Source organism: Chanodichthys erythropterus, chromosome 12 (assembly GCF_024489055.1).
Source record: "Chanodichthys erythropterus isolate Z2021 chromosome 12, ASM2448905v1, whole genome shotgun sequence".
NCBI classification, from domain to species: domain Eukaryota; kingdom Metazoa; phylum Chordata; class Actinopteri; order Cypriniformes; family Xenocyprididae; genus Chanodichthys; species Chanodichthys erythropterus.
In genome coordinates this window covers 48,807,002-48,879,090 of record NC_090232.1, presented here as the reverse complement: position 1 = coordinate 48,879,090, position 72,089 = coordinate 48,807,002, and the positions used below count along the sequence as shown (strand labels likewise).

At 40.1% G+C, this 72,089-nt stretch overlaps 3 protein-coding genes across 3 annotated transcripts; all 3 read right to left on the bottom strand.

Moving 5' to 3' along the window:
• Nucleotides 1-13,439: 13,439 nt before the first annotated feature.
• LOC137032420 (B-cell receptor CD22-like) lies at nt 13,440-16,985 on the bottom strand. Its single transcript, XM_067404177.1, has 6 exons — nt 16,925-16,985; nt 15,808-16,152; nt 15,461-15,709; nt 13,959-14,216; nt 13,625-13,867; nt 13,440-13,546 (listed from the first exon to the last, which is right to left on the bottom strand). The coding sequence occupies exons 1-6, from the start codon at nt 16,983-16,985 to the stop codon at nt 13,440-13,442; spliced, it is 1,263 nt and encodes a 420-aa protein (XP_067260278.1).
• A 24,308-nt stretch (nt 16,986-41,293) lies between these two features.
• LOC137032419 (B-cell receptor CD22-like) lies at nt 41,294-45,026 on the bottom strand. The gene is made up of 13 exons (XM_067404176.1): nt 45,023-45,026; nt 44,684-44,941; nt 44,335-44,592; nt 43,986-44,243; nt 43,637-43,894; nt 43,301-43,555; nt 42,952-43,209; nt 42,599-42,856; nt 42,275-42,517; nt 42,094-42,196; nt 41,974-42,019; nt 41,545-41,629; nt 41,294-41,431 (listed from the first exon to the last, which is right to left on the bottom strand). Exons 1-12 carry the CDS (start codon nt 45,024-45,026, stop codon nt 41,561-41,563), a joined length of 2,268 nt encoding a protein of 755 aa, XP_067260277.1. The 3' UTR covers nt 41,294-41,431; nt 41,545-41,560.
• Nucleotides 45,027-45,690: 664 nt separating this feature from the next.
• Nucleotides 45,691-70,871, bottom strand: LOC137032418 (B-cell receptor CD22-like). The gene is made up of 6 exons (XM_067404175.1): nt 70,756-70,871; nt 70,173-70,241; nt 60,283-60,627; nt 59,936-60,184; nt 46,407-46,664; nt 45,691-45,965 (listed from the first exon to the last, which is right to left on the bottom strand). The coding sequence occupies exons 2-6, from the start codon at nt 70,231-70,233 to the stop codon at nt 45,691-45,693; spliced, it is 1,188 nt and encodes a 395-aa protein (XP_067260276.1). The 5' UTR covers nt 70,234-70,241; nt 70,756-70,871.
• Nucleotides 70,872-72,089: the final 1,218 nt, after the last annotated feature.

Genomic DNA, 72,089 nt, shown 5'->3' with positions numbered 1-72,089 from the left:
GAACGAGACTCAAAAGTCTGAGTCGGTAAAATGATCCAAACTTCCTATCACTAATGTGAAAACATAACCAACACCACATGCTCATTCTTCTTTTTCTTTTTCTTTTTCTTTTTTTTTTTTTTTTTTTTTTTTTGCTTGTCTAGCTGTTCTAACAGTTACAACAGCCCAAACAAAATCTAATACAAAAAAGGCAAGGGTCAAGAGCCCAACTAAAGCAAACACTCATCTACATGATGGTGACTTAAACATTGTGATTTTCTCCTTTGGTGATTCTGCTTGTTATCATCAGATGTCTTCAATAATGGTCAATCATCACTCAATTTATCAATTCATTATCTCATTAACTTTAACACTGCTTCCGTGGGTGAAATAAAAAATATGGCAGGACTTTTACTCTCTGACCCCTGGACTTTACACCTCTGCTACTGACCTATAAGGCTCTAAACGGTTTAGCTCATGTGTATTTAACCGTTCTTCTATCGCCCTACAATCCTTCACGCTCTTTAAGATCACAAACTCTGAGCTTCTGGTTGTTCCTAGGATATCTAAGTCTACTAAAGGAGGGAGAGCGTTTTCACATTTAGCTCCTAAACTCTCTGGAATAAGCTTCCTGATAATGTTCAAGGCTCAGACTCGCTCACCCAGTTTACATTCACATAATGAATGTCATGTTTATAACTACTCCAGTTAAATCAGATCACATCCCTGTCAACAATTTGATCTCACAGTGATCTCAGCATGAGTTCCCAGGATACTCGTGATGTGGTCCCAATGAGATAAAGCTATAACCTTACTGTCCCAGAAATTTCAACAAGAAATCAATAGTAATGGCATTGAATCAGGGTTATAATGTGATGATGGTTCAACATCATGCTTGCACTTTCAGAAAATGAAACAAAGACAATAAATCTCTCAAGATCTCAGCAGAAGTTATTTTGAGAATTAACAGGTTTAGACGTTTTATTGAAAATGTTTGGTCACCATTATGACGGTCAGTGTTTCATTTAGTTGGGCAGTTTGACTCTTGGCTTTTCATGTGAGATTGTGTTCTTAGTAGCAGTGTTTACAAAATCACATCATTTGTTGCAAAGAAACCAGAAACAAAGTTAATTATTCTCCTGAGCAAAAGCGCATAGGTGTTTTTAATTGGTTATATTCACCAACAATGCTTTCTTGCGACAGATCAGACATTCTGAATCTTGACTTTTAAAGTGCAAATTTAAAATAATAATAATAATCTTTAAACACACAGACATCAAGAATCAACATATGAATCTCAATAATAGTGATATCCTTCATGCTGCAATGCATGCTGGGAGTCATGAGCAATGTTCCCTCTAAGCTGAGCGTGTGCGCAGCCGCGCACTTCTGAAGCCGCGATTGAGCGCGTGTGAGCTGGCTGGCCCTGAGCCAAATCAGTCGCGGTAAGAATACTGTAATGTTTGCAGACTAAATTCCTTAACACGAGAGGCAACGCGAAACGAAAAGAAGTGTGAAATAAAACGTCATGTTTTAATGAAAAGTGGTGGAAATAACGGATGATGGGCACAGAATGCTAACAAAACTCTGAGATATTTACAATCACACACCCACCACAGGTGTAGCTCGCAAACTCAAAATACATCAGTGATATACCTCCGTTTAAACAGATTATTGTGTGTGGTGGTGGTGTGAGTTTCAGGGATGTTTAGATAACTATAAAAGAGTTAACGTTCACTTTTCTTAAAAATATTTAGCTATCACATCTGTTTTAATGCTTCAGTTTGTTTTCACTATATAATATATTAAAACAAATGGAAGCATTTAAACTGATATAATACTGTATATCAGTTTAAATACTTAAATATTATATTTAATTATATTATAATGTAAGCCTAATAAAAAACTGATCTCACAAGGGGATTGTTTAGGGCTCCTTGCCACGAAAAATCTTAACCTCCTGGTATATAAAATCTGTGAAATTCATAAGCAATAAACGTGTAATTAATTTTGATAGTTTAATACTGTCTGTTGCTAATAATTGACTGTACAAAAACACATTATGGTTGTTCCAAACCATCATTGTAACTGCTCATATTATATTATTATAAAGAATTGAACTGTCCTGCAGGAGGACAGAAATTATTTTTAATAGAATTTCTTGGTAAAGACTGGTACAGTTAATACAGCAATGTGAAAAAAATCTCAAGTAACCTAAGATGTGCTTAATTTAGTGACTGAACTGCTTGTTTTCAAACATATTATTTAATAAATCACTAAGTTAAATCAAGGGTCAAATAAAATAGAAATGGCACATTAAAGTTAAATGTTACAGTTGCATGATAAAACTTTTTTTTTTTTTTTTTTTTGTGCGCTTACGTTCATTGTACAGGTCTGATATAAAGTGTGTGTTTATTTATTTATTTATTTATTCTTTTGTATGACATACCTTGTTCTGTGTAAAATTTATTTGCTTACTATATACCCCGGTATAGAGTTTTGTGAGATGTATATGGGCATCTTACTGCCAGAAGTTGGTCTGAGAGATTGGCGCTCCTCTCTTTCTACTTCATCTTTTGAGATAACTTTTGTGTTTGGCTTACCTGTAGGTATCTCTATGTGTGTACTGTGTATGCAGATGTACTAATGGGTGTTTTGTTTTGGAGTATTAACCGCTGCTTTAATCCAGCAGAATTCAGTGGGGGTGAGTGTAACAGAGTTAGAATTTTATTTAGTTTTATTGTGAATTCTTATAAATTCAGCAGCGGTTAATTTCATGTTCTACTGGCGCCCTCATGTGGGTTGTTTGAGAACTGCAGGTAAAAATGTTCGATACGACGGGAGATGACGCAACACAGCCGTTGCAATGTGTACTGCACGCTGTGGGTGGGTAAGCTTATGCTCCGTCTCAATTTAGTTAAATATATTGATTATAATGCAAAATAAGTTGAGTTTTTAAGCATTTTATGTTTATAATTTAGTTAGGGTAATATTTTGATCATTTAATTTGACTATTAACATATATTTTATAAGTTAATTGGCCTTTTGTCAATAATAGTAAGGCCACGGGTAATGTTATTTTACATTTTATTTAGGTCATTTTTCAGCCTGCAGCAATACATCCACTAAAGGGTGATTTATTTCATTTTTCAGTCTGCAGTAAAGAGGAGAAATACACCAAACCAGCATTTGTGTTTGTGCATTTATTCTTCGACCAGAGACTGAGCCGTTAGGGCAAACCACATCGCAGAGTGGAGGAGAAAGACCACATCCGTCACACAGCTATGCTAATTATTCTCTATTTGCTTTTTTGTTTTGACTAGAGAGGACATCAGCTTCAGTTTGGATCCAGCCTCTTAAGAAGACCTCAGATGACCAACACTTATGAAGAGATGGTGCCAACTCCTGCGAAGACCTCAGAAGATGCAACATGCACATTCACAAATTTCTATATACCCTAATTATTGTTGATGTATTTCATTTTTCCAGGAGCTCATTGCTTGTACCTTAAAATTAATTGCTAACAGTGTTTGTAAATTAATTGTACAAATTATTACATTATTTGCTAACTGCATTCTTCTAATATTGTAATTTTGACATGCATTCTCTGTAAAGCTGCTTTGAAACGATATGTATTGTGAAAAGCGCTATACAAATAAATGTGAATTGAATAATTTATCATAAAGCTTTATGATTTATTATAATTCATATATAATTTAACCAATAAATTGATTAATAACTGTACAACCAGTACACCATGGCCAAACGTTTTGGCGGTTCTCTGCAGTGGGTTGTGGTCTCAGAAACCCTCAGATGAATTACTTGTTAAATTTTGTGTTTTGAAAAGTTTGCTTTGTTTGCATTGTTTCTAAATGATTGTACAGCGTGATCAGATGCATTTTACATACAGTATTTGCAAAACGCTTTGTTGGCCAAACAAAACAAAAAGGAACTTCACTGTTTTTTGGCCCTGGTGAAAAGTGACCAGCTAGCATCATTTCACTACTCATATCATCAGCATATGGGGAACAAGTTAAAGTCAGGAGGAAGAAGTGCTTCCAATCATTGTGTTATTGTGTCATTACTGGTTACCACTAAAGAAAGACATGCAGCCATCATCGCTTTGCAACAATTTCTTTGCATGTGAGGCTATTTTCATCTGAAAGAACCATTCACTGGATTATCAAGAACTTCCCAAGGTGAAAAAATTTAGTGAGGTTAAGACCTTTGGACAGTGCTTGGTGAAGAAGAACAGCAAAGAAGTTACTTTTCAAGGACAGACTAGAATTCTGCAAGTACAGCAAGGATTGGACAGCAGAAGACTGAAAGAAGTTATTTTCTCTCATGAAGCCCCCTTCAGACTGTTTGAGACATCTGGAGAAATAATAGTCCAGGGAAATAAAAGGTGAATGCTACCATGATGAAACAATTAAAATACTCAGACATTTATGGTCATAAGAGTAACACCATTCGAATCTGCAGGTATAACTATTATTTTTGTACACTCACAATAACATTGCTTGAAAAATAAAGACAAGCAATTCATTTCTTTGAACTTGCTTCTCAAAAATGAATCGAAACTCATCGATGGTCTAGTCTACTTGTCGCAGTTTTTTTTTCTTTCATTTTCTTAATATGTTCATTATTTAGGTTTAATATATTTTGTGTATGCCTAGCTATAGGAATAGGCTATTTATTCCTTTCACACAAGCGCTACATGTGATGCAAGAATCCTCATATTTTGTTGTTCCATCTATAGTTGGTTAATGAAAGGATCGCATCGGTTGAAGGTCAGGGGAAAAAAAACGAAATTGTATTAAAAATAGCATTTTCAACTAATATTTATATTTTCTCATATTGCAGCATAAATATTTTTAATAGTTTATTTATTTATTTTAGTTAACTAAAGGCTAATAACCTTGCCTAGGCAAAACATCCACAGAACTGCAGTACAGTCATTTTTCCACCTGTTATGCCACGAATATTTACAAATATTCACAAAATATTTAATGTCGTCTGAGACACAATCTCTGACCGGGAGTCTCAGACTCATTGAGGCCAATAAACCTATATTTTACAGAAAATAAGGAATGCTAAATGATCAAATTGTGCTTTATTAGACTATTAGAAACTGCATATAGGCCAATAAAACAATATTGTGTTCATTACTTTGCACTGCCATCGATCCAGGCATCGAAAGGTATTTTACACTATATTTGTTTCTGCTTTTCGAGTGCGGAAGTGTGATAAAGGCACTGATCTAGTCTATATTCTCTATTATAGATCAAATAAAGGTATTTCTCGTACACGTCACGTACAAAATATGTGGTTGAACAACATAAATCTGTTGTTTGAACGAGAAAATATGTCGTTTGAACGAGAAAATATGTCGTTTGAACGAAATAATATGTCGTTTGAACGAGAAAAGATGTTTTAACGACATAATATGTCGTTTGAACGAGAAAAGATGTCGTTTGAACAACATAATTGAGTGGAAAAAATAATAGGCCTATGTATGTGGCAGCAATACAAATGAGGAGCGGGAAAAATGAACATAGGGACACATGATTTGAATGAAAACAAATTAAAAGTCCATGATAATTAAACTAAACAGAACAGACTTGTGACAGATACAGGTACCGACAGCGCCCTTTAGTGTCTGTTTACAGACGTTGCAGAAGAGTCAATCACTTACCATGAGAAATGTTTAAAGTCAATATACCCAGCTAACAGAAATTAAAACAGACATGTTGATCTGCTTTATCAATGCAGAAATGTTTTCTGAAAACACCTGCAATTGTTGATAACAAAAATCAAGAGCACAAATAAAGCATATGCTGATCTCCATGATGGTGACCTAAAACTAAACAAATCATCAACATCTAAACTTCTGTTAATTCTCAATAAGATCTTCTGTAGACGTGTGACAGAAATAAAGTCAGTCAGGTTAGTGATAAGTGAAGCTGGTAATGCTGTTTGTTGAGTTGTTTCATCAGATCTTCAGAGATTTAATGTCTTTTTCTTCAGTTCATCTAAGTCTGTGGCTGAAGAAAGTTGTAGTTTGTGTTCTTATTTCTCTTTCTTTCAGTGTTTGTTCACAGCAGGTGTTTGAATGATTGAAATAATGTTTCAGGAACATCATACTAACCTTTAAAGAACATTCTACTAACATTTAAGGAAACTGAACATTTTCATGTTCTTGGAATGTTACAAATCAACGTTCCTACAATGTTGAATTTTAAATCAAAATTAAGTTGAAAGAACGTTTGAGGAACATTATACTGTAGTAATGTTCAAAGTTCGTGGGGAAGGAAGAGGACAAGGGTTGGCTTTTGACTGCTGACTGAGCTTTATTCAGTGCATAAAAAATGTCCAACAAAAGTCTGTGCAACGCACAACAACAAAAATAAACAATCCACAATAGGGCTTCTTTCTAGTGCTGTTGTCGTGCTCAGTCTCAGTCAGCAGTCCCCCCCCAGACCTCGCTGAACCACGCCCCCCTCGCCAAATATACCTTATAAAAACGTTCCTGTAACGTCAAGAAAACTGGACATTTTTAATGTTCCCAGAACCAACACTGAATATTTAGAGAACATTCTTATAACAAAACTCTGTTAGCTGGGTAACTACTGACTCAAAAATTGGAAGTTTATTGTCTTCTTTTAATTTTGAACATATGATCATAAAATATCGGCATCTTATGGCGTGGTGAGATTTTTTTTCCTCAATAGTATGCATGAGGTAAAAAATATTTTGTTTCTTTGTTATATTATAACTTCTGAGCTCTTTCTTAAATAAATAAATAAATAAATAAAAATCACATCACTGACCACATGGTTTCACATTGTAAAAACCTGAATTGAAGGAGAAGAAAAATTGAAAATGAATAATGTGTGTGTGTGAGAGAGAGAGAGAGAGAGAGAGAGAGAGAGAGAGAGAGAAATATTTTGCAAACATGTAAGAATAAATCAATTTCTCCAGATATGTGCATGTTTGGACTAAGAGCCCTAATGGAAGTAGTGCACGTATGTGAACAAATAAACTGGAGCAGACGTGAATGAATAAATGTAAATGTTTTTATTCTGTTCAAAATATAAAAAAATACAGATTGATTGTTTTACACTCCTGACATAAATTTAAAAATTAATGTCACTGCAACTTAACAGCAGTCAGATATTGAGGCTGGAGACATAAATCTTTCAAATGATACTCAGTTTGTCTAGATCAAGTAAGAGTGTGATGTTTTAATGTGCAGTGGATGTTAAAGGTGACCTAGAACTTTTTTAAAAAAAAATGTAATATAAGTCTAATGTGTCTGTGAAGTTTCAGCTCAAAATACCCCATAGATTTTTTTTTTTTAATTCATTTTTTTAACTGCCTATTTTGGGGTATAATTAGAAATGAGCCGATTCAGGGTGTGTGGCCCTTTAATTCTTGTGCTCCACGCCCCAAGAGCTCACGCTTGCCTTAAACAACATAAAAAAAGTTCAAACAGCTAATATAACCCTCAAAATGGATCTTTACAAAGTGTTTGTCATGCAGCATGTCTAATCGCATAAGTACAGTGTTTATTTTGATGTTTACATTGATTCTGAATGAGTTTGATAGTGCTCCATGGCTAACGGCTAATGCTACACTGTTGGAGAGATTTATAAAGAATGAAGTTGTGTTTATGAATTATACAGACTGCAAGTGTTTAAAAATGAAAATAGCGACGGCTCTTGTCTCCGTGAATACAGTAAGAAACGATGGTAACTTTAACCACATTTAACAGTACATTAGCAACATGCTAACGAAACATTTAGAAAGATAATTTTCAAATATCACTAAAAATATCATGTTATCATGGATTATTTCAGTTATTATTGCTCCATCTGCCATTTTACGCTATTGTCCTTGCTTGCTTATCTAGTCTGTTGATTCAACTGTCACATCCAGATGTCCTGCCCTTGTGTAATACCTTGAACATGAGCTGGCATATGCAAATATTGGGGGCGTACATATTAATGATCCCGACTGTTACATAACAGTCGGTGTTATGTTGAGATTCACCTGTTCTTTGGAGGTCTTTTAAACAACTTAGATTTATATAAGGAGGACGAAACAATGGAGTTTGAGACTCACTGTATGTCTTTTCCATGTACTGAACACTTGTTATTGAATTATGCCGAGGTAAATTCAATTTTTGAATCTAGGGTACCTTTAAACAATAATCTGTCAGGGGATCCTCTAGTGGCACAAGTCGACGTGTGCAGTACATGTACGGTTATCTGCCAGAAGCTAGTTACTTTAGTTCATAAATATTTTAATAACTTCTAATTAAAACAGTAATAGTTACTGTTTTAATTAGAAGTCATTTAAATATTTATTCATGGACTCACGAAATAAAGCCTTAAAAAACAGTGATGCTTTCCTTCAGTGAGTCTGTTTGTTATTATCAGGTGACTTCACTAATCAATCATCACCTAACCACTTAATTATCTCATTAACTTTAACACTGCTTCTTAAACGTGGACTCAAACTCTGAGCATAAGTCATTTTACACTGGGGTTTTTGCTGTGCAGTGAGTCTGAAGGCCTTGGTTAGCTGTTAATGTGTGTTTAACTGAAGTGAAACGGTGCAGGAGCAGGTTTGGGCAACCCTAATCTGGACAAACAATAAAGCCGGGTTCAAAATTATGTGATTTTGGCCACAATTTAGTCATCTGAGACAAATTTTTGGAATCCTAAAAGATTGCTCTGACCCTAGGCCAAAGTCTTTGAGTGCTAGTTTGACAAGTTCACAAACAGCCGATTAATGACGTTTGCGATAAATTATGGCCTCCTATGAAACTCTGAGGTTTGAGGTGCAGTCCTGCAGTGAGTTTTCTTTTTTAAAGAAATGCCATAATAAATATTAATGCTAGAGATTGTTTTTTGTTTGCTAGCCACCATTTCCATAAATGCAGCTCACAGTCACTGAACGTGTCACAGATTGATGAAAAACTCCAGTTGAGTCTTCTTGCTTGTTTAATACATCATGACTGGCAGCTGAGATCCTACAGTGTAACAGGCTTACAGTGTTTGTACAGTCTGACAAGCAACAACCGGTGAAAAATCATATGGTGTGAACCTGCTTTGAGATAAAGAAAGATAACATTATACATTTTTCACAGAATACATAACAGTCAAACTAGTATTGAAGGCAGTTTAATTGATTAAATTGAGAAGATCTGAAGGTGGCTTACTGATGGATTGTGATGTTTAGTAAAGCTCTGAGGTCGTGGACTTGAGCTCAAGAGTTGTGTATGTGTCTTCATTGAAATAAGAGAGCTATAGGGACAGAGACAGAAGACAGAAGAGACAGACTTACATTATAAAATAAGAGCAGTGACATAAGCAAAATTTATAGCAAATTTTAAATATATATATATATATATATATATATATATATATATATATATATATATATATATATATATATATATATATATATATATCACTCTCTACATCATGTGTAACACCACCTGAGGGCGCTGTACATATAGTTGTTTCAGTCTGAAACAGATAACAGCTGATCGATTGATTTTTTTGCTTCTGTAAAGTTGTTTGTGTCTGAATGATTTATGGGCCATTACTGGCGTTAACTATATCTGAGAGATGTTTTAGAGGCTTTTGGTTTTAGTCAGAATTTTATAAATATGATTAAGGCCATGTATTGTGACATTAAAGGTGCCATCGAATGAAAAATTGAATTTATCTTGGCATAGTTAAATAACAAGAGTTCAGTACATGGAAAAGACATACAGTGAGTTTCAAACCCCATTGTTTCCTCCTTCTTATGTAAATCTCATTTGTTTAAAAGACTTCCGGAAAACACTCGGATCTCAACATAACACCGACTGTTACGTAACAGTCGGGGTCATTAATATGTACGACCCCAATATTTGCATAATGCCAGCCCATTCGACGCATTAGACAAGGAAAGGCAGTATTAATGTCTGGATGTGCACAGACTAGGTAAGCCAGCAAAAACAACAGCGAAAAATGACAGATGGAGCGATAATAACTGACATGATCCATGATATCATGATATTTTTAGTGATATTTGTAAATTGTCTTTCTAAATGTTTCGTTAGCATGTTGCTAATGTACTGTTAAATGTGGTTAAAGTTACCATAGTTTCTTACTGTATTAACAGAGACGAGAGCCGTCGTTATTTTCATTTTTAAACGCTTGCAGTCTGTATAATTCATAAACACAACTTCATTCTTTATAAATCTCTCCAACAGTGTGAAATGTTAGCTTTAGCCCATTAGCCACAGAGCATAGCCTCAAACTAACACAGAATCAAATATAAACATCTAAATAAATACTTTACTCATATAATTCGAAGCATGCATACAGCATGCATGACGAACATCTTGTAAAGATCCATTTGAGGGTTATATTAGCTGTGTGTATATATATATATATATTAGTGGTGGGCCGTTATCAGTGTTAACGTGCTGCGTTAATGTGAGACTCTTATCGGGCGATAAAAAAAAAAAAATATCGCCGTTAATCTATTCTCAAAGTTGGGTTGGGAGCTGGGTGGGTCTATACTACGCAAGCTATGACGACTTTCACCTTGATAATTTAGCGTGGATGTATACCTAGCCGAATAGAGGGTATGCATCGACGTCACTTTCCCGCCGAAAACACGCTCCCTCAGCTGGACTGAGTGGCAAAAGAACCTGCTGCGTGACTGGATTTAACAGGGGAAACTGCGAAAACGAACGAAAAACAGACAAATTACACTAAAGGTTGGAATTGAATGTGTTTCTTACAACTTGTCAAATAAACCTAATCCATGGATATTGACATGCAGCCAGGAGTCGTGTTTCCTGACATTTATATGTGCCTGATTTGACGCAGGGGAATTACATAAAGCAAATCTGGCTGTGAATATTTTATATAGGCCTAACCACAATATAGGTAGGTTTAAATCCGCTTAATCACTTATATCAATGTTATATCGTCATATTGTCCAGCCCTATATATTTTGTCAGTGTTTATTTAAAAACACCAAATTATGCAGAATATAAGATAGTAAATATTTAATTGATGAGTTGTCAACACAACATAAAACAATACAATATATATGGTATGATTTTACCTCAAAATCTAACAATTTGACAAAATGATAACTGCAAATCCATGTTTCTCTGCTGGAGTCCAGCTGTTTCTGTGAATTGCGATCCGTTTGCTTTTTTTTTTTCTGTAGCTTTTGGCAGTCTTTACATATGTTCCTCAGGGTTTTGTGTCAAAGCTATTTGTTCAGTCAATCACAAGGCTCTTTCCCGTTTTGGATGTGTTTTGTGTGTTTTTTGCGGCATTCACGCTAAAAACCAATGCTGCTGCTCAGTCTTTGTGCCACTCAGTGGACGTGACTGCAGCCATAACAGTCGACGATGACGTCACGTGCATACCCTCTATTGACCCTTCGCAAAGACCCGCCCCCCTTAGTTACTGTTGCTTTGTCCGGCAAGCCGTGGCGCTGTCACGTCCCACAGTGAAATAAACATTGCGGATCAAAGAGGACACTGACAACACGTCGACAGACAAGACAGAGCAGGTTACTTATGATATTAAACAAAGTCCCAGCTTTAAAACTGTGTAGTTTTTTAAGAAATTCAAACAATAAAAACCGTTTTGTTGCTCTTTAATGTGTCGTGACCAGGGCTTGACATTAACACCCGCCAACACGCCAAATGCGGGTAGATTTCAGCTGGCGGGTAAGACAGCCACTCCCACTAGCCACTTTGGTGGGTTGAATATAATTTCAGTTTACAGCCAAATGATCGTCAAAGATCGTCGTGAGCGTGATCAGTTCTCCTCGCGCCTGAATAGTCAAATACATGTGCACACAGATGTCTAAATGTCCATATCTCGCGTGAATAGGCTACTGTCGGTTATGGCTTAAGTGGACGTAAACAGGTGAGTAATAACTGAATATGCGTCAGTTAAGCCCCGGGTATACTTCGGCCGTCCGCGTTCGTGCACCGTCCGCATGACGTAGTTTCCTGGCCGCGTGCAGGCCAAATTTTGAGACCGCGCGGACAGTCCGCGTGCAACAGCGCATGCGCAAGCAGTATAGAAGAGTCCACTAGGTGGCAATACGCACAGTATTGAGCACAGTGTTCAGCCGTCAAAGAAGAGTGTGAAAAGACCGGTTTAACAACATGCTTGAAAAAAAGAGAAAAACATAACGAACTTGACCAGCGTTTGTGCGAAGAGATTAGAAAGTAACCACATTTGTACAATTCATGTTTGAAAGTGTACAAAGACGTGTTTAGGGCGGCAAATTCATGGAGGGGGATAAGTAAAATATGGGAAAGGATGCACTTCTTTTCTTCTCCGATCATGCCCAGTGAATGTCACGTTGATGACACGACTCAGTGCTGCTCTCCGATGTCTGGTAGAGCATAGAAAAAAAAAAACCTGTACTGCGCATGTGACGAACACGGTCATCCGCGCGCATTCGTGGTGTAGTATACTTTGAAAGACGCGTCCGGGCGCGGAAAGTGAAGTATACCCGGGGCTTTACGTCCATGCATTCAGCTGCTCAATTAAATAGGTCAGTTATCGTAATCAAACAACAAAAGATGTTAAATGAATGTAGGCTATATGTTAAACCTACTGTATCTGAAAAAGATAGGTGGTCAATCTGCATTTAAGTTTGAAAGGGTTTTAAATCTTCTAAATCAAGTAAAATTACTCAAAATAAAGTAATTTAAGCATAACAAAGTCAACTTTAATAATATAAAATGTAATTTACCAACATCAAAATTGTGGCCAGTGAAAATGCTGAGTGGCTAGTAACTTTGGAAAACCACTAGCCACAGTGGCTGGTGAGCAAAAAAGTTAATGTCAAACCCTGGTTGTGACAGATTGCTGTAGCCCCTCAGCTCAAGAGGCTCGTAAACCGATCATCTCATACTACGAGTCCATTTATAGCATTAAATAAACATGAATGAACATGAGAATCAATGTTGTTTTAAATGCGGAAATATGTCAGCATACACAATTTTTAAAGTTTAACTCCATTACTTTTAGTCATTATTTGGGTAGCACACATATTCTGAATGTCTTCGGCAGAATTCAAATGAGCCATTTTAATGTAGATTAATCTAGATTAATTCCAATATTACAGTGAGATTAATCTAGATTAAAAAAAAATATATATATATAATGTCACTCTCTACATCATGTGTAACACCACCTGAGGGCGCTGTACATACAGTTGTTTCAGTCTGAAACAGATAACAGCTGATCGATTGATTTTTTTTGCTTCTGTAAAGTTGTTTGTGTCTGAATGATTTACCTGTTTCACTGTGTGATCTTCAGTTTTAACACTCCTTCGTTTCTTTCTGTTATAATGACAGACATTAACAGCTTATAGACAACTGTATTTGAAAATATGAATGTTGTTTGTGGTTCTCACATTATAAACAGTATGACGATGATAATGATGATGGCGAGGATGAAAAATGCCCCACATTCCACTGTGATCCCAAAAACTACATGCCAACTGGATCTATGATGCTCTGAAAGAGACAAACATTATCAGCTAAGATGAACTGTCCAGACTGAAGAAAGTTATATACAGGTTTCCAAACCTTCACCTGTGACAGTTACAGCGTCTGATCTCTGAGATCCATGTTGATTGTGAGCCTGACCATAGAAGCGTCCACTCTGTAGTGCACTGAAACTCTGTCCAGATCCAACAGCTGAGCTTTCATTCTCCTTAAACCAGCTGAAGTTCAGAGCAGGAGGGTTTGAATCACTGCTGCAGATCAGAGTCACTGAATCTCCTGACACTATTTCACCAGATCCAGTTATCAACACTGAGACGTTCCTGAGAGGGTCTATAATAGACAAATGAAAATATTAATGTTTTGCTATTGTATATCCATTACTTTGATGATTACCACAGTTACTGAACCATCATTAACTCACACATGACGTTTAAAGTCACAGCATCAGAGTATTTCTCTCCATGTTCATTGATGGATCTGCACTTGTATTCTCCACTGTCATCAGAGCTGATCTTTGAGATGCTGTAGATTCTTCCAGATCCTACAAATGTTCCTCCTTTAAACCAGCTGAAGTTCAGAGCAGGAGGGTTTGAATCACTGCTGCAGATCAGAGTCACTGAATCTCCTGACACTATTTCACCAGATGGACTGATGGACACTGAGACACTCATTGGAGGGTCTAAAAGGGACAAAAAATAAATCCTTAAATCATCTAATTCAAATATAATATCCAGTTTTTAAAAAGTATATGAATCCCCAGATAGCAAACAATGATCGAAATAATGTTAAATCAGTGTTAATGTGTCAATGGTAACAGGACTGAATCAAAATCACTTTTGCACCCGCAATTAATGTTGAAAAAATGTTGAATATTCAACATAAAATAAAGAGTAATGGCATTGAATCAATGTGATGTTGGTTCAACATCATTCTTACACTCTCAGAAAATGAAACAACTACAACTGACTTAAAACCACACATTTTTCTACATTTACATTCACATTTTCGGTCTCATAAAGCAGAGTCGTTTACTAATCTTGTTCTTAAACAACACTGATTATTTGTTATTAAAATATTATATTCATCAATAATACTTTCTTGACACAGATCATGTTCTGAATTAATTTTAAACATATTATGGGAAAAAAATGTTTTGTCCCACACAGACATCAAGAATCAACATATGAATCTCAACAATGGTGACATGCTTCATGCCGCAATGCATGCTGGGAGCCACCATAGTATACAATGCATGACTCCCAGCATGCATTGCGCCATGAAGCATGTCACCATTGTTGAGATTCATATGTTGATTCTTGATATCTGTGTCTAAATATTTTTTTACTTTTTCAAAGTTCAGCTTCAAAATGTCTGATCTGTGCTAAGAAAGTGTTGTTGAATATAACTTATTAAAAACAAATGCACATTTTTGCTCAAGAGTACAATTAGTAAATTATTTTGTTTCATGATGATTAAAACTATATCACCAGATCATCTTTGTTGTTAATGTTTTTTTTTTTTTTTTTTAACAAAGTCACACAAAAAGCCAAGAGTCGAACTGCTCAACCAAAGGAAACACTAGATAATATTTTCAATAAAACATCAACATCTAAACTCTGTTAATTCTCAAAAAGAACTTCTGCTGAAATCATGAGAGATTTAATGTCTTCTTTTATCTTCAGTTGATTTCAGGCTGTGTGGCTTTAAGTCAGTTGTAGTTGAGTTTCATTTCCTGAGAGTGTAAGAATGATGTTGAACCAATATCAATTCCATTTCAATTGATTTTTTGTTGAAATTTCAACATTTTTTCAACATTAATTGAGGGTGCAAAAGTGATATTGATTCAATGCGATTAACGTTGACACATTAACATTGGTTTAACATTGTTTCGATCATTGCTTGTTATCTGGGATCTGTACTCACACGTGACATTGAGCTGAACAGCAGGAGAGATGAGATTGTGTCCGTGTACAGCACAGCTATATCTGCCTGCATCCTCTCTTCTGACTGACTGCAGCAGGAGTTCATTGTTTCTGTCTCTTCTCTCAGTTAATGGCTGTGAGTTTCTGTACCAGATGAATGTTGCTCTGTCAGTCAGAGAGCAGCTGCTTTTACATGTCAGACGGACTGAATCTCCCTCTGTCACTCTCTCAGGAGACTCCACCTGAAGATCTGAACACAACACACACATTATATCTAGTGCTGCTGTCATACACTGATTATTATTCAACATAATGCACAGAAGAAGAGAGAAACCTCATGAAAGTCACCTGTGACAGTAAGATTCACTCCTGGATAACCAATCCATTTGTCTTTATTAGTGATGATTCTGAAATAGTACATGTGTGAATCCTTCAGTGTCACATGACTCAGTCTGATGGTGCATTTCTGCTGTTTATCTCCCAGATACTGAAGCCTCTGACTGTATTCAGAGTCCTCAGACAGATCTGGAAACTCTTCTGTTTCCTTTTTATCTTTTGTTTTGGTCCAGAAGACTCTCATGATCTGATATCCAGAAGGGTATGTATAAGTGCAGCTCATTATCACTGATGAGTCCTTTAGTGCACAGATGTGTGAAGGACTGTAACTCACACCCCAAACAGCACTAGAAAACCCTGAAACACAGAATTCATCAAGATAAACGTGTTGTTTTATCAGTTACAATGGACCATGTCAGAGTTCATAATAGTGTTTTTATTCCCGTGACCCGTGTTTCCTAGTGTTTCTGATTATTGATTACATTCACCTGTTCACTTAATTATCATATCTGTTCTCCTTATTTAAGCCCAGTGTTTCGTGTGTTCTTGGTCTGGTGTTGTCTTTATTATGTGGACGTTTTTTTTTTCTGTGTGGATTTATTAAAGTTGATTTATTCCTGAACTCTACCTTGTTGTGCGCTTCCTGTTAGCAGCCACCCGTCACACATGTAAACTCGGGAAATCATATGAATACTTTTATTACATGAAAATGACACATCATATGTATAACAGCAATCTTCCCAAAACCTAATGATTGCGATAAATGATTTCAGTTCTTCGTGATCTTTGATGGAAGACGTTGCAGAAATAAACACAGAGATAAACTGTGAAACCAGAGTAAAGAAATCAGACACAAACAACATGCAGCACTATAAAATATTCAAACACATGATAATAAAAATAAATAAATAAAAATAAATAAATAAATAAATCAAAGCTTGTTTTATTAAGTTTTATTAAGGATCCAAAAGTAAAAAAGGTGAGCAGAGGTGATGAAGAAGAGCAGAAATTCGATATTTGCCATAATGGATGCTGCACAAAAGAATTCTTTGAAAACAATATGAGTAATTTTACTTTGATCAGTGAATATACTGTAGAGTGAAGTGTTGCTGTAACATCAGAGACTCACTGTGAATCATGAGCAGAAAGATCAGAGGAAGAGGAGGAGCCATTCTGACTGACATCACCATAGCAACACCTACAACAACCAATAAACATCAGTTCATGCACCTACAATATTATGATGTAAACATCTCTCTCTACATATTTAAAGGGATCATAACATACTATTTTTCATTTAATTCCAATCCAAGTTTAATTTTAATAAAATAAAGTTAGAAGACCTTTTTTTTTTTTCAATAAGAAGGCACAGTATCTGTTGCATCTCTCTCTCTCTCTCTCTCTCTCTCTCTCTCTCTCTCTCTCTCTCTCTCTCTCTCTCTCTCTCAGGTGTGTTGCATGCTGGGTAGCGAGAGTGTGGCGTTTGGGTTGCATGTGGGGGAGCGCACGGTTTTTCAAGATATTTTCTGATTTAACCGTTGTTTGTCTTTTTCTTTTCCTTTTTCCCCCCAATTCTTTGGGCATTATTTTTCTTTTTCCTTTTTTTCCCCTTTTGTTTTAGTGTTAGTCAGTGTGATTGAGTGAGTGGGGAGCGTGAGGCTGTAATGACGTCTGCCCCGGAGCGGGGAGCGTCGCCTCTCTCTCTCAGGAATGGGTTCAGGTGTGCGCCGGAATCAGGCGCAACCATAGAAGATGTTCTCCTCGCCGTTGCGGACCAAATCGGCCACGAAAACATAAACTCGGCCTCTAGGATGAATAAAGCTGTTGTAGTGTTTCTAAAAAACGAACACTTAGTAAAAACTATGATTGAAAACGGAATTTGGGTTAAGGAAACGTACGTGCCCGTCACACCCTTATCTGCCCCGGCTACAAAAGTCACGGTTTCAAATGTACCGCCTTTTATTTCTAGTGATTCAATTGTAAAGGAGTTGTCTAGATTCGGGAAAATTGCTGGAGGGGTGAAAATGATTCCGCTCGGATGCAAGAACGCATCGCTAAAACACGTGTTGTCTTTTAGGAGACAACTGTATATGTTTCTAACTTCGCCGGACAAAACACTCGATGTCTCTTTCCGTATGTCTCACGGAGACAGTTCATACATGCTGTACGCGAGCACAGACAGTTTACGCTGTTTTGAGTGCGGAGATATCGGCCACAAACGCTTCGTCTGTCCACAAAAACAACGCGCCGAGGAGAACCAGGGCCCGCGGACAGATGAGCAACAAATTGTAACGACGGAAGGCAGTGTACAGGCAGAGACGGCCAAAGTGATTAACACTGAGGTAAGTGAAGCGATTAATGTTGTTAATGATAGTCAAATGCCTAGTGTCAGTGCTGTAAGTGTTCAGCAGAGTTCTGATGGTGTTAAAGCTGAAGAGGCCTTGAGTAAGAGGTGTGTGGAGAGTAGTGATGATGAGGTGGATGGACAGTCTGAAGTCACTGAAGGAAGCATTCGAGATGATGAATCCTGTTTTGATGTGGATATGGATAAGGCTTATGAAGGAGAGTTGTATACTGTTGAACAGATTAACAACTTCTTGGATGAAACCAAAGGCAAAAGTGTTTCCCTGATTTAAACAAGTTTGTTGATTCAGTGATTAAAAATTTGCAGTGAGTGCAGCAATGAAGTTCAAAAGAGATATAGGTTAAAGAAACACATAAGGGCAATTAGGCAAAGTTCAAAGAAAGTTCGAAACAAGAGAAGTAAAATAAGGATCACATGGGTGTCTACAACTCTTTGGGGTTTCTCTTTACTTTTCTGATTTTATTTGATCTCCTTCCCTCTTTTATTTCTATGTATATCCTGAGATTAGGATCTTTGAACATAAATGGGGCCAGGGATGGAAATAAATTAGCTTTGTTAAAAGAGTGTATTGGACCTAAAGAGATTAATGTGATGTTTCTTCAAGAAACACACAGTGATGAAGCAAATGAAACAGTTTGGGGTTTGAGTTGGGATGGTGAGTGTGTTTTAAGCCATGGCACTAATGTAAGTGCAGGGGTGGCAATACTTTTCTCAGTGAAAACAAAGATCAATATTTTATCAAAACGGGAAGTAGAAAAAGGAAGGCTCCTTGTTTTAAAAGTAGAAATAAACAGTAAGGTTTTTGTTTTTATTAATATTATGCTCCCACAGTAGGAAGTGATCGAATTCAACTGTTTCAGAAACTTAAGAAAGTTCTTTATGATTTAGATCAAGATGATTTTTTAATTATGGGTGGGGATTGGAACTGTACTGTAGATGTTATCACTGACAGGAATGGTGAAGAACCTCATCCATCATCTGCCCTATCCCTAAAAAATGTTATAAAACAATCAGAACTCTTTGATATTTGGAGAGGAAAGAATGAAGGAGTGAAACAGTACACCTGGATTAGAGTTACTAACAATAGAATTAGTGCTGCTCGTCTCGATAGATTTTATATGAAGAAAACTATGTATAATAGAGCAATGGACACACAAATAATCCCAAACGTTATCTCAGACCACCATATGATCACTTTACATGTTTTATTGTCACATACAACCCCTCGTTTTTATTTTTGGAGGTTTGACACCAAACTTCTTTTAGATCACGACTTCTGCGAAAATTTTAAACAATTTTGGAGTTATTGGGTAACTCAAAAAAGTGATTTTAACAATCTCCTGCAGTGGTGGGAAATGGGGAAAGCTCAGATTAAACTTTTTATCACATACAAGAAACAAGCTTAAATATACTGTATATGTTTTAGAAAAAGAGATATGTGAAATTCAAAATAGCCTGATGAACCAAAATGATCCTTGTTTACAAGAACGCTTAAAGACAAAAAAACAGGAATTAAGAGATATATTTCAGGAGAGGGTTAAAGCAGCTTTAGTCAGAGCACGGTTTATATCAGTGCAGGATATGGATGCTCCAACAACCTTCTTCTTTAACTTGGAGAAAAAATACTCCCAATCCAATGTTATGCATGGCATTCGAAAAGCAAACGGGACAGTTACCTCAGATCCTCAGGAGATGAGAAGGCTTGCTGTGGACTTTTACACTAATTTATATGCAAAAGAAGAGACTGACTTCTGTCCATCAAGTGACTTTTTTAATGGTCTGCCAGTATTGGATGAACAAACTGCACAAACTCTTGAAAATGACCTGTGTTTCGGAGAAGTGACGGAAGCAGTTCATCAGCTTAATAAAGGGAAAGCTCCAGGCATTGATGGTCTGCCGGCAGAGTTTTATAAGTCCTTTTGGGAAGTTATTGGGCAAGATTTGGTTTGTGTTTTAAAGGAAAGTTTTAATCTGAATATGCTCCCTAAAAGTTGTCAGCGGGCCGTTCTCTCTCTCTAATCCCCAAAAAAGGAGATTTGCTTATGTTAAAAAATTGGAGGCCTGTGTCTGTACTCACTACAGATTACAAAATACTGTCTAAGTGCTTTGTTAACAGACTTAAAAAAGTGTTTGACAAGTTAATTTTTGAAGACCAAGCTTATTGTATTCCCAAGAAATCTATTTATGATAACCTGTTTTTAATGAGAGATATTTTAAGGTATACAAAACTGTACAATGTGGACTTTGGGATTGTTTCTCTTGATCAAGAGAAAGCTTTTGATCGTGTAGATCACCACTATCTCTTTTATGTTCTAAAATGCTATGGTTTTGGTGAAAAGTTTTTATCTTGGATAAAGGTGTTATACCATGACGCTTCATGTTTGATAAAAGTTGGAGGAGGGTTAAGCGTTCCTGTAAACATGGAGAAAGGCATTAGACAGGGATGTCCGATGTCAGGACAGCTTTACAGTTTAGCGATAGAACCTTTACTTTGCATGATAAGGAAACAATTAAAGGGCATAGTTATATCAGGAGGTTTAAGAAAATAAGCTTTTGTTCTCTCTGCTTATGCTGATGATGTTGCTGTTGTAATTAAAAATACAGAAGATGTGCAATGTTTAGAAGAAAGCTGTCATGATTGATCACAGGAAGCAAATGCAAGTTAACTGGTTTATTATGAAGAAGACAGAATAGCACACAGTCACTGGGATTGACGCAGGGATTGAGATGGTCGGCTGGTGATGCGTGGCTGTGATGAGAAGTGCTGGTGAAGTAATCCAAGGTCCAGACATAGAACGAGAACACGAAGAACACCGAACTGGAACAGGTGAAAACACGACTAGAACTCCGGGCAGGAACAGGACGGAACAACACAGCACAGTACACCAAACAACGATCTGACGGGGAAGAAGAGAATGAGGTGAGCTTATAAGGGGTGAGAGAATAAGCAGCAGCTGGTGAGGTGATGACTTGCAGCTGGTTCCACTGATGAGCCACGTGGCCTGGACACACACACACACACACACACACACACACATACACGCCCACTGCTGTCACAACACAGAACACGCGACAGAAAGGAAACAATGCATCTGCGAACCGTGACAGTACCCCTCCTCCTAGGAACGCCTCCTGGCGTTCCCCGACTCCCTTACCTGTCGATTGTAATCATCGATAAGGGTGTGATCCAGAATGTCTCTGGCAGGTACCCAACTCCTCTCCTCCGGACCGTAACCTTCCCAGTCCACCAAGTACTGAAATCCGCGTCCCCTCCGCCTAGAGTCCAGAATACGGTTGACCGAATAGGATGGTTCCCCGTCTACGAGTCGCGGCGGTGGGGGAACCGGGGCTGGCTGATTAATGTTGGAATGAAACACGGGCTTAATTTTAGAGACATGGAAGGCGGGATGAATCCTCCTGTACGCCGGAGGAAGTTTAAGGCAGACTGCCACCGGACTAATGATTTTGGTGACAGTAAATGGACCAATAAATTTGGGAGCAAGTTTGTTAGAGACGGATCGGAGAGGAATATTCTTTGTAGAAAGCCACACTTTTTGACCCACGACGTATACGGGAGGCTTTGACCGGTGGCGATCGGCCTTGGCCTTGGTGCGCTCCCTCACTTGGAGAAGAGTCTCACGGGCTCTCGTCCAAGTGCGGTGACACCTCTGGACAAAGGCGTGGGCAGAGGGGACCGCGACCTCGGATTCCAGACTAGGAAAAATAGATGGCTGGTAACCTACACTACACTCAAACGGTGACAGGCCCGTGGACGACACTGGTAACGTATTGTGGGCGTACTCCACCATTGAAAGTTGCTGGCTCCAGGAGGAAGGATTCTTGGAGACTAAACATCGCAACGTTCGCTCCAAATCTTGATTGGCTCTCTCAGTTTGACCATTGCTCTGGGGATGAAACCCTGAGGATAAACTGACAGTCGCCCCCAGCAAACTACAAAACTCTTGCCAAAATTTTGACACAAATTGGGGACCCCTGTCGGAAACCATGTCCATCGGGAGGCCATGAAGCCGAAAGACGTGGTCCACGACAATAACCGCTGTCTCCTTGGCTGATGGTAATTTGGGCAAGGGGATAAAATGAACCGCCTTCGAGAACCGGTCCACTACGGTCAAAACAACCGTGTACCCCTGGGAGGGTGGGAGGGCGGTGATAAAATCTAGCGAGATGTGGGACCAGGGTCTCGAAGGGACTGGCAGCGGTTGGAGCAACCCATCCGGGGAACGATTGGAAGTCTTACCAACGACACAAACTGACCAAGCCAACACAAAATCGCGGACGTCCCGAGCCATACGGGGCCACCAGAATCGTTGCTGGACTAGAAATTTAGTGCGTTTAACCCCTGGATGACACGCTACATTGGAACAATGACCCCACTGGATGACCATGGACCGTAATCCCTCCGGCACAAATAAGCGGTTCGGTGGACACCCGGGCGGAGGCGTTACCCCTTCTAAGGCCGTCTTGACCCTCGATTCAACCTCCCATGTGAGTGTGGAGACCACTACTGTCTCCGGTAAAATGCACTCGGGAGTAGACGGGCGTTCAGAACGATCAAAAATGCGTGATAAAGAATCAGGTTTGATGTTTTTAGAACCCGGGCGATACGAGAGAGTAAAGTCAAAACGTCCGAAAAAAAGTGCCCACCGAGCCTGCCTGGAGTTCAATCTTTTGGCAGTCCTATATTCCAAATTCTTATGATCGGTCCATACAATAAAAGGCACCCCTGAACCCTCTAACCAGTGGTGCCATTCTTCCAAAGCCAACTTGACTGCCAGCAACTCCCAGTTACCAATGTCGTAGTTATGTTCGGCAGGAGATAAACGATGGGAAAAAAACGCGCACGGGTGCATTTTATCGTCTGCGGGAGAACGCTGGGATTACACTGCACCTACCCCCACCTCCAACGCGTCGACCTCCACCACAAACTGCCGTGATGGATCAGGGGCAACGAGAATGGGGGCTGAAACGAAGCAACCCTTCAGTTTAGCAAACACAGCCTCAGCTGTGTCTGACCAACTGAACGTAGTTCTGGGGGAGGTCAAGGCAATCAGAGGTGAGGCTAGTTGGCTGAAATTGCGAATGAAACGCCGGTAGAAATTGGCGAACCCCAGAAACCTCTGTAGGGCCTTACGGGAATCTGGACTTGGCCAATCCACCACAGCCTTAACCTTCTCAGGATCCATGCGTACTCCCTCAGTCGACACGATGTACCCTAGGAAAGGAACAGACTGTGCATGAAAAACGCATTTCTCCACCTTGACAAAAAGCCCATTCACTAGCAACCTGTGAAGCACTCGTCGAACATGCTGCACGTGCTCCTGGAGAGATGAGGAAAAGATCAATATGTCGTACAGGTAGACATATATGAATTGATCGACCATATCTCGCAGCACGTCGTTGACGAGTGCCTGGAAGACCGCGGGGGAGTTGGAAAGCCCGAACGGCATAACCAAGTATTCAAAGTGCCCCCTAGGGGTGTTAAAAGCGGTCTTCCATTCATCCCCCTCCCTGATGCGGACCAAATGATAAGCATTCCTTAAATCCAATTTTGTGAAAATAGATGCTCCCTGCAACCTCTCGAAGGCTGAAGACATTAACGGCAAAGGATAGGTATTCTTTACCGTTATGTTGTTCAGCCCCCGGTAATCAATACAAGGTCGCAGAGATCCATCCTTCTTACCCACAAAAAAGAATCCCGCCCCCGCTGGAGAAGAGGAAGGGCGGATGAACCCCGTTGCCAGTGAATCAGAAATATATTTCTCCATAGCCTCCCTTTCTGGAACAGAAAGTGAATATAACTTGCCTTTAGGCGGAGATTTACCTGGCAATAAATCTATGGCACAGTCATAGGGACGATGTGGAGGGAGAGAAGCAGCCCTAGACTTACTGAACACCTCCTTCAGATCATGGTATTCAGCGGGCACGGTAGACAGATCCACTGCTTCCTCCTGCAAAACAGAACCAGAGACAGACGAACATGCAGAGACAAGACAAGACTCATGACACTCCTTGCTCCAGGCCACAATGGAATTCTGGGTCCAGTCTACTCGGGGGTTGTGTTTGGTGAGCCAGGGGTGACCTAAAACGATGGGTGTGAGGGGGGAATCAAAAATCAGGAAAGATGCGAGTTCGGTGTGGTTTCCGGAGGTGATGAGTGTGATGTTCTCGGTGCTGTATGAGATGGTGGGTAGACTCTGTCCGTTGAGGGCGTGCACCGCAATTCTGTTGGTAAGAGTGTTGAATGGAATATGGAGTTTAATGGCAAAAGATCTGTCCAGAAAGTTACCTTCGGCCCCGGAATCCAACAGTGCTTTGCAGTCGTGCGTGTGATTCGACCATCTCAATCTCACCGGGAGGAGCGTAGATGTAGATGAGGTCTTCTCGGCGGAGGTCCCACCCGACAGTAGCCCCATACTTACTGTCGGGCTTGCCCTTTTAACGGGCAGTTGTACGCGAAATGGCCAGCTCCCCCACAATATAAACAAAGTCCCTGGGACCTCCGCCTTTCCCTCTCCTCCCGGGAAAGCCGAGCTCGACCCACCTGCATGGGCTCGTGATCTTGAATCGGGCTGACCGTGTCCCCGCCGCCGGATCGCGGACCTTCCTTTCTGCCAAGCGATCTGTGGATAGGAATCCTCCGCTCGACCCTCGTCAGTCGAGCATCAACTCTTAAGGCTAGATCAATGAGTCCATTGAGTGTAGTCGGAAGATCCAGCGCGTAGATCTCCTTCTGGACACGGTCAGCCAGCCCATGCAGGAACATGTCCCACTGCGCCTCCTCGTTCCAGTGACACTCAGCCGCTAACGTGCGAAATTCGATGGAAAAATCAGACACCGACTTCTCTCCTTGACGTAGTTCCGCCAGTAACCTGGCGGCTTCTCTCCCAGCGACCGACCGGTCGAAAACATGCTTCATCTCTGCGGAGAGTGCCTGGAACGAGGTGCAGCATGGATCTTGGTTCTCCCACACCGCCGTTCCCCAAAGAGAAGCCTTCCCGGTGAGTAGGGTGAGCACGAACGCCACTTGCTTTGCTCCAAGTTGAAAGTTCGAGGCTGTAATGCAAAATGCATAGCACATCGAGTTAGAAAAGCTCTGCAAAAGTTCGGTTCACCTGAGTAGGATTCTGGCACCGGAAAACGAGGTTCGGGACTGGCGGCGTTCTCAGATGTCGGGGGGAGGACGGCAGGTGTGGGCGGCGCAGCGGGACTCCGAAGAAGCTGGAACTGCTGGGTGAGCTCGGACACCTGCGTCACCAAAGCTTGAACCGCCCGCCCGGTCTCGTTCAAATTCTGCTCTTGGGAATCCATTCTGCGAATACTGCGGTTGATAAACTCCTCCAACGCTGTCTGCGGGTTACTCGCTGCTTCCATCCCTTGGTCAGATCGTTCTGTCATGATTGATCACAGGAAGCAAATGCAAGTTAACTGGTTTATTATGAAGAAGACAGAATAGCACACAGTCACTGAATAGGCAGGCCTCTGGTGACGCAGGGATTGAGATGGTCGGCTGGTGATGCGTGGCTGTGATGAGAAGTGCTGGTGAAGTAATCCAAGGTCCAGACATAGAACGAGAACACGAAGAACACCGAACTGGAACAGGTGAAAACACGACTAGAACTCCGGGCAGGAACAGGACGGAACAACACAGCACAGTACACCAAACAACAATCTGACGGGGAAGAAGAGAATGAGGTGAGCTTATAAGGGGTGAGAGAATAAGCAGCAGCTGGTGAGGTGATGACTTGCAGCTGGTTCCACTGATGAGCCACGTGGCCTGGACACACACACACATACACGCCCACTGCTGTCACAACACAGAACACGCGACAGAAAGGAAACAATGCATCTGCGAACCGTGACAAAAGCTTAGAAATGTATGGCAAACTTTCTTCTGCCAAACTTAACTGGGAAAAAACAGAAGCCTTATGGTTTGGATCGAAAAGTAATGATATTTTTAACTTACCTAAACTTCCAAAAAATGTTAAATGGAATAAAATAGGTTTTAAATATTTAGGGGTATTTTTAGGTAATGATGACTTTGAAAAGAAAAATTGGGAGGGATTAGTAGATAGGGTCCACGCTAAGTTGTCTAAATGGAAATGGTTGCTACCCCAGCTTTCGTATAGGGGAAGAGTTCTGATCGCCAACAATTTGATCGCCTCAACACTCTGGCATAAGTTCATGGTCCTCGGAGGTGAAAGGGACTCATCGACATAAAGGCGAGGCTGGCAACCTTTCGATTGATGGCAGTCCAGCGCCTCCTCTATCATCAGCCTCACGTGTGGATGGACGTTGCGTGTGCCCTGCTTCTCAAGACCATAAGAATGGGCTTGGACAGACAACTGTTTTTAATGAATTTTAATGGAACTTCACTCGGAGGACTTACACCCTTTTATAGTAATATATTGGAGCTGTGGCAGACTTTTAATTTTTCCAGAGAATGGGGGAGTCCTGATGCCTGGATCCTAAAAGAGCCCTTATTTTTTAATGATCTTTTACACACTGTTTGTTTGTTCTCTGATGCCATTAGAGTCGCACTGATTAGTGCTGGGTTATCAAAGGTATCCGATCTTAGAAGAGGATGTGAATGGATGGAGGCAAAGGAACTGGCTGATATGGTGGGCTTCAGATCCGTAAGGACCACCCAACAGTTGTTTAACGAACTAGAGGCGGCACTCCCAAGAGCCGCAAGAGACTTTTTAAATGTTACTGCTCCAAAAACCTGTAAAGAGGCGTATGGTTTCCCTGATTTTAAAATCTCCCTAAAGGATGAGGATTGGGAGGAAACCCCTGGAAACACAGTGAATATGAAAATCCCCGAGTTGAGTTGTTTTAGAACGTTAACCAGGAAAACCCTTTACAGAGTGTGTGTTAAAAACTGCAACTATAAAATTTTTAAAGACTTCATAGGAACAAAATGGACTTCAGTGTTGGAGTCAGACTCTTCCCCGAGAGGAAGCTGGAGGTCCCTGTACAAAAGACCCATTGAGAAGAGAATAGGAGATCTTCAATGGAGAATTGTATATGGGATATTAGCTACAAACAGACACATAGCACGGTTAGATCCTTTAGTTGGGGAGGGATGTCCTTTCTGTGGTGAGTCTGAGAGTGTTTTACATGTTTTTATGCAATGTTCTCGTTTAAAAAATATTTTAGAATTGGCAAAATGTTGGAGTATAAGACTGGTGGGTTGTTTTAGTTTTAGTCTGTTCATTTATGGTCCAAAGTACTCCGTTGATAAAAGGATGAAAGTGATTATTTTAAATTTTTTGTATGGTTTAATCAAGCTTGCAATTTGGGTTACAAGGAAAAATAAAGTGGAAGCAAAGGGGGGTGAAACAGATCCTGTTTTCATGGTTAATTGTTTTATTAAAAAAAGACTAACGTTGGAATATGCTTTTTACAAACTTACTAATAATGTGATGTTTTTTTTATCATTTTTGGGGAGTTGATGGGTTTTTATGTGAACCTGATGGTTTTGAAGGATTTAAAATTAACATTTTTTGAGAAGGTTTGTAATTGAGTGTTTAAGGTCTTTTATTGTTTATTTATTTATTTATTCATGTTTTTATAGCTTGGGAATGTATAAACTTATGTGGTTTTTTCCCATAAAAAAAAAAAAAAAAAAAAGCTATTTTGTAATGTATAAATAAAGGACATTCTAAAGTCAAAAGTCTCTCTCTCTCTCTCCTGCTTCTCCTGGCATTTTATCCTGTCTTCGCACCAATTACTGGAATGAGAAACAGGTGTTCGTAATTTACATTTAACCCACTCGCTTACCACGCGTCTCCCGACGCTCTCGCTGAACCACGCCACCCTCGCCAAATATACCTTATAAAAACGTTCCTGTAACGTCAAGAAAAAGTTTTTTATGTTCCCAGAAACAACACTGAATATTTAGAGAACATTCTTATAACAAAACTCTGTTACCTGGGTAACTACTGACTCCAAAAACTGACTTTTATTGTTTTCTTTTAATTTTAAACATATGATTATAAAATATCGGCATCTTATGGCGTGGTGAGATTTTTTTTTTCCTCAATAGCATGCATGAGGTAAAAATATTTTGTTTCTTTGTTATATTATATTCTTCTGAGCTCTTTCTTAAAAAAAAATAAATAAATAAAAATCACATCACTGACCACATAGTTTCACATTGTAAAAACCTGAATTGAAGGAGAAGAAAAATTGAAAATGAATAATGTGTGTGTGTGTGTGTGTGTGTGCGTGTGTGTGTATGTGTATGTGTATGTGTGTGTGTGTGCGTGTGTGTGTGTGTGTGTGTGTGTGTGTGTGTGTGTGTGAGAGAGAGAGAGAGAGAGAGAGAGAGAGAGAGAGACTTTTTTTTTTACTTTTTCAAAATAACTTACTACAATAAAATTAAAAAGCCATTAACTCTTTCTTCACAGTAAATCAATTCACAAATATTTACAAGCTTTAAGCAAAACACAACTGAGCATAAGGCTTCTCTATAACACCATATAGATTCAAACTTCATTAAGTTATTCATCACTTTATAAAATCGAAAATCAACAACAATTCTAGATTTCACCATTACATTAAACACCCTTAACACATCACTATCATTTCTCTGTTCTATATGATTTCTCCTGCTAGTGTATATAGCCATTTTTGCTTTTCCAAGTACAAAATTTAACAACTGACATTCACCACTTCTATTTCTCACATATTTAAAACCAAAAATTTAAATTTGTACAGAAAAAACTTCATTAAAACAATTGAATTTTTTTTTTTTTAACATCTCAAACAAAGGTTTCAGTCTAAAACAATATATAAAACAATGAAAAACATTCTCTTTTTCAGAACAAAAAGGACAATCTTGACTTGAATCAGGATTTAAAATAGAAACAAAAGCATTAACTGCAATTATTCCATGTAAAACCCTCCAATGAATGTCAGCTGTTTTTTTGGTTAATGGTCGCTTATATAACGCTCTCCACTCTGGTCTAACGTTTTCATTCAGTCCCAAAACATTTCGCCAAGGTGTATCAATTTTTTGATTTAAACCTTTTTTGTTAAAAAAATTTACACATGCCTTATACAATTGTTTTCCATTAACATCATTAAAATCCAAACATATACTCTTTAGCTCCACCAAAAATCCAGAATACTCATTTAAATTGGGAGATAAAAACAATTTAGGAAAAGGATCCATATTATTCTGAGAAATAAGTCCTTCACAATAATCTTTAAGCATATTATTTTTTTTTTTTCTGATGTGAGAACAAATCTCATCTTCTGTAATATTTGAGTCATTGTTCGAACTGATTTAATCTTCACACAGGCAGCCACTTCCTCAACATTAGCTAGTCCAGCCCCCGCCAAAAATACAAGTTTTTTTAAAACTGTGATTCTTGCTTGAATAAAAAGTTCAGTAAATGTGCTGCTTGTGCTTATTACATCCAGTATTGCACCATTTATCAGTGGCTCCTCCAATAACCAAAATAAAGAGTTTGTAGTTTCAGACTTCTTCACATTAAAACAACTCCAAACCTTAAAAAGATTTTGATAGAAAGCAGGTAAACATGAAGTGTCAATCCTATTAGGGTCCATCAAAAACAAGGATTTGTCAAAGTTCATCCCTTGAAAAGATTTCAGTATAACACTGGTTACTGTTCTCCAACTCACATTTTCTGAATCCTTAAGAAATCTCTGCAAAAACTGTAATCGAACAACAGCAGTTCTGCTTTGCAGATGGACCAGTCCTTGTCCACCTTCCTCTTTTGTTAAATACAAGATATTATGTGTTACCCAATGAAATTTTTCCCCAAAAAAATCTATCAAAATTGATTGTATCTTTGCCAATAAATAGGTTGGTGGATCAACACAAGCCAACCGATGCCACAAAAAAGACACAACCAAATTATTTATTATAATTGTTCTTCCTCTATAAGACATTGCTGATTTAAGCCATTTCCACCTTTCCAGTCGACCCCTTATCTTTTCAATTACTCCTTCCCAATTCTTCTGCAAAGTAGCTTCATCACCCAAATACACTCCCATATATTTAAAACCATTCCTATTCCATATTAAACCACCTGGCAGATCTGGTATTTTCACTTTCCACTTTCCAAGCAACACTGCTTCACTTTTTTTCCAATTGATTTTTGCAGAAGAAATAGATTCAAACTCACTGGATACCCTTATTACAGTTTTTATATCTTCATGGCCTTCAATCATTACAACAATGTCATCAGCATAAGCAGATAGCTTTATTGCATTGTCACATTTTGGAATTTTTAAACCAACCAGCTCTTTTCTCAATTTATGTAAAAAAGGTTCTACTGCCAATGCATACAGCAATCCAGACAAAGAACAACCTAGTCTAATTCCACGATTAACCTTAAAAGGAGCGCATGAGCCACCATTAAACTTCAAAACACCCTCAATGTCATTATACAAAGTTTTAATTTTATCAATAAAATCTAAACTAAAACCAAAAGCTTTCAAAACTTTCCATAAATAATCATGTTCAACACGATCAAAAGCTTTCTCTTGATCAATGGAAATCAAGCTTGCATTCAAACCAAATATCTTAACTACTTCAAAAATATCTCTAATTAATGAAACATTTGCCAGGTATGCAATAAGACTGGTCTGGATGTATAACATCTTCCAAAACCTTTCCAAGTCTTGTTGCTAACACTTTAGAAAGTATTTTATAATCGCAACATAACAAGGATACAGGTCGCCAACTTGCTATATTAGTTTAATCACCTTTTTTAGGCAAAAGAGTGAGAACTGCTCTTCGACAGCTTCAAGGTAGACTTCCTTGAATTATACTGTTTAGAACTTCCAATAAATCTTCTCCAATTATATCCCAATAAGACTTATAGAACTCAACCGGAATTCCATCAATTCCAGGAACCCTACCACATTCCATGTTTTGAAGATTATTATACAGCTCTTCCAATGTTATGGGCTTATTAAGGTCTTCATTACATTTTTCAGAAATCTGAGGTAAATCACTAAAAAAACATTGTTCAATAATTTCGTCTTCTCTAGACTCATTTTTGTGCAATTTTTCATAAAAACTGACTGCTCTCTTACGCATTTCAATTGGATCTGAAAGTAAAACCTCACTTTCAGATTGTAAAACATTTATAAAACGTTGCTGCCCATTTTTCTTTTCTAGCCCAAAGAAAAATTAAGATGGAGCGTCCATCTCATTAAAGCTTTGAAAGCGTGATCTTATTAATGCTCCTTGTGCTTTTAAACCCAGCAGATCAGATAAAGCAGATTTTTTCTTTTTTAAACCAACAAAAAGGTCTTGATTTCCAATTTGTGTTAATTGTTGAAGTTCCTAACCTAACCCTTCTGCGTGATGGCATATGTGGCTCAATATGATTTCGGTCTAGACTGCTTACTGCACAATTAAAATCACCTCCCAAAAACAAGTATTCTTCACCTTTATACTATTCTAGAGTTTTACAAAGATAATCTAACAAAACCATTCTTTTTATTGGATGTGTTGGGGCATAAATGCATATAAAAACAAATACATGCTTTTCAAAGTTTGCAGTCACTTTTAAAATTCTTCCTTTTATAATCTCTTCCATTTTAACTGAATCGGGAACAATTTTTATCAAACAGAATACAAACTCCTCCACTCAGAGAAGTGTTATGGCTCAAAAAAGATAAACCATTCCATTCTTTTAACCAATCAACAGCATTCTTATTGTCACTATGGGTTTCTTGCAGAAATACAACATCCATTTTTTTTGTCTCACTAATTCATATATTTCCAATCTTTTCCGCACATCTCTGGCTCCATTCACATTTAAAGAGGCAATGTGGATTTCACCCATAGTAAAGGATAAGATTAGCCATAAAAAGCTGAGTATGAGACAGGTTTCCACCATTGAATTAATCTTCATTTTCGCTATTATTCAATTGATTTTGAACTTTGGTAACAATTTTTTTAAGACGATACACTTCTTTATCTAAGAAGCGCCCTTCAGTCATTGAATTTTTAGTAACTTCAACAAATCTTTTAAGATTTGGAAAATAATCAACAATTTGTACACCTCTTAGATTTTTTTGTCACTTTCAGAAATAATTAATTTTTTCAGTGCTGCAGTTATGACATGGCCAATCAGTCTGAGAACAAAATGAAGCACTCGAATCAGAAGAATCACTCTCACTTTCAGCACCTTGATCATTTTCACTAGTCTGTTCTCTTGTTTTTCTTGCTTGTTTATTTGCAGTGCATTCCTTTTTCTTCTTCCTTTTCAGAGGAGTTTTAAAAATACTTTGATCTACTTCCATCAACAAAACACCATCCTCAGTGTTTGTATTTTCCGAAGCAGAATCAACATCAAGAGTTTGACTCACTGAGACTGACTCCAACTTTTCACTATTTTCATTCACAGACTCATGTTTATCAGGTTCTACCTGCTCAACTCCGTGTTCTTCAGTGACAGTTTTTTCTTTCATTTCAACTGCAGACCCTTCATCTAAACCAACATCAGTTGGATTTGATTCATCAGCATTAGCAGAATTAACAGCTTTATGCTGAGCACCGGGTTTACTGACGTTCGCACTATTGTCCGGACAAGCGCGAATCTGATGACCCGTCTTTCCACATCCAAAACACCTCATGGTGTCAGTCGGTACAAAAATTGTATAGTCAAAATCATCTATTCAGAATTTCAAATTCAGATCAAGTTCGTTCCCGTTATTTAAAACCATGTATGTAAATCTCCTGAAAGAAACAACGTGTTTCAATAACTCAGATTTTCTACCGATTGCGATCTTTTTAACAGGTGAGACAAGCTTGCCAAAGCGTGAAAGCTCTCTTGCTAGCGCTTCATCTTTAATAAAAAGGTGGAACATTTGACAGTATAACCATTTTAGCTGGTGTAGAAAGGGGAAGTACAGGTACAAACGAACCCCGCAATTCAATGCCTTTTTCCACTACCTCATTCGCCTTTTCTATCGTGCTCAAAAATATTACAATTGCATTGTTCATTTTTGATGCCGCCAGAACACATTTATGTCCAACCACATTACCAACAACTAAGCTACATTCCTCTATACTCCCTGCCGCCGACACCACTGTAATTCCGTGCCGACGCGTGAGGGAATCTAAATCGCCACCTGTATGGGCTGCCATGGTGTTTGAAAAACACCTGCGTATAACGCCCTAAATTTACCAAGCCTTGTATCACCCAGCCAACACACCCAAAGTTTAAACAAAGATCCAATAATCTCATATAACGTAGAAAAAGAAAGTTTAAAAAAGAAGCCACAGCGGGCACAAAAACGCTCAAACACTCATCACGCACTCCACTCGCCCTCACCATTCGCACATGCGCACAACGAGACAGAGAGAGAGAGAGAGAGAGAGAGATTAAGGAAACTGAACATCTTGATGTTCTTGGAATGTTACAAATCAATGTTCCTACAATGTTGAATTTTAGATCAAAATTAAGTTGAAAGAACGTTTGAGGAACATTATACCTTTATAAAAACGTTCCTATAACTTCAAGAAAACTGGACATTTTTAATGTTCCCAGAAACACTGAATATTTAGAGAATGTTCTTTTAACAAAATTCTGTTAGCTGGGTAACTACTGACTCAAAAATTGGAAGTTTATTGTCTTCTTTTAATTTTGAACATATGATCATAAAATATCGGCATCTTATGGTGTAGTGAGATTTTTTTTCCTCAATAGCATGCATGAAGTAAAAATATTTTGTTTCTTTGTTATATTATAACTTCTGAGCCCTTTCTTAAAAAAAAAAAAAAAAAAAAAAAAAAAAAACTGATCAAATGGTTTCACATTGTAAAAACCTGAATTGAAGGAGAAGCAAAAGAAAAAATTGAAAATTAATAATGTGTGTGTGTGTGTGTGTGTGTGTGTGTGTGTGTGTGTGTGTGTGTGTGTGTGTGTGTATGAGAGAGAGAGAGAGATAAATATTTTGCAAACATGTAAGAATAAATCAATTTCTCCAGATATGTGCATGTTTGGACTAAGAGCCCTAATGGAGGTAGTGCAAGTATGTGAACAAATAAACTGGAGCAGACGTGAATTAATAAATGTACGTGTTTTTATTCTGTTCAAAATATAAAAAAACTACAGATTGATTGTTTACACTCCTGACATACATTTAAAAAATTAATGTCACTGCAACTTATAAACAGCAGTCAGATATTGAGGCTGGAGACATAAATCTTTCAAATGATACTCAGTTTGTCTAGATCAAGTAAGAGTGTGATGTTTTAATGTGCAGTGGATGTTAAAGGTGACCTAGAACTTTTTTTTAAAAGATTTAATATGAGTCTAAGGTGTCCCCTGAATGTGTCTGTGAAGTTTCAGCTCAAAATACCCCATAGATTTTTTTTCTTTTTATTCATTTTTTAAAATTATTATTACATTTTGGGGCATAATTAGAAATGAGCCGATTCAGGGTGTGTGGCCCTTTAATTCTCACGCTCCACGCCCCAAGAGCTCACGCTTGCCTTAAACAACATAAAAAAAAAAGTTCAAACAGCTAATATAACCCTCAAAATGAATTTTTACAAAGTGTTCGTCATGCAGCATGTCTAATCGCATAAGTACAGTGTTTATTTTGATGTTTACATTGATTCTGAATGAGTTTGATAGTGCTCCATGGCTAACGGCTAATGCTACACTGTTGGAGAGATTTATAAAGAATGAAGTTGTGTTTATGAATTATACAGACTGCAAGTGTTTAAAAATGAAAATAGCGACGGCTCTTGTCTCCGTGAATACAGTAATAAACGATGGTAACTTTAACCACATTTAACAGTATATTAGCAACATGCTAACAAAACATTTAGAAAGACAATTTAAAAATATCACTAAAAATATCATGTTATCATGAATCATGTCAGTTATTATTGCTCCATCTGCCATTTTTCGCTATTGTTCTTGCTTGCTTGCCTAGTCTGTTAATTCAACTGTCACATCCAGATGTCCTGCCCTTGTGTAATGCCTTGAACATGAGCTGGCATATGCAAATATTGGGGGCGTACATATTAATGATCCCGACTGTTACATAACAGTCGGTGTTATGTTGAGATTCACCTGTTCTTCGGAGGTCTTTTAAACAAATAAGATTTATATAAGGAGGACGAAACAATGGAGTTTGAGACTCACTGTATGTAATTTCCATGTACTGAACTCTTGTTATTGAATTATGCCGAGGCAAATTAAATTTTTGAATCTAGGGCACCTTTAAACAATAATCTGTCAGGGGATCCTCTAGTGGCACAAGTCGACGTGTGCAGTACATGTACGGTTGTCTGCCAGAAAGTAGTTGATAAATATTTTAATAACTTCTAATTAAAACAGTAATAGTTACTGTTTTAATTAGAAGTCATTTAAATATTTATTTATTGAATCACGAAAGAAAGCCTTAAAAAACAGTGATGCTTTCCTTCAGTGAGTCTGTTTGTTAATATCAGGTGACTTCACTAATCAATCATTACCTAACCCATGGGCGTAGGTTTGGTCTCAGCTTTAGTGGGGACACCCCCCCGGAATTCTTTTGTTGTAAGATACCAGTGATTTAATGGTGATTTTCTTTTTTTTATTTCAGACTGTTGGCAATACAGAATATCACAATACAGAAGTGAATCTACTTCATCTCATTATATTGTATCCTGAGTCAGGATTCCTGACCCCGATATACCATCCTGTATACTGTCCCTAAAGAGCTAGTATAACTATATAATCTCAAAAATGCACTCTCAAAAAATAAAAATAAAAACCTGAGACTATGTAATGCTGCACAACCAAACGTTTTATTAACAGAAATTATGTACATTAGTATTTACACTAACAAAAAAATACTCTGCCACAAGGAACTATTGTTGAACTATTAACTATTGTTGAACTATATAACATTGATTAGTATAACAAGAATAAAAAAATAGTGCATTATATTAAACTGGGAAGGGTCATAACACTTGCATATTGTTGTCCTAGATTTACTGCTTCTATTGTTCTCAATTATAAATCGCTTTGAATAAAAGTGCCTGCTAAATGAATAAATGTAATTGTAAATCTGTTTTGGTTTGATGCTGTCTTTCCTGCATACAAAATGGTTAATTAATTTTGTAGTCTATCCTATGGCTAGCAAGTTTAACCCTCCTACCAGATAGTGTAATTGGATATTATCAATTAAATAATGATTCATTATATTTGAATAACCAACAGGGTTAACTTTTGCCTTTTTAACATTGCCAACACGTTTTTCCAGCACGTCTAGCAATGTCAGTTCTTCATTAAACTGTGGGTGGTTTCCCTTTTATTTCTCTGCATGTAGGGTAGGCTACACTCACAAATACATTACATAAACAGAATGTAGGAAACGAAAAATGTCTCAGATCCACCATTTATGTTGACTGCAAGATTCTAAGTTAAGGTACAGGCTAATTGACATTCACTTGCTAACGTAGCATTCTATCATCCTGGGTAACACATACTATCACCAGTTAATACAATTTTCCACAGTAGAATATGCATTTGAAAGCCTGGTCAGTAACTACTGCTAGTTTATCTGTGTGGCTAGATAGTTATTAGCAGGTTTGGGCAACCATAATCTGCACAAACAATAAAGCCGGGTTCAAAATTATGTGATTTTGGCCACAATTTGGTCATCTGAGACAATTTTTTGGAATCCTAAAAGATTGCTCTGACCCTAGGCCAAAGTCTTTGAGTGCTAGTTTGACAAGTTCACAAACGTCTCTGTTACGTATGTAACCCTCGTTCCCTGAAGGAGGGAACGTTCGACGTACGTCAGTAGTGACCGATGAATTGGGATATCGCTTAGAGAGCCCTATCAGCTTCGTGTGAACTAAAACAAGCCAATGGAATTGGCGTGCGGTATTTGCATAATGTGCACCGCCTCCGACAGGTGTATATAAATAGGAAGCAGATGCAATCGCACTCTGTTTTTTCACTGAGGAGACAACTGGTGTCCGCACAACAGCGAGGGTACAGAAACTGTGGCGACGGGACGTACGTCTCCATTCCCTCCTTCAGGGAATGAGGGTTACATACGTAACCGGGACATTCCCTTTCAGTCGGTCACGTTCGACATACGTCAGTAGTGTAAAGCGCCACAGTTACGAAACCCCTTCCAGTGCTCAATGCGAGCTCTAACTGCCCATAGCACCGGAGGACTGGAGAAGGGGGCGAGCTCACGCCAAGGAGTTTACTGCTGTTTAACCTCATACCCACTAAGTAAACTAGACTACACTGGGGAAGCGAACCCGAGGGGGAAGCTGCGGAGGCCACTACCTACCCAATGGGGGAGGAGTTTACGTGGAAAATACACATATGGACTGGCCCGGGGGCAGTACGCATATGGAGTCCCTGGGATGGCTCCACCTGGGTAGGGGGTTCATCTGACAGGTGACAGCAGAGCTGGCTCTGCTAAGGGAAAGACACGGGCTCGCCGTAGGGAGTTTAGACCCGTGGACAATTACACATATGGGACCGCTCACGTAGAGGAGTCACGACATATGGAACCCAGCCAACAGACAACATCAGAGATGGATGTAGGCCTGGCATCAGACACTCCGCAATGTCCGAGCCGAAGGGGGAGGCAGAGGAACTCGACAGGGTTCGCCAAGCGGGGAACGCGACTGGAGTAAAGATATGCACGTATCCGGCCCAGGGGGGCGGGAATGGCATTGCAAGCCGACACTTAGAGCAGGTTCAACACGTCTACCGGCTAGTGGAAGCGAGTACATGGGAAGATACCGGCTCTACACGTAGGCTATAAAACCTAGCGAACGTGTTAGGTGTCGCCCAGCCCGCAGCTCTACAAATATCTGTCAGCGAGGCGCCGTGAGCCAGCGCCTAGGAAGAGGCCACTCCTCTGGTGGAGTGGGCTCTCAACCCAAGCGGGCAAGGCACGCCTTGGGAATCGTACGCCAAGGCGATGGCATCCACTATCCAGTGGGCCATCCTCTGCTTGGAGACAGCCTTTCCCTTCTGCTGGCCTCCGTAACAGATGAAGAGCTGATCTGAGGTCCTGAAGCTTTGCGTTCTGTCCACGTACACACGCAGAGCGCGGACGGGACAGAGCAAAGCTAGGGCTGGGTCTGCCTCCTCTGAAGGCAGCGCTTGCAGGTTCACTACCTGATCTCTGAAGGGAGTGGTAGGAACCTTGGGCACATATCCAGGCCGGGGTCTCAGGATGACGTCAGAATCACCGGGCCCGAATTCTAGGCACGCTTCGTCGACCGAAAATGCATGCAGATCCCCTACCCTCTTAAGGGAAGCCAATGCAACCAGAAGAACCGTTTTAAGAGACATTAGTTTCATGTCGACTGATTGCAAAGGCTCAAAGGGATGACCCCGGAGAGCTGTGAGAACCAGGGTCAGATCCCAAGAGGGTACGGAGGAAGGGCGTGGAGGATTCAGTCTCCTTGCCCCCCTCAGGAACCTGACGATCAGATCGTGTTTCCCCAGGGACTTACCCTCAACTGTGTGGTGATGTGCAGCGATAGCGGCAACATACACCTTCAGGGTGGAGGGAGACAGCCTTCGCTCCAACCCTTCTTGCAGGAAGGAAAGCACGGATCTGATCGAGCATAATCGGGGGTCCTCTCGGCGAGAGGCGCACCATTCAACGAATAGGTCCCACTTCAGTGCATAGAGGCTCAGAATAGAGGGAGCTCTCTCACTCAGAACCTCCGCATCCCGTCCAGGGACCACACGTGGAGGTTCCACAGATCGGGACGCGGGTGCCATAGGGTGCCATAGGGTGCCATAGGGTGCCCCGTCTCTGAGTCAGGAGGTCCTTCCTCAGAGGAATCAGCCAGGGAGGGGCTGTCGCGAGGAGTGTGAGGTCCGAGAACCAGGTCCGAGTGGGCCAGTACGGCGCCACTAACAAGACCTGCTCCCCGTCCTCCCTGACCTTGCACAAGAGTTGTGCGAGAAGGCTCACTGTGGGAAACGCATATTTGCACAGACCCTGGGGCCAGCTGTGTGCCAGGGCATCCGTGCCGAGTGTGCCGCTGGTCAGGGAATAGAACCACTGGCAGTGGGCAGTTTCTGGGGAGGCAAACAGGTCTACCTGGGCCTCGCCGAAATGCTGCCAAATCAGCTGAACTGCCTGGGGGTGGAGCCGCCACTCGCCCGCAAGTGGAGGCTGCCATGACAGCTCGTCGGCTGCACGGTTGAGCACACATGGGACATGAGTGGCCCGAAGGGATGGCGGGCGAGTTGCGACATGCGACGGGAGCGTAGACCCCCTTAATGGTTGATGTACGCAACGGCCGCAGTGCTGTGCGAGCGGACCAGTACGTGCTTGTCTGACAGCAGCTCCTTGAAGCGGCCCAGTGCAAGACGTACTGCTAGCAACGCCAGGCAATTGATATGCCAATGCAGCTGAGGCCCCGTCCAAAGACCCGACACTGCATGCCCGTTCTACGTGGCCCCCCATCCCGTGGCAGAGGCATCTGTGGAAACCACAGCATGCCTGGACACTTGTTCGAGGGGTACTCCGGCCCACAGGAACGAAGGGTCCAACCACCAGATGAGGGTGCGATGGCAGCTCGGTGTCACGGGGACACGGAGCGTGCCGCGCTGCCACGCCCATCTCGGGATCCGGCCGCGGAGCCAGTGTTGAAGCTGCCTCATATGGAGCAATCTGAGCGGCGTGACTGCGGCTGCAGATGCCAAAAAACTTTCATTGAGGCAGTTCAACACCGACTGGACGCGTGCCTTGGTGAGACGTGCAGTCTGTGCGACCGAGTCTAGCTCGAGACCGAGATAAGAGATCCTCTGCCCGGGGGCGAGTTTGCTCTTGTCCCAGTTGACCCGAAGACCCAACCGGCAGAGGTGAGCTAAAACCATGTCCCTGTGTTTGCACAACTGCTCTCGCGTGCTGGCCAGGATCAGCCAGTCGTCAAGATAGTTAAGAATAAGAACGCCGTGCTCCTTGAGGGGAACAATGGCCGCCTCCGCTACCTTCGTAAAGACGCGGGGTGACAGGGCCAGCCCGAAGGGTAGGACTTTGTACTGATATGCCCGACCCTCGAACGCAAACCGTAGGAAGGGTCTATGTCGAGGCAGAATCGAGACATGAAAGTACACGTCCTTCAGGTCGATCGCTGCAAACCAATCCTGGGTATGGACGCATTCGAAAATTGGACACAGCTGCATCGCAACAGACCACTCGACTGGCGGGATCCTCACGTATCCCCTGGCTTCCCCGCCGTCCAGGGAGGTGAAGGCGGACGAGGGACCAGGCCTTGCATGAACACTATACGGTGCTTGCCAAGACCTGGTCACCTCATCGTGCACTTCCGGGAAGAAGGGCATTGGGGACGCTGGGTTTGACCCAGTAACACACAGACGAAATGACATACTGTCAGGGTTCGTCTGTAAAGCTCTTTTAGAAGGGGAATATCAGCTCACTCATGCTGAAGCACACAGGGAGTGACGCAATGTGCTTAGGTACACCACTCCCTGAACACACCGAGGAACCGGCCCAAATCGCAACACACACACACACACTTTTAGAGTGTTGCTGTTAGAACAGCAGTTGAGAGCTTATAGCTCGGCTCCCCAGAACTCGCGACCTCGCTGGAGTGCCTTCACAACCAACACAAACAGCTCGCTGTTAATCCTCTTCTGAGGCAGTTTTAGTTTCACTTATTTTCTGAAGAAAAGAGTCTTCTGAAGCAGGACACCATTGTATGGCTCCGAAGCGAAAGACAGAGTGCGATTACATCTGCTTCCTATTTATAAACACCTGGCGGAGGCGGTGCGCATTATGCAAATATCGCACGCCAATTCCATTGGCTTGTTTTAGTTCACACGAAGCTGATAGGGCTCTCTAAGCGATATCCCAATTCGTCGGTCACTACTGACGTACGTCAACGTGACCGACTGAAAGGGAACAGCCGATTAATAACCATTGCGATAAATTATGGCCTCCTATGAAACTCTGAGGTTTGAGGTGCAGTTTTGCAGTGAGTTTTCTTTTTTAAAGAAATGCGATAATAAAACATTAATGGTAGAGATTGTTTTTTGTTTGCTAGACACCATTTCCATAAATGCAGCTCACAGTCACTGAACGTGTCACAGATTGATGAAAAACTCCAGTTGTGTCTTCTTGCTTGCATCCATTGTTTAATACATCATGACTGGCAGCTGAGATCCTACAGTGTAACAGGCTTACAGTGTTTGTACAGTCTGACAAGCAACAACCAGTGAAAAATCATACGGTGTGAACCTGCTTTGAGATAAAGAAAGATAACATTATATTTTTTTTCACAGAATACATAACAGTCAAACTAGTATTGAAGGCAGTTTAATTGATTATATTGAGAAGATCTGCAGGTGGCTTACTGATGGATTGTGATGTTTAGTAAAGCTCTGAGGTCGTGGACTTGAGCTCAAGAGTTGTGTATGTGTCTTCATTGAAATAAGAGAGCTATAGGGACAGAGACAGAAGGACTTACATTATAAAATAAGAGCAGTGACAAGCAAAATTTATAGCAATTTTTAAATATATATATATATATATATATATATATATATATATATATATATATATATATATATATATATATATATATATATATATATATATATATATATATATATATATATATATATATATATATATATATATATATATATATATGTCACTCTCTACATCATGTGTAACACCACCTGAGGGCGCTGTGCATACAGTTGTTTCAGCCTGAAACAGATAACAGCTGATCGATTGATTTTTTTTGCTTCTGTAAAGTTGTTTGTGTCTGAATGATTTACCTGTTTCACTGTGAGATCTTCAGTTTTAACACTCCTTCGTTTCTTTCTGTTATAATGACAGACATTAACAGCTTATAGACAACTGTATTTGAAAATATGAATGTTGTTTGTGGTTCTCACATTATAAACAGTATGACGATGATAATGATGATGGCGAGGATGAAAAATGCTCCACATTCCACTGTGATCCCAAAAACTACATGCCAACTGGATCTATGATGCTCTGAAAGAGAGAAACATTATCAGCTAAGATGAACTGTCCAGACTGAAGAAAGTTATATACAGGTTTCCAAAGCTTCACCTGTGACAGTTACAGCGTCTGATCTCTGAGATCCATGTTGATTGTGAGCCTGACAGTAGAAGCGTCCACTCTGTAGTGCACTGAAACTCTGTCCAGATCCAACAGCTGAGCTTTCATTCTCCTTAAACCAGCTAAAGTTCAGAGCAGGAGGGTTTGAATCACTGCTGCAGATCAGAGTCACTGAATCTCCTGACACTATTTCACCAGATCCAGTTATCAACACGGAGACGTTCCTGGGAGCATCTGAAACAGATAAAAATAAATAAGTAAATAAATAAATTGTGAATTTATATGTGAACATTGTTCAGATGATCGTTAACTCACACATGACATTTAAAGTCACAGCATCAGAGTATTTCTCTCCATGTTCATTGATGGATCTGCACTTGTATTCTCCACTGTCATCAGAGCTGATCTTTGAGATGTTGAAGACTCTTCCAGATCCTACAAATGTTCCTCCTTTAGACCAGCTGAAGTTCAGAGCAGGAGGGTTTGAATCACTGCTGCAGATCAGAGTCACTGAATCTCCTGACACTATTTCACCAGATCCAGTTATCAACACTGAGACGTTCCTGGGTGGATCTAACAATGGACAAAAGAAACTCTGTATTCACGTTTTAAATAGTTAAACCAATAATTTGTTTGTTACCACAGTGAATGAAACTTCATTATCTCACGCATGACATTTAAAGCCATAGCATCAGAGTATTTCTCTCCATGTTCATTGATGGATCTGCACTTGTATTCTCCACTGTCATCAGAGCTGATCTTTGAGATGTTGAAGATTCTTCCAGATCCTACAAATGTTCCTCCTTTAGACCAGCTGAAGTTCAGAGCAGGAGGGTTTGAATCACTGCTGCAGATCAGAGTCACTGAATCTCCTGACACTATTTCACCAGATCCATTTATCAACACTGAGACGTTCCTGGGAGGGTCTAAAACAGACAAAAATAAATAAGTAAATAAATAAATATTAGAAAATTGTGAATTTATATGTGAACAATGTTCAGATGATCGTTAACTAACACATGACATTTAAAGTCACAGCATCAGAGTATTTCTCTCCATGTTCATTGATGGATCTGCACTTGTATTCTCCACTGTCATCAGAGCTGATCTTTGAGATGTTGAAGATTCTTCCAGATTCTACAAACGTTCCTCCTTTAAACCAGCTGATTTCTGAAGGAGGGTTTGAATCACTGCTGCAGATCAGAGTCACTGAATCTCCTGACACTATTTCACCAGATCCAGTTATCAACACTGAGACGTTCCTGGGAGGATCTGAAACAGATAAAAATAGATAAGTAAATAAATAAATTGTGAATTTATATGTGAACATTGTTCAGATGATCGTTAACTCACACATGACATTTAAAGTCACAGCATCAGAGTATTTCTCTCCATGTTCATTGATGGATCTGCACTTGTATTCTCCACTGTCATCAGAGCTGATCTTTGAGATGTTGAAGATTCTTCCAGATCCTACAAATGTTCCTCCTTTAGACCAGCTGAAGTTCAGAGCAGGAGGGTTTGAATCACTGCTGCAGATCAGAGTCACTGAATCTCCTGACACTATTTCACCAGATCCATTTATCAACACTGAGACGCTCCTGGGAGGGTCTAAAACAGACAAAAATAAATAAGTAAATAAATAAATATTAGAAAATTGTGAATGTATACGTGAACAATGTTCAGATGATCATTAACTCACACATGACATTTAAAGTCACAGCATCAGAGTATTTCTCTCCATGTTCATTGATGGATCTGCACTTGTATTCTCCACTGTCATCAGAGCTGATCTTTGAGATGTTGAAGATTCTTCCAGATCCTACAAATGTTCCTCCTTTAGACCAGCTGAAGTTCAGAGCAGGAGGGTTTGAATCACTGCTGCAGATCAGAGTCACTGAATCTCCTGACACTATTTCACCAGATCCATTTATCAACACTGAGACGCTCCTGGGAGGATCTGAAACAGACAAAAATAAATAAGTAAATAAATAAATATTAGAAAATTGTGAATGTATACGTGAACAATGTTCAGATGATCATTAACTCACACATGACATTTAAAGTCACAGCATCAGAGTATTTCTCTCCATGTTCATTGATGGATCTGCACTTGTATTCTCCACTGTCATCAGAGCTGATCTTTGAGATGTTGAAGATTCTTCCAGATCCTACAAACGTTCCTCCTTTAAACCAGCTGAAGTTCAGAGCAGGAGGGTTTGAATCACTGCTGCAGATCAGAGTCACTGAATCTCCTGACACTATTTCACCAGATCCAGTTATCAACACTGAGACGTTCCTGGGAGGATCTGAAACAGAAAAAAATAAATAAGTAAATAAATAAATATTAGAAAATTGTGAATTTATATGTGAACAATGTTCAGATGATCGTTAACTCACACATGACATTTAAAGTCACAGCATCAGAGTATTTCTCTCCATGTTCATTGATGGATCTGCACTTGTATTCTCCACTGTCATCAGAGCTGATCTTTGAGATGTTGAAGATTCTTCCAGATCCTACAAACGTTCCTCCTTTAAACCAGCTGAAGTTCAGAGCAGGAGGGTTTGAATCACTGCTGCAGATCAGAGTCACTGAATCTCCTGACACTATTTCACCAGATCCAGTTATCAACACTGAGACGTTCCTGGGAGGATCTGAAACAGATAAAAATAGATAAGTAAATAAATAAATTGTGAATTTATATGTGAACATTGTTCAGATGATCGTTAACTCACACATGACATTTAAAGTCACAGCATCAGAGTATTTCTCTCCATGTTCATTGATGGATCTGCACTTGTATTCTCCACTGTCATCAGAGCTGATCTTTGAGATGTTGAAGATTCTTCCAGATCCTACAAATGTTCCTCCTTTAGACCAGCTGAAGTTCAGAGCAGGAGGGTTTGAATCACTGCTGCAGATCAGAGTCACTGAATCTCCTGACACTATTTCACCAGATCCATTTATCAACACTGAGACGCTCCTGGGAGGGTCTAAAACAGACAAAAATAAATAAGTAAATAAATAAATATTAGAAAATTGTGAATGTATACGTGAACAATGTTCAGATGATCATTAACTCACACATGACATTTAAAGTCACAGCATCAGAGTATTTCTCTCCATGTTCATTGATGGATCTGCACTTGTATTCTCCACTGTCATCAGAGCTGATCTTTGAGATGTTGAAGATTCTTCCAGATCCTACAAATGTTCCTCCTTTAAACCAGCTGAAGTTCAGAGCAGGAGGGTTTGAATCACTGCTGCAGATCAGAGTCACTGAATCTCCTGACACTATTTCACCAGATCCAGTTATCAACACTGAGACGTTCCTGGGAGGATCTGAAACAGATAAAAATAGATAAGTAAATAAATAAATTGTGAATTTATATGTGAACATTGTTCAGATGATCGTTAACTCACACATGACATTTAAAGTCACAGCATCAGAGTATTTCTCTCCATGTTCATTGATGGATCTGCACTTGTATTCTCCACTGTCATCAGAGCTGATCTTTGAGATGTTGAAGATTCTTCCAGATCCTACAAACGTTCCTCCTTTAAACCAGCTGATTTCTGCAGGAGGGTTTGAATCACTGCTGCAGATCAGAGTCACTGAATCTCCTGACACTATTTCACCAGATCCAGTTATCAACACTGAGACGTTCCTGGGTGGATCTAACAATGGACAAAAGAAACTCTGTATTCACGTTTTAAATAGTTAAACCAATAATTTGTTTGTTACCACAGTGAATGAAACTTCATTATCTCACGCATGACATTTAAAGCCACAGCATCAGAGTATTTCTCTCCATGTTCATTGATGGATCTGCACTTGTATTCTCCACTGTCATCAGAGCTGATCTTTGAGATGTTGAAGATTCTTCCAGATCCTACAAACGTTCCTCCTTTAAACCAGCTGATTTCTGAAGGAGGGTTTGAATCACTGCTGCAGATCAGAGTCACTGAATCTCCTGACACTATTTCACCAGATCCAGTTATCAACACTGAGACGTTCCTGGGAGGATCTGAAACAGAAAAAAATAAATAAGTAAATAAATAAATATTAGAAAATTGTGAATTTATATGTGAACAATGTTCAGATGATCGTTAACTCACACATGACATTTAAAGTCACAGCATCAGAGTATTTCTCTCCATGTTCATTGATGGATCTGCACTTGTATTCTCCACTGTCATCAGAGCTGATCTTTGAGATGTTGAAGATTCTTCCAGATCCTACAAACGTTCCTCCTTTAAACCAGCTGAAGTTCAGAGCAGGAGGGTTTGAATCACTGCTGCAGATCAGAGTCACTGAATCTCCTGATACTATTTCACCAGATGGACTGATGGACACTGAGACGCTCTTTGGAGGGTCTAAAAGGGACAACAAAATAAATCCTTAAATCATCTCATTCAAATATAATATCCAGTTTTTAAAGTAAAATGAATCCCCAGATAGCAAGCAATGATCGAAATAATGTTAAAACAGTGTTTAGCGAGCTGGCAGTGGTGACGGACGCAAGAGCGCGTAAGTGTTTTGCTTAATATCTGTTCTGGGTCAGTTGCTTCGTTTATTATTTGCTGCTAGGAAGGATTTAATTCGTATCTGTGTTTGTCCTATTTCCTACCTCGACTATAATTGTATTTTAATTGTACTTGTTTAGAATAACAGCCACGTTTGCAGACTTTATTGGTGTTATCATTTATATGTAGAGATCACTTCTGAAACTGAATTACAAAATAAAACAGTACGCTTTGAAATCATAATTGCAGTGCATTGCTTTGTTTTAAACCCCAAACATCTTGCTTAAACATTCTTCATGAACAGTTATCCATTTAGTTGTAATGCTATGTCATTTAAAAAAAAAATAAATAAATAAATAAAAGTAGTTTCAGTGTAGCTAGCTACTTTTTTATAGTAACTTGTAGTGTAGTTAACTCCTTTTTCAAAAGGGTAGTGTAACCCTCATACGGGTAAGTACACACTGAGTTAGTTTGCCTAAATAAAATAACCTAAATCAACAATTCACTTTGGATAATAAATGAAATCACCATAACAAAGAATTGCATACAAATTACAACTTGTATTGAATGAACAACAATGGAAATAAACAATTACAATATAACAATTGTGTGGTGCGTTATCAGTGTATGTGTATGACTCAATGAGTCAAGGATCACCAGTTCTGTTCACTCAAGTTCACGTTGCTGAGCTCAGATTAGTTTTCCAAATCACTGGAATTAACTTTCCTTGGAATTAAATTTTTTTTCAAGCAAAAGTGTCTCGTAGAGGAAATCCGGGGTTTGTAAGTTTGTACAATCCTACCGCAGTGCTGGCCGGCAAAGAGCACTCCGTACGAATCGACTGAAGTTCACACCAAGATCAACTGGGTGGCCCGCCATCTTCCATCCGGAAGAGAGAGTGTTCGAGGAAAACCAAAAAACCTGGCCGAGATTCAATGAAAGTTATTTCGTTCCCGAAATCAACATGAAAATAACAAATCTTTTGCACCTCTTCCTGATGCATATGCTCATTTCTAGCTCGTAATCAAGTTTATTCCACAGTTTGTACAGCTTAAATTCTTTGTGCTCTGACTGTATTTTGTTTGTCTCACGTTGCCTATTTGCTCGCATACACAGCGCACAGCAGGGCGGAGCATGAATTGTTTAACCAATCACAATTACCCATTCATGACTGCTCAACAATTGCTAGGCAGATTTTCTATATTCAGGTTTTATGCAGCATTTTGATTGGTGGAATAATATAGAATACAATAATATAATATCGCATAACAATAATATAATAATATAAGCTTAATGTTAGAATTATAAGATTAACTTTTCTATAAGAACTTCTTATGGGGGTTACATCCTCCCCTTCTGAATCAACATGAGTCTCTTCATGTTATCAAACTACATCACAGTTTGAAATCATGGGATTTCTTAAGGTAACATCTTGTGTTTCCTTAAAGGTATCAATTATTGCTTGATGAAATCCTTCCAGTATAGTCTGTGCGAAAGAGATCATAGGTTTCCCTAATGTCGGGTAGTGAAACAATCCTGGAGGTCTACGGGCTCTTTCTGATCTGCGCACAGTACATTCAATTGATGGCTCATTTGGAGAAATTTCAGCATTGGTTCCATGTCCCATAACCTCAGAGTCTTGCTCTTCAACAACACTGTCAAGTGGACTGTTCTGTACCGGCAAATCCGGCTCAACTGAAATTTCAGGTGAAGCCTCAGGCTCTCCGCTCTCAGATATCTCAAGTAAGTCTCCCTCATCAGCCCTGATTGGAGGTACGTTACTCAGATAATCAGCCTCATCTTTAGTTTGGTTTGCAGTAACTGTATTATCACACTGCATTTCCATAACCATTTCATCAGGTAAGTGTTGCTCTTTTGTACTCAGGCCTGGGACAGACTGGCGGGGAATTCATTCCAACCCATCCTTCCCAACAGACTCATCTGGACTAATGTGGCTACAGGGTACTTCACATAACTCCACCACCCCCTCACTTGTGAGAGTGGGCATGACTAATGTATGCTGCCAGTAATCATCATCATTATCATCTTCTGAGTCAGGTTTGTCAGACTGAATACTATCTTGCCTTGTTCTTGGTTTCGTAGCTTGAATAACTACTTCCTCTGTCTCTTTTGTTTCAGAGAGAAATCCACATGGAAGAAGGTGATCACGGTGCAGCGTACGTACTGGTTCCTCTGCATTCTCAGGCTTAACAGAATACACAGGTAAGTCTCCCATGCGCTTGGTCACAATATAAACGGTGGATTCCCACCGATCAGCGAGTTTGTGCTTGTTCCGTAAGCGCAAATTTCTCACTAAAACTCTGTCTCCTTTCTCCAAAGTGGACTCTCTAACAACCTTATCAAAGCGTTTCTTGTTCTTATCAGCTACTTTCTTCGCATTTTGGATTGCAAGTCCATAACTGTACTCTAATCTGGCTTTCAGATTCTTCACGTATTGAGAATGAGAGATGGTTCTACCATCCTTGACTGGTAACCCAAAGGCAATGTCGACTGGTAGCCTTGGCTGTCGGCCAAACATTAGCTCATATGGTGAAAAACCGGTAACCTCATTCTTTGTACAGTTATAAGCATGGGCTAACGGCTTCACAAAATCACGCCAGTGAGCTTTGTTCTTGTCTTGCAGGGTACCCAACATACTCAAGAGAGTGCGATTAAATCGCTCTACGGGGTTCCCTCTGGGATGGTAAGGACTTGTTCTCACCTTTCGAATGTTTGTGATAATACATAACTCCTTTATGACGTGAGATTCAAAATCTCTGCCCTGGTCACTATGAAGTCGCTCAGGAAATCCGTAGTGAGTAAGGAACTGATCCCACAGACACTTGGCAACTGTAGCAGCTTTCTGATCTTTCGTAGGAATAGCCACTGCATATTTTGTGAAGTGATCGGTGATGACAAGGATATCTTTAGTGTTCCGACTATCTGGCTCCAATGATAAAAAGTCCATGCACACCAGTTCCATAGGTCTGGTAGTGCATATGTTGACTAGAGGAGCAGCCTTATTAGGCTGAGTTTTCCTTCTGACACACCTTTCACAAGTCTTAATTTTTCTCTCCACCTCCAGGGACATTCTAGGCCAGTAAAATCTGGATCTGACAAGGTCGAGAGTTCGTTCAATCCCCAAATGGCCCATGTCATCATGGAGTTTCTGGAGTACCAGGGGTCGAACAACTTCTGGCAACACTAACTGATAAACTGTCTGGCCATCACACATCCTTGTCCTATACAGAAGTTCACTCTTCAGCTGGAAGCGCTCCCACTCCCGTAGCATCAACTGGAGATCAGGACTGTTAAACTTTACACGGGTAGACACTCTTTCCTCAGACTCTAGAAGCTTTATAACTTGACTAATAATAGGATCCTCTCTTTGCAGCTTCTTGAGATCTGCTTGACTATACTTTTGAAGAACTGAAACACCACATTCAATGTCCTGTTCCTCAAAACTAGCAGGAACCGCAGATGACTGCACTGTTAAGGATTCTACATATCCAAGGTAAGGAAGGTGTTCAATGTTTTGGCTAACAATGTGTCTTTGACATGTTGCCAAAACTGTCTCCCTAGCAACATCCCTCAGTGGACTAGAGGATCTTAAGAGATGTGATGTAAATCGCTGGATCCGTTGACACTCACTTCCTGAAATAGCATCATCCTCTAACACATCATGAGGTCTTCTGGACAATCCGTCTGCATCCATGTTATGCTTACCAGCCCTGTACTTGATGTTAAAGTCAAAGATGGACAAAGCAGCTAACCAGCGATAACTTGCTGCGTCCAGCTTAGCTGTGGTGAGCAAGTAGGTCAGTGGATTATTATCTGTGACCACCGTGAATTGACTCCCATAAAGATAGTCATGGAACTTTTCCACTATAGCCCATTTAAGGGCTAAAAATTCCAGCTTATGGGCTGGGTATCTTGATTCACTGCGACTTAACCCTCTGCTTGCATAAGCGATCACACGGGGTTGACCGTCCTGCATTTGGTACAATGCTGCACCTAAACCAGTCGTGCTAGCATCTGTATGCAGAGTGTAAGACAGTTTTGAGTCAGCAAAACCAAGCACTGGAGCAGAAGTTAACTTGTCAGTAATGGTGGTAAATGCTTCCTGACACTCTTGACTCCAACGCTCCGCAAAAGGCTCCTTGGCATGAAAGTACCGACCACTGGTGGCTACCTTACTCCCTTTCCGCTGGGACGGATAACTGCCGTGAGATTTGTCAGTGGTTTGACTATCTTGGAGTAGTCTTTTATAAATCGTCTGTAATATCCTGAAAATCCAAGGAATGACCTCAGCTCTTTCAGATTCTGGGGTCTCGGCCAGGTCTTAAGAGCTCGAATTTTATCAGGATCCGTTTTCACTCCCTCCCTAGACACAATGTGTCCCAAGTAGCGCACATCAGTCTGAAAGAATTTACATTTATCAGGAGACAATTTAAGTCCGTAATCTCTGAGGCGTCCTAACACATTGATGAGCCTACTCTCATGTTCTTCCAATGTGTCAGAATAAACGATTAAATCGTCCAAAAAAACTAGGACCTCTTTCAAATGAATGTCTCCCATGCATCTCTCCATGAGGCGTTGGAAGGTGCTGGGAGCATTCGTAATTCCCTGAGGCATCCGATTGAATTCCCAGAAGCCTAATGGACAAGTGAAGGCTGTTTTGGACTTATCTTCCTCTTCCATTTCCACCTGGTAATATCCGGATTTCAAATCCATTACAGAGAACCACTGCGATCCCGCAAGTGCTGAGAATGATTCCTCCAGGTTTGAAAGTGCATATGCATCCTTTATGGTCTGTATATTTAATTTCCTGTAATCCACACAGAGGCGTACATCTCCATTCTTTTTTCGTACCACAACTATTGGCGAAGCAAATGAAGACTCGGACTCCCTGATTATTCCAGCATTAAGAAGAGTTTGTAAATGCTTTTTCACTGCCTCAAAATCTCTGGGATGAATTGGACGCGCTCGTTGTTTAAAAGGCGTCTCATCCTTTAGTTTGATATGATGTTTTATCCTTGTAGCGTGACCAAAGTCAAGATCATGGTGGGAGAAAACATCAGAAAAAGAATTCAGTTTTTGGACTATCCGCTCTTTCCACTCCGCAGATAATGGAGACTGCCCAAAGTCAAATTGTAATCCAGAATCAGGAGTTCTCTCTTGCTGACTAAAACAGCCAGCTGAAATCATTTTCTGTTCTTTTGAACAAGGATCTTGGATGAGCTGGTATGGCATGCTAAGTTCAGCCAAAATACAATTTTTGGGAGGCAGAATGTCATGATCAGTTTCATTCCTCAAGGAGACAGGTACTTTGAAAGGACTACTCTTAGGTAAAGTAATGAGACAGTTGTCCACAAACACTCCACCAGGAAGAATGGATTCTGCTGGCTGTTCAAGTACAGCCCACGTCTCATCTCCCATCGAAACAGACTGAATAATGTGACCCTCAAGCAAAATCTTCTGCCCTGCGAGAAGAACTTCATTTGTTCTTTCCTGCAGCTTCACCAAGCCTAACCTACCGCTCGAAATCTGTTTTTGTCTCTTGTTCAGTACTCTCCAGACTTGATCATAACCATGACGAGAAAAATTTATTTGCAGGGGTAGCTGATTGCTACATTGTTCATAAACTGCGTCAAGGGTGTTGGTGCCAATCAACAATGGAACTTCACTACTTGAACTGACATCCGGAACGACCAAAGCAAGGGTAAGTATCTCAGGTTCTGAAAGTATAAAATCTTTTGGGAACTTTACGCTGACCTCTACATATCCCAAATAGGGCACTAGTTGACCGTTGGCTCCCTCCACAGCAAGCAATTGGTCAATTGGGTGTATGGGTTGATCACATAGACATTTGTTGTAGAAGGACTGTGCAACCGTTGTAACCTGAGACCCAGTATCTAATAAACAGTGACAGTCTTTCCCAAATACTTTGACAACCGCGGTGCATTTTTCTCCTACAAGTTGTTTGGGTAGCCTTTTGTTTTGAGAAACAGCATGAGACTTTGAGGTGCATTCTTGAGAATCCTTTAAGGTGGAACAAAAATCAATCATGGCCCCTGTGTGTTCCAAGGCAGGGGCCACTACTAGTTTAAATCCTGTTTTTCCAAAGCACCATTCTTCTTGTCCCAAGCACGTTGTTTCTCTCTAAGCTCCTGTCTTTTGGTTTGCACTAAAGTGGGGTTTGGTGCATTGCAGCAGGAAGAAACAATATGGGCATCTTCACCACACCTAAAGCAATACCAAGGCCTGGGTCTTGAAGTAGGAACAGGATTGCTGTTCTTCTGCTTAGTGTCTGACTTTAGATCAGATGGTTTTGGTTTGTCCTGTTTAGAACTTTTCGCTTGAGATGTTTTTTCATCACGAAGTGTCAAAAGTTTTGCGACCTGAGTTTGCAGTTGAGCTATTTGCTTCTGCAATGACTGCACTGTTGCCGAAGGTATATAATCACCGTCAACAGTTAAGTCAAGATTCGCCAGACACGGTTTACAAGCAACCTGTGCATTAGGCTGGAGCTTTACTCTGGTCACCCCAAGGTGATGCCTCATTCGGTTACTTTTAGCTGCCTGCCTATCCTCTTCAGTGCGCAGCATGAGTAAAAACTCTGGAAATGTTGGAGGATTATGTTTCCGTTGTTCAAGCTGGAGGTTGGAGATCAGAGAATTATTCCAGCATCCTCTGCAAAATTGTCTCAACAACTGCCTGTCTGACTCTGTCGCAGCAAGGCCATTGCTTCGTACAACAGAACTCAATGCTGTCTGAAGATGATGGAGATAATCAGATGACTTCTCTCCAGCATTCTGATTGAGATTGAGAAATGCAGCAAAAAGCTCATCGCCATCCTCTACAGCAGCAAAGGCAGAATCAAGAAGATCAAGATAGGCTTTAGATGAGGATGAGGGGCCTAATGATTTGATTATGTTAGAAGCTGGAGGTGTAAGGCTCTCTATGATTTTTCTGACTACTTGTGCATCACTAATCATAGGGTCATTCAAATAGAGATTGACTGTTCCACGCCATGTATCATAATCAACTTCAAAGTTTTGGTGAGGAACTCTGCCAGAGAAAGGCTTCAACTTTAAAGGTGCATGGAGTTGTGAGACTATATCTCCACTTCTGACTACATGCTCCACTACCACACGCTGAACATCTGGTGTAGTGAGATGGCTAGGTGCAAGCATGACTGGAGGGCTGTTAACATTTAAAGAGGGAATACTCTCAGGGGTTGTAGTACATTTGGATGTATGAAGGCCTGTGGCCTCTGGAAGCCCATGCAAGTCACTCTTCAACCCATCGCTTGGCATTTCTGTGGATTTACCTGGCATAGAAGGCCTTTCTGAATCTAAGGGTGAGTCTAGGGCTTCAAGCACAGAACCATCCATAACAGATTCACTGATCCTACTGAGTTCATCTTTAAGAACATCTTCAAACTGCTTCCCACTCAACTTTGCTAGCTGTTTAAGCTCAGAGAGGTAGGCTTTTGTTGTGCTGGTGCCACACTTTGCGCTATACACACTTCCAAGACTTTGAATTTGATGATTTATTTTAGGATCTCCATGACAGGGTCTGCGGTGAGGTAAAGGAAGAGACTCTAAGGCTGCCATGGCAGAACCACATTCGAATTCAACTGCTGTCTGAGTATCAGTTATTGCTACCATTCTAGAGATGCTTCCATACTCGTGCAAAAACTCAAAAACTTCATCATCAACAGTGGTGTTTGATAACCCACTAATCAAGACACAATTGGGAACTTTCAGATTTTCCTTGAGTATTACATCCATGTTTTTTTTGTTTTTTTTAATCAAATACAAGAGGTAAAACCTAGTGATATGGGATGTGTCAAATCAAATTGCTCCTGGCTGGCACTCGCCAAGTTTTACTGTGTAACCCTCATACGGGTAAGTACACACTGAGTTAGTTTGCCTAAATAAAATAACCTAAATCAACAATTCACTTTGGATAATAAATGAAATCACCATAACAAAGAATTGCATACAAATTACAAATTGTATTGAATGAACAACAATGGAAATAAACAATTACAATATAACAATTGTGTGGTGCGTTATCAGTGTATGTGTATGACTCAATGAGTCAAGGATCACCAGTTCTGTTCACTCAAGTTCACGTTGCTGAGCTCAGATTAGTTTTCCAAATCACTGGAATTAACTTTCCTTGGAATTAAATTTTTTTTCAAGCAAAAGTGTCTAGTAGAGGAAATCCGGGGTTTGTAAGTTTGTACAATCCTACCGCAGTACTGGCCGGCAAAGAGCACTCCGTACGAATCGACTGAAGTTCACACCAAGATCAACTGGGTGGCCCGCCATCTTCCATCCGGAAGAGAGAGTGTTCGAGGAAAACCAAAAAACCTGGCCGAGATTCAATGAAAGTTATTTCGTTCCCGAAATCAACATGAAAATAACAAATCTTTTGCACCTCTTCCTGATGCATATGCTCATTTCTAGCTCGTAATCAAGTTTATTCCACAGTTTGTACAGCTTAAATTCTTTGTGCTCTGACTGTATTTTGTTTGTCTCACGTTGCCTATTTGCTCGCATACACAGCGCACAGCAGGGCGGAGCATGAATTGTTTAACCAATCACAATTACCCATTCATGACTGCTCAACAATTGCTAGGCAGATTTTCTATATTCAGGTTTTATGCAGCATTTCGATTGGTGGGATAATATAGAATACAATAATATAATATCGCATAACAATAATATAATAATATAAGCTTAATGATAGAATTATAAGATTAACTTTTCTATAAGAACTTCTTATGGGGGTTACATCAGCTTGACAGTAGTTTAACTACTTTAATTTATGAGTAGCTCGTAGCTTGTCAAACTACAGTTTCAGAGTAGCTTCCCCAACACTGCTCGTTTCAATCAAGTGTTAATAAGCAGTATATTAATTGTGTGTGCGCACTGTCGCGGAAGCGTCAGCGGGAGCTCTCAGCCTCCTTGTGTGAAGACCGACTCGGGTAAAGACCTGCGACTCTACCTGTGCGACTCCACCGAGCAACCCCTGCTCCTCTCTCTAACAACTTCACTTTCTCTCATACCCCTCACAAGTCTGGGAGGGGTGGGGGCACAGGTCTTCTCATTTCTGACAATTGGAAATACTCGACTCATTCCTCTCTTTGCAGCTACAATTAATTTGAGTTTCATGCTATTACAATCTCAATTCCTGTCAAAATTCTTATCGTAGTAATCTATTGCCCCCCAGGCCAACTGGGTACCTTTGTAGAGGAACTGCACATGCTGCTGTCCTCATTCCCAGAGGATGGTAGCCCACTTGTAGTTTTTGGCGATTTCAACATTCATCTAGAAAAGCCTTATGCTTCCACTCTCTTCTAGCCTCATTCGATCTTAATCGGCTCATCACCACAAGTACACACAAATCTGGCAACCAACTTGATCTCATTTACACACGCAACTGCATCACTGACAACATATCTGGTAAAACCTCTGCACTTTTCTGATCATTTTTTCATTACTTTTAATCTTCAACTCACCATTTGTTCACCACCAACCCCGCTACCAGTTACCTTCAGACGAAACCTGCGCTCTCTTTCTTCTTCTCATCTTTCCTCTACTGTATCATCCTCCCTTCCCTCACCCTCACAATTCTCATCTCTGGATGTGAATACAGCAACAGACACTTTATGTTCCACATTAACTTCTTCTCTAGATAGTATCTGTCCTCTGTCATCAATACCTGCACGTGTCACTCCCTCTAATCCCTGGTTATCTGATGTTCTTCGTGAACATCGGACCAAACTCAGGACTGCAGAGAGGAAGTGGCACAAATCAAAAGACCAATTTGACCTAAGTAGCTATCAGTCTCTGCTCTCATCCTTTTCTGCTGAAATTCATGCTGCTAAATCCTCCTATTTCCACAACAAAATCAACAGCGCTTCAAACACATGCACACTTTTAAAAACATTCAACTCTCTCCTCTGTCCCCCTCCACCACCACCCACCTCATCCCTTACTGCTGATAATTTTGCTAAATTTTTCACTGACAAAACCTCTACCATCAGCAGTCAGTTCTCTGCTCCACACACACATGAACTCAGACCAACCACACACACAGCCACACACCTCCTCTCTTCATTCTCCCCCCCTCACTGAGACAGAAGTATCCAAACTTCTCCTCTCCAGTCATCCCACTACCTGCCCTCTAGATCCCATCCCCTCACACCTTCTACAAGCCATCGCTCCCACACTTTTACCAGCGCTGACACACATCATCAACACATCTCTCCACACTGGCACTTTCCCGAACACATTCAAACAGGCTCGGGTAACCCCATTGCTTAAGAAACCCACATTAAACACGTCTCTTGTAGACAGCTACAGACCTGTTTCTCTCCTACCATTCATAGGAAAAACACTTGAACGAGTTGTTTTCAACCAGGTGTCATCTTTCCTCTCACAGAGTAACCAATTGAATGACAATCAATCTGGTTTCAAGAGTGGCCACTTGACTGAGACTGCACTGCTGTCGGTCACTGAATCCCTGCGGATTGCAAAGGCTGATTCCAAATCATCAGTTCTCATTCTGCTCGTTCTATCTGCTGCCTTTGACACGGTGAATCATCAGATCCTCCTGTCCATCCTCTCATCACTGGGCATCACAGGTACTCTGCTTCTCTGGTTTGAATCCTATCTCACAGGAAGGTCTTTCAGGGTTGTCTGGAGAGGGGAGGTATCCAAAGTTCATCAACTGACCAAGGGTGTTCCTCAGGGTTTTAGTTCTTGGACCCCTCCTCTTCTCCATTTACACTACATCACTTGGTCCCATCATTCAGGCACATGGTTTCTCCTACCATTGCTATGCTGATGACACACAACTCTTCCTTTCGTTCCAACCAGATGATCCCACAGTAGCTGTACGAATCTCAAGCTGTCTGGCGGACATCTCGGCATGGATGAAAGAACATCATCTACAGCTCAACCTGGCTAAGACTGAGCTTCTCGTCTTCCCTGCCAATCCGACTCTAAATCACAATTTCAGCATCCAGCTAGGCACATCCTCAATTACCCCATCAAATTCGGCCAGAAATCTTGGAGTAATCCTTGATGATCAACTGACCTTCAAAGACCCCATTGCAAAGACAGCTCGGTCATGCACATTTGCACTATACAACATCAGGAAAATCAGGCCTTTTCTAACAGAACATGCAACACAACTTCTGGTCCAGGCTCTGGTCATTTCTAGGTTTGCTTACTGCAAAGCCTCTACAATTGATTCAGAACGCAGCAGAACGTCTCGTCTTCAACGAGCCCAAAAGAGCCCACGTCATGCCTCTCTTCATCTCTCTACACTGGCTACCACTTGCTGCTCGCATCAAATTCAAGGCGTTGATGCTTGCTTACAGATCTACCACAGGCTCAGCACCCTCCTACTTCCACTCACTCTTACGAGTCTACACTCCTACCAGAAACCTGCGCTCATTAAAGGAGCGAAGGCTTGTGGTACCATCACAGAGAGGCACGAAATCACTTTCCAGAACATTCTCATTCACTGTCCCTTGCTGGTGGAATGATCTTCCTGCCTCCATCCGGAATGCTGAATCCCTGGCAATATGCAAAAGACAGCTGAAAAACAATCTCTTTCATGAGCACTTAACCTCATCTTAAAAAAAAAAAAAAAAAAAAAAAAAAAAAAACTTCTTATTCCTATCTTTTCACTTCCTCTAATCCCTCTCTATTGTATCTTAGGATAATCTGAGCACTGCCTATAACTTGTATTTTGAGCACTTCTTGTCTATTTGCCTCACCATAATGACTCGCTTGTTGTATTCCTCACTTGTAAGTCGCTTTGGAAAAAAGCGTCTGCCAAATGAATAAATGTAAATGTAAATGTAATGTGTCAATGGTAACAGAATTGAATCAAAATCATTTTTGCACCCGCAATTAATGTTGAAAAAAAAAAAGTTGAATATTCAACATAAAATAAATGGTAATGGCATTGAATTAATGTGATGTTGGTTCAACATCATTCTTACACTCACAGAAAATGAAACAACTACAACTGACTTAAAACCACACATTTTTCTACATTTACATTCACATTTTAGATCTACATTACAGATCACGCATGCGCAGTATCATCAGCTCACCGGTTCTCAAAACGGACACATCCGAAAGAAGCGGTTCTCAGTTTTTGTACTGATGATCCAAAAAACGTTGCAACCGATTCTACTCGAGAAAGAGATTGAGATTCGAGAACCGCGAGAGCGATTCAAAAGGAGTCGCTTGTTTGCTCTCGCTGTAGTTTGATTACGTCATTTTTTGTCTTTATATCACCTTGTTTAGAAATTAAATAAACTGTCCATGGATTATTTATGAAACAAATAAATGTTTCCAATCTTTAAAAAAAATAACTTGAAAGCACAACTGCACAACTTTCACTATATTGCTTTTTAAATAACATTAATATAGAAAAAACAAATTAGTAGAACCAATGTTGAGATTCATATGCTGATTCTTGATGTCCGTGTGTCTAAAGATTTTTTGCTTTTTAAAAGTCAAGCTTCAAAATGTCTGATCTGTGCTAAGAAAGTGTTGTTGAATATAACCTATTAAAAACAAATGCACATTTTTGCTCAAGAGTACAATTAGTAAATTATTTTGTTTCATGATGATTAAAACTATATCACCAGATCATCTTTGTTGTTAATGTTTTTTGTTTTTTTTTAACAGTCACACAAAAAGCCAAGAGTCGAACTGCCCAATCAAAGGAAACACTAGATAATATTTTCAATAAAACATCAACATCTAAACTCTGTTAATTCTCAAAAAGAACTTCTGCTGAAATCATGAGAGATTTAATGTCGTCTTTTATCTTCAGTTGATTTCAGGCTGTGTGGCTTTAAGTCAGTTGTAGTTGAGTTTAATTTCCTGAGAGTGTAAGAATGATGTTGAACCAATATCAATTCCATTTCAATTGATTTTTTTGTGGAAATTTCAACATTTTTTCAACATTAATTGAGGGTCCAAAAGTGATATTGATTCAATGCGATTAACGTTGACACATTAACATTGGTTTAACATTGTTTCGATCATTGCTTGTTATCTGGGATCTGTACTCACACGTGACATTGAGCTGAACAGCAGGAGAGATGAGATTGTGTCCGTGTACAGCACAGCTATATCTGCCTGCATCCTCTCTTCTGACTGACTGCAGCAGGAGTTCATTGTTTCTGTCTCTTCTCTCAGTTAATGGCTGTGAGTTTCTGTACCAGATGAATGTTGCTCTGTCAGTCAGAGAGCAGCTGCTTTTACATGTCAGACGGACTGAATCTCCCTCTGTCACTCTCTCAGGAGACGCCACCTGAAGATCTGAACACAACACACACATTATATCTAGTGCTGCTGTCATACACTGATTATTATTCAACATAATGCACAGAAGAAGAGAGAAACCTCATGAAAGTCACCTGTGACAGTAAGATTCACTCCTGGTTTACCAACCCATTTGTCTTTATCAGTGGTGAATCTGAAATAGTACATGTGTGAATCCTTCAGTGTCACATGACTCAGTCTGATGGTGCAGATCTTCTGTTTATCTCCCAGATACTGAAGCCTCTGACTGTATTCAGTGTCATTAGACAGATCTGGAAACTCTTCTGTTTCCTTTTTATCTTTTGTTTTGGTCCAGAACACGTTCTTGATCTGATGTCCAGTAGGATATGTATAAGTGCAGTTCATTATCACTGATGAGTCCTTTAGTGCACAGATGTGTGAAGGACTGTAACTCACACCCAAACCAGCACTAGAAACTCCTGAAACACAGAATTCATCAAGATAAACGTGTTGTTTTATCAGTTACAATGGACCATGTCAGAGTTCATAATAGTGTTTTTATTCCCGTGACCCGTGTTTCCTAGTGTGTCTGATTATTGATTACATTCACCTGTTCACTTAATTATCATATCTGTTCTCCTTATTTAAGCCCAGTGTTTCGTGTGTTCTTGGTCTGGTGTTGTCTTTATTATGTGGATGTTTTTTTTTTCTGTGTGGATTTATTAAAGTTGATTTATTCCTGAACTCTACCTTGTTGTGCGCTTCCTGTTAGCAGCCACCCGTCACACATGTAAACTCGGGAAATCATATGAATACTTTTATTACATGAAAATGAAACATCATATGTATAACAGCAATCTTCCCAAAACCTAATGATTGTGATAATAGATTTCAGTTCTTCATGATCTTTGATGGAAGACGTTGCAGAAATAAACACAGAGATAAACTGTGAAACCAGAGTAAAGAAATCAGTCCCAAACAACATGCAGCACTATAAAATATTCAAACACATGATAATAAATTTTTAATAAAATTTTACTTTGATCAGTGAATATTGTAACCCTGGGTTTTTTCCCGCTTTTACTTTCTCTTCTCACGACTCTCCACTGTTCACGCTATCGCGAGATTCATGCAAGTAGCGCGAGATTTGACAGAGGCCGCGTCATTTCCCTTTAAAAATGACAGCGCGCTATTGTTTTGTGTGTGTGTGTGGGAGTCGATGTGTTGTGCTGCTGCAGGTAGGCGTTTAACCTTGTAAATGTTTTATATTGACTCATTAGACTGTCGGTTTTGAACTGTTATGCCTGCCAATTTTTTTAGATGCCTCCGGTTTGGTTGAGACTGTGCTGTGTTGAGTGATTTAATGATACGAGAACTGGTGAGTGTCATTGTTTGTATTTTACGGTGTTAATGTTAGCACTTTTGTGTATGGCATATGAATCTGTTAGCCGGTGCTGGTGCTGGCTGTGGTTGTTATTGTATTGATATTATGTGCTTAATTATATCGATTTTATATGAACAATGCACTACTATTGACATTTATAGCAATCGCAATATTGATGTTACTGATTATAAAATGGTTTACTATTTAATATTGAGATGAAAGTTGAAACTATTTATATGTTAATTATAGAGTACTCTTGTAGATTGTTGAATTATGTTGCTATATGCAGGATAATTTTGAATCATGTACATGATAAAGATGGAATATGACAATATGATGACATTACATAAATAACATAATCATACAATATCATAAAGTGTTATTTATTGCTTGGTCCTGTTTACAGGCCAGGTTTTTTGTATTGATGGCGAGCTACTAGGCCCTGAACCAAAGACTGAGAGTGCAAGCATCTGCCGGTGTGGTAGGAGGCACTGCAGCTGCTCCCCTCACACCCTCGCACACCATTATACACTCATACACCTTCACACATCTTTATTACAAACTTTCATGCACATTCATATGACTTTATGGACTATTTTTTTTTTCCCTCTGGATTGTTGTACTTTGCTCATTGTGTGTGGTATATATACAATTGCAGCACTTGAATCTTCGAATCATGTGAATTGTTCATTAATAATTTTGAATTCAATACTATCTATGTGTATATGTAAATATTGTAAATGTTGTCAACTTATTTCATTGTAATATATTTCACCATTGAGTACTGCAACCTTGTGTTTGTTTCATTGAACACACCATTTTCCTCCCTGAGTTGCGGTTAGTTCTTCTGATATTGGTCCCTTATTTTTCATCTACCATTTCAATATTTATATACGTTACATTTGTCGAGCCAGCCAGGAGGAATTGATGTGTTTAATGTACATTTTGAGTTGAGTTATTGCAGTTCAGCAGCAATTATGGATGTGCTTTTGAAACGTGGTATCAAATTACCCAATGCTGTGCTGGTGGAGGGCATAACAGAACTGGGAGGCAATGAAGTTATTGAGTTTTTAGACCAATATGGTTTAATTAGTAGGACTGAGACTATCTCTGAAAAAGAATCTGAGTTTAATGGTATGTTTGTTGTTGAATATGCTAGTGGTGCCACTTTGGATGTATTGCGTCCCACTTTACCTTACACATTTGTCTCTGCTAAAGAGACATATACATGTTGCATTTTAGAGTTATCCACTGTTTGTACTGAGCATTTTGCTAAAGCTAAAACCATGTTATATTTGTCTGATTTGCAGAATTTAGCAAAATTAACTGGGGTGGATTACAAAGAAGTGCTTAAAACAACGATGACTCAGATTGGACTTTCAGTACCCGAGCTCCGTTCTGCAACTCATGTGAAAGAGCTACCCATCACAGAGTCAGCCGCATTGCCAGAGCCATCTGTGAAGCAATCAATTCAGTCTCCATCAGCCACTGATGCTGCCACGTCAGCCACTGAGCCCCATAATGATCCTTCTGATTCTATGCACCCGGAGTACAGGCAGTCAACTTCCAGCTTTGACGTCAATCCACCTGAGGTCCAGCGTTATGTAGTGGAGCACATTGTAAAGAATGGGGAGAATGCAGTATATCATCAACGGCTCAGGGTATTCTCAGGTCGGCTTCCCAGACCTGCACATGAGGCTGATTATGACACCTGGCGGTCAGGAGTAGAACTGCTGTTGAAGGATCCATCTGTGTCTGATCTCCATCGTTCTAGGAGGATAGTTGAGAGCCTCCTTCCCCCAGCAGCAGATATGGTCAAGCAATTGAGTTCTAGCACATTGCCCGCTGTGTATTTAAGCACTCTTGATTCAGCCTATGCCACTGTGCAGGATGGGGATGAATTATTTGCTAAATTTATGGGCACATTTCAGGACAGTGGTGAGAAGCCATCTGCTTACCTCCAACGGCTCCAGGTTGTCTTGAACTCTGCTATGAAAAGAGGACGGGTTGTGGAGTCTGAAGTTAATCGACATTTGTTGAATCAGTTCTGTCGTGGGTGCTGGGATAATTCCCTGATTGCTGAACTTCAGTTAAAGCAAAAGAAGACTTATCCGCCCACTTTCTCTGAAGAGGATCGGGAGGCAGCAAAAGCATTTCGAATGAAGCAACGTCTGGGGTCCACACGGCAGAAAGTTACATCTCATGCCCAGTTTGTTCGTACTGATCCTGAAGATGGAAGGGCAGTCACCTCTTTGATTAATATTACCCAACAACTTGCACAACAATTAGCTGATGTCCAGCGGCAGTTAGCCATACTTACGGCCATCCAGTCAAAGACCAGCTCTATTTCCAAGACTTCCTCCCACAGCAAGCCACATGCCAGAGCCACTAATCAGCAGTCTCAACGACTCACAAATACTCCACCTAAACCTGGCTATTGTTTTCGGTGTGGTTCACATCCGTCCCCAGTTTGAGAATGAGCCCAATCTTACTCTGGTTGCTCGTAAAAAGAAACAGTTTACCAGCAACCAAAAGAATACCTCTAACTTTGTTCATTTAAACTGAGTCCGGTTCCTGTTGTGGGACAGACAGGGGCCAGTGGGGACCAAACCTGTCCCAAGAAAGAAAAGAAGATTGTCAGTTGTGCAGAAATGTCACGGTCCAAGATAAAGAATGCATCCATACAATTTCCAAAGGGGCTGGTTGGCTCAAAGTGTTTTGCTGTTGTTCAGATTGCTGGACAGAATTATCACTGTCTTTTAGATACCGGTTCGCAGGTCACTACGATTCCAGTCTCTTTTTATAACCAGAGCCTCAGTAATTGCCCTGTGAAACCACTTTACAACTTACTTCAGATTGAAGGTGCCGCCGGTCAGTAAGTGCCATATCTAGGTTATGTAGAGGTGAATATAATCTTTCCCAAAGAGTTCTTGGGAGAAGAAATTGATGTACAGACTCTTGCTCTTGTTGTACCTTGTTGTACCTGATGCACATCCTGGGGGTTTTTCACCTGTGCTTATTGGCATGAATACTCTAGAGCCTTTATATGAACAATATATCAGCAGTGACAACTCTAGTTTTCAACCCACAGCCCAAGGATACTGTGCAGTCTTAAAGCTCTTGCAACTGAAGCACCAACAGAACCAGGTGGGCAGAACAGGAATTGTAAGTTTATTGAGCCAGAAGCCAGTTTTGATTTCTGCTGGTCAGACCGTTGTTCTGGAAGGTTCTGCTAAAGTAGACGGCTCATCTATAGTTCAATGGGCTGTAATTGAACATCCTACATCACCACTTCTGGGTGGATTGTGTGTCCAGAGCTGTCTCATTGCACTTCCAAATCATGCTCCCTGCAAGGTTCCTGTTCTTGTTATGAATGAGTCTGAGCACGATGTTTTCATTCCACCAATGACAATAATTGCCGATATTGACACATCACTCACTATCCTGGCCCAGCACACTGTAAAAACCTCTTCAGTACCAGGATGTTCACAGAAAGGTACTTTGGAGTTAAATTTTGGAGAATCTCCCATTCCACCTGAATGGAAGGAGCGAGTAACATCCAAGCTTAGTCAAATGCCTGAAGTGTTTTCTCATCATGATCTTGACTTCGGCTGTACAGACCAGGTAAAGCATTATATCAAGCTTCACGATGAAACCCCTTTTAAGCATCGAGCTAGGCCAATCCATCCTCGTGACATTGAAGCTGTTCGAAGCCATTTGCGAGACCTGCTCGAAGCTGGTATCATCCGAGAGTCAGAGTCACCCTTTGCTTCTCCAATTGTGGTGGTCCGGAAGCGGAATGGCGATGTAAGGTTATGCATTGATTATCGTAAATTGAATTTGCAAACAGTGAAAGATGCTTATGCATTGCCGAATCTTGAGGAGTCATTCTCCGCTTTAACGGGTTCCAAATGGTTTACGGTTCTAGATCTGAAGTCTGGATATTATCAGATTCAAATGGATGAAGCCGACAAAGCTAAAACTGCATTCGTTACACCACTAGGGTTCTGGGAATGGAATCGGATGCCACAAGGGGTCACTAATGCTCCAAATACATTCCAGAGACTGATGGAGAGGTGTATGGGGGATTTAAACCTCAAGGAAGTTCTTGTGTTTCTGGATGACATTATTATTTTCTCTGACACTTTAGAAGAACATGAGAAGCGCTTACTTAGAGTACTTACCCGCTTGACTGAATTCGGCTTGAAGTTGTCTCCTGAAAAATGCAAATTTTTCCAGTCCAGTGTACGTTACCTTGGACATATTGTGTCTGAGAAGGGTATTGAAACGGACCCAGAGAAAATATCCACTCTCAAATCCTGGCCAGTTCCCCGAAATCTTAGGGAACTACGGTCCTTCCTGGGGTTTGCAGGATACTATCGGCGGTTTATTAAGGATTACGCCACCCTAGTGAAACCCCTCAATGTCCTTACCCAAGGTTATGCACCCTTCCGTCGGTCTACCAAAGATAAAAATATTGCTGGGAAGTTCTTGGACCCGAAGCAGTCCTTTGGAGAAAGATGGACGTCTGACTGTCAAGTTGCTTTTGATACAGTAATTTCCAAGTTAACATCTGCTCCTGTCCTTGGGTTTGCCAATCCAAATTTGCCTTACATTCTGCACACAGATGCTAGCACAATCGGATTGGGAGCCGTTCTGTACCAAGAACAGGATGGTCAACTGCGGGTTATTGCTTATGCCAACCGAGGCCTATATCCTCGATATCCGGCACACAAACTTGAGTTTCTGGCCTTAAAATGGAGTGTCACAGAGAAATTTCATGATTATCTCTATGGTGCCAACTTCACTGTTGTTACGGATAACAATCCTCTTACATACGTTTTGACTTCAGCAAAATTGGACGCTACCAGCCATCGATGGCTAGCTGCATTGTCAACGTATTCTTTCAAGATACAGTATCGTGCTGGCAAACACAATTTTGATACCGATGCTCTGTCTCGGCGTTGTCATGGAGAAGTGCTAGATAAGAATACAAGTTGTAAGACTACAAGCTGTGAAGAGTGGAAACTTGTGAGTCGTCTAGTGAAGCAATTGTGTGACCCTGGTGAAGTTGCAGAAATATCCCCTGATAGTGTGGTTGCTGTTTGTCAGAGCAGTCTTGTCAGATCATGCTGTTATCCTCAAATTGATATGACCTTAGTTGAGTCACTTTCAGTCCATGCCAATATAATTTCTGATAGTTTCGATATGGAGGAGTTACATGGCCTTCCTGTCATTTCCCCTTTGAGTCACACCGAACTGAGAGAAGAGCAGCGTGCTGACCCAGTGATCCGTGAAGTTATCCATCAGCTCGAAACGGGAGAAAAGGTTCCCACAACTGCTCGAGAGGAACTTCCTGAGCTTGCATTGTTGTTACGGGAGTGGAATCGGTTAGAGCTGGAAGATGGAATTTTGTATAGGAGAAGACAGGATGAAGATAAACTTGTTCTTCAGCTTGTTTTGCCCCCAGTTTTGCGTTCTATTGTCTTGAAGAGTCTCCACAGCGACATGGGGCATATGGGCATAGAGCGAACTATTGATTTTGTACGGCAGCGGTTCTTCTGGCCTAAAATGGCAGCTAATGTTGAAAACTTCATTAAAACCTGTGGTCGGTGTGTAAGACGTAAGACTCTTCCAGAAAAGGCAGCTCCTCTAGTAAACATTCAAACTAGTCGTCCTTTGGAATTGCTATGTATGGATTTTCTTACATACTGCCGGACAGCAGTAACACAAAAAATATCTTGGTGCTCACTGATCACTTCACTAAATTTGCTGTTGCTATTTCAACTGCGAATCAAAAGGCCAAGACTGTGGCAAAGTGTCTGTGGAATGACTTCATGAGTTGTTATGGCATTCCAGAACGCCTTCATTCGGACCAAGGCCCAGACTTTGAATCTAAGCTGATTAAGGAGCTCTGTGATGTAGCTGGCATCAAGAAAACTCGGACTACACCGTACCATCCTAGGGGTAACCCTGTTGAGCGCTTTAATCGGACGTTATTAAACATGCTGGGAACCCTTGAGAGCAAGCAAAAGGCTAAGTGGAGGGAATATGTTAAACCTCTTGCTCATGCGTATAACTGTACACGGAATGAGGTAACAGGGTTTACGCACTATGAACTTCTGTTTGGACGATCACCCCGGCTTCCAGTCGATTTGGCTTTTGGCTTGCCTGTTCGTGAATCTCCATCTTCACATTCCCAGTATGTGAAGGATTTAAGATCTCGTCTTGAGGAGAGCTATAAGCTTTCATCCCAGAATGCTCAGAAGTCAGCTAAAAGGAACAAAAGCCAGTTCGATCAACATGTAAAACCTGCAAGTTTGGAGGCTGGCGACAAAGTCCTTGTCCGAAATGTTAGAATTCGAGGCAAGCATAAACTTGCAGACAAGTGGGAGCGAGATGTATATGTGGTTGTGAACCGTGTTGGGGATCTTCCAGTTTACACTGTGAGGCTAGAGACCAAAAAGGGACCTACCCGTATGCTCCATCGTGATCTGCTCTTGCCTTGTGGCTTTTTGTCGGGTTGTACTACAGAGGACCTTCCTGAAGATCTTCCTGCTCGAAATGTACACTCGAAGCCAGAGTCGTAATCACGCTGCTGACCTAGTTGATATATTCGAGGATGAGGATGTAGAGTATGTTGAACCTGCTATCCTTGGGAGTTCTTCTCTGCTCCCAATGAAGTTCAGTATGAAAAGAGCGGGTGAACAAGAACCCCTGACCCCTGACATTGTGGGGTCTACTCCATCGACAACCTCAAGTGACACTGATTTTGTTCTACCTTCCCCACAAAGCCTGGTTACTCGATCTTCTATTGAAATATTACCTGAAAACCATTTACCTGAAGTTGAAGAGTCTAGGCCAATTAATGGTGAAGGTTTATCAATGACCAGCGGTGATGTAGACACTCTGGTAGGAGAAACTGCGGTGGGAGAGCCTGGAAATTCCTTAATTGAACCCATGAATGAAGATGCTAAGAGAGAGATGGAGTTACCTGTGGAAGAGGTACTTATCGATGTGCCTGAAGCTGAAGTGTTTCTGGGGCTTGAGGCTGAAGATCATGGGGTGGTCCAATCTGAGTCATCTGTGGGTCCTAATATTCAGAGTCCTGCTATTACTCCTAGTGATATAGTGAGATCTGATGTAGCACCTAGACGTTCAGGTCGGCAGCGCCAACCGCCTCAACGTTTTCAATATACAGCTTTGGGTAACCCCTTAATATCAGTACTTCAAACTCTTTTCCATAGTTTATCTAATGCTTATACAGAGGCCCTTGGTTACGCTGCTGCAGCAGACACTTTTTCTAACCTGTGATATTCTGGTAACTACTATGCAACGAGGACGGGCATGATCTAACGAGGGGAGGATGTAACCCTGGGTTTTTTCCCGCTTTTACTTTCTCTTCTCACGACTCCCCACTGTTCACGCTATCGCGAGATTCATGCAAGTATCGCGAGATTTGACCGCGAGATTTCCCTTTAAAAATGACGGCGCGCTATTGTTTTGTGTGTGTGTGTGTGGGAGTCGATGTGTTGTGCTGCTGCAGGTAGGCGTTTAACCTTGTAAATGTTTTATATTGACTCATTAGACTGTCAGTTTTGAACTGTTATGCCTGCCAATTTTTTTAGATGCCTCCGGTTTGGTTGAGACTGTGCTGTGTTGAGTGATTTAATGATACGAGAACTGGTGAGTGTCATTGTTTGTATTATACAGTGTTAATGTTAGCACTTTTGTTTATGGCATATGAATCTGTTAGCCGGTGCTGGTGCTGGCTGTGGTTGTTATTGTATTGATATTATGTGCTTAATTATATCGATTTTATATGAACAATGCACTACTATTGACATTTATAGCAATCGCAATATTGATGTTACTGATTATAAAATGGTTTACTATTTAATATTGAGATGAAAGTTGAAACTATTTATATGTTAATTATAGAGTACTCTTGTAGATTGTTGAATTATGTTGCTATATGCAGGATAATTTTGAATCATGTACATGATAAAGATGGAATATGACAATATGATGACATTACATAAATAACATAATCATACAATATCATAAAGTGTTATTTATTGCTTGGTCCTGTTTACAGGCCAGGTTTTTTGTATTGATGGCGAGCTACTAGGCCCTGAACCAAAGACTGAGAATGCAAGCATCTGCCGGTGTGGTAGGAGGCACTGCAGCTGCTCCCCTCATACACCCTCGCACACCATTATACACTCATACACCTTCACACATCTTTATTACAAACTTTCATGCACATTCATATGACTTTATGGACTATTTTTTTTTTTCCCCTCTGGATTGCTGAACTTTGCTCATTGTGTGTGGTATATATACAATTGCAGCACTTGAATCTTCGAATCATGTGAATTGTTCATTAATAATTTTGAATTCAATACTATCTATGTGTATATGTAAATATTGTAAATTTTGTCAACTTATTTCATTGTAATATATTTCACCATTGAGTACTGCAACCTTGTGTTTGTTTCATTGAACACACCATTTTCCTCCCTGAGTTGAGGTTAGTTCTTCTGATATTGGTCCCTTATTTTTCATCTACCATTTCAATATTTATATACGTTACAATATACTGTAGAGTGAAGTGTTGCTGTAACATCAGAGACTCACTGTGAATTATGAGCAGAAAGATCAGAGGAAGAGGAGGAGCCATTCTGATTGACATCACCATAGCAACACCTACAACAACCAATAAACATCAGTTACTGCACCTACAATATTATGATGTAAACATCTCTCTCTACATATTTAAAGGGATCATAACATACTATTTTTCATTTAATTCTAATCCAAGTATGTTTAATTTTAATAAAATAAAGTTAGAAGACCTTTTTTTTTTCAATAAGAAGGCACAGTATCTGTTGCCTCTCTCTCTCTCTCTCTCTCTCTCTCTCTCTCTCTCTCTCTCTCTCTCTCTCTCTCTCTCTCTCTCTCTCTCTCTCTCTCTCATTAAATGAGTGATTCACAATTTGTCAACAACTATTAGTCTGCTGAGTATTGAGGAGGTTTCTCATAATCAAATGTCATGGATCACTATAGACTCCAAATCACAATATTGCCTACAGCTCAACATTTACAATAAAACAAGCAACAAGAACAACAAAAAAGCAATTAAATAATGACATTTAAAAATTATTTACAACAGTAATGTGACTGAATGAGGTAAAAACAGAGAAATATGTAATAGTTTTACCGTGTTTCAGTGAGTCTCTTGTCCATCAGATGTAAAATGATGAAAACAGAGACTAAAACATGTTTGCTCTGCAGAGGAAGCAGGACTTCAGATAAGTTTCCTGCTGAACACTATAAACCCCAACCAGAATTGAGTAACTTCAGAATGTGTGAATTTGCTGCATAAGCAATGAAATCCACTGAAAACAATTAAACAATATTACTTTGATCACAGCAAAGTGTTTTTGTGTTGCAACATGAGTGACTCAAAATGAATCTGATATGAGTTTGTTGCTCTTAAAACATAAATGATTTATGAAGCGAATCACAATTGCAACAAAACTGTAGAAAACTAAAAGTTATAAAATAAAATGGTATGCCTTAGCTGTTTTTAGCATCTTACACATATTCAGGTTGTCTTAACATTTTTTAAAAAAAAAATATATAATATCCCAACAATTCTCTGACAATTCTACTTTTTCCCTCTTCATGTTTAGGTTGACCAGATGTCCCAAAAATGTCCATGTTTAACAGCAAGTTCAAAACTTCCTGCAAATATACAGTACTGCAAAAGCCTGCTGAGTGATTAGAGAGCAGATGACTCTGTATGCTTTCAACACGCTCTTCAGGAACTTGGATGTCATACACTGACTGGTCTGTGCAACGCTGCTTCAGGTCGAACACACCTATTATTTTAGCCATAAGGAAGAAACATGGAAACATGCAGAGCACTATTTTCAGTGATTATCAGAAGAGAGTTCATTACTGTTTTCAAGGTATTTGCATACTAATTATTAATGTTAAATTAAAGTAATACTGTTAATATCTACAGGTCCTGAACAGGGTGTGCAGGGTTCCTCCATCACAGTGAATAATGCATAGCACACATATCTCAACTATATCACTTGCACAAAAAGCACATACTTTCAGTTCTACCAGAAAGACTCAGGAGCAAAATAACTTATGATTTAAACACAATTTATTAACAGCCAGAAAGTTATACAACGAGATAAAGTTCTTTGGCGTAGGCCCCGTCCGTAGCACGCATCAAAATGGTTGTAGGCTCGGCGTATCCTGCCCGGAACGAAGGCAGGGGCGAAGCCGACCCCCAAAGGATGGTAATAGATATCACAACTGGACGGAGCCTACCCCCACAAAAGAGGTGACGGGAATATATACGCACCAGTGATGAGTCTTGCAGATCCTGAAACATAGATAATAATAATTAGGCATGAAGGATTTAGAAAGAAGATCACATAAAGAAAAAGGCCATAAGCCACATAAACACGACAGCCTTGAGCGGTGACAATGGCCACGTTAGACCACATAGACACAAGCCTTGAGTGGCGATGACGG

What these genes read in the sequence shown, in the direction of transcription:
- LOC137032420 (XM_067404177.1), bottom strand. Translation starts at nt 16,985, where the DNA reads ATGGTGATGTCAGTCAGAATGGCTCCTCCTCTTCCTCTGATCTTTCTG. An exon ending in TGTTCAGCTCAATGTCACGT is followed by an intron (nt 14,217 to 15,460) that starts GTGAGTACAGAT and finishes TGTCCCTTTTAG; the next exon opens with ACCCTCCAATGAGTGTCTCA. An exon ending in TGTGACTTTAAACGTCATGT is followed by an intron (nt 13,868 to 13,958) that starts GTGAGTTAATGA and finishes TGTCTATTATAG; the next exon opens with ACCCTCTCAGGAACGTCTCA.
- LOC137032419 (XM_067404176.1), bottom strand. An exon ending in TGTGACTTTAAATGTCATGT is followed by an intron (nt 44,244 to 44,334) that starts GTGAGTTAATGA and finishes TGTCTGTTTCAG; the next exon opens with ATCCTCCCAGGAGCGTCTCA. An exon ending in AAGATCTCACAGTGAAACAG is followed by an intron (nt 41,630 to 41,973) that starts GTAAATCATTCA and finishes CTGTCCCTATAG; the next exon opens with CTCTCTTATTTCAATGAAGA.
- LOC137032418 (XM_067404175.1), bottom strand. Translation starts at nt 70,233, where the DNA reads ATGGTGATGTCAATCAGAATGGCTCCTCCTCTTCCTCTGATCTTTCTG. An exon ending in CTTTCTGCTCATAATTCACA is followed by an intron (nt 60,628 to 70,172) that starts GTGAGTCTCTGA and finishes TCTGTGTTTCAG; the next exon opens with GAGTTTCTAGTGCTGGTTTG. An exon ending in AGTGAATCTTACTGTCACAG is followed by an intron (nt 60,185 to 60,282) that starts GTGACTTTCATG and finishes TGTTGTGTTCAG; the next exon opens with ATCTTCAGGTGGCGTCTCCT.